The sequence below is a fragment of the Meles meles genome, chromosome 17 (genome assembly GCF_922984935.1).
Source record: "Meles meles chromosome 17, mMelMel3.1 paternal haplotype, whole genome shotgun sequence".
NCBI classification, from domain to species: Eukaryota; Metazoa; Chordata; class Mammalia; order Carnivora; family Mustelidae; genus Meles; species Meles meles.
Window position 1 is genome coordinate 25,803,745 of NC_060082.1, and position 70,845 is coordinate 25,874,589.

Consider the following 70,845-nt stretch of genomic DNA (forward strand, 5'->3'; position numbering starts at 1 on the left):
GTTTACCTTCTTTAGATGCCTCTCAGAGCCTCAAGATGAGGCAGGGTTGCAACTCTCTCTCAGCTGAGTCAGCTTGGTCCACGTGTGTCCCATGGCCTTAGACGAGCACCTCTGTCAGCTGAGTCAACTTGGTCCACGTGCGTCTTATACCCAGGCCCCTTGGATCAGCATCTCAGTAGACCCACTTTTCCACCCCTGTTGGGGCAGTGGGTGAGATCCAGCCTCAGCTTCCTTCCGCCCCACAACTCAGCTCAGAACGAAGAACCAGCTCAGAATCACGTTAAATGGTGCGTTCAGGGTCGGCACATCCCCACCCCGGATTAATTTCAGGGCCAAAGAGCTGGTACTGATCATCACTGAAGTCTCTGGTGTTGCTTAGAACCCCAGTTCCCAAATAGTGGTCTGGGGGATCCCTAGCGGTATTCCCCAAATCCTTCCAGAAGATACAAGGATACATGAGGTTAAAACGGTTTTATTAACAACATGACTATATCATTGACCTTTTCCCTCTGATTCTCTAGTAAGTGTACTGTGGAATTTTCCAGGGGCTTCCTGATGTGTGTTGTTACAACAGATGATTGCTGAAAGAGATGTAAGCATCCAATTCTGTTCGAGAATGTGATTGTATTTAACACAGTGTACACTTAAAAATGATTAAGATGTGGGGTGCCTGGGTGGCTCAGTGGGTTAAGCCTCTGCCTTCGGCTCGGGTCATGTCTCGGGGTCCTGGGATCAAGCCCTTCTTCAGGCTCCTTGCTCAATGAGAAGCCTGCTTCCTTTCCCCCTGCCACTCTGCCTACTTGTGATCTCTCTCTCTCTGTCAAATAAATAAATAAATAAAATCTTTTAAAAAATGATTAAGATGGTGAATTTCTTGCTATGTATTTTCTACCACAATTTAACTTTTTTTAATTTTCAAGAAAAGAATCTAGCTTTCTTTCATGAAGCCAGACATTTAAAACATTTGCAAAAATGTACAACAATGTTTCTCTCACTGTTTTTGCTTCTTCATTTTGGAAGATAGAGTTTATTTTTGTAGAAGTGTTTTGTTCATGTAAACATGTAATGAGTTATTACTACTACTTTTTAACTGATATTTGAAAATAAATGAAAAAATATTTAATTTTTTTTCTTTAGATTTTATTTATTATTTGACAGAGAGAGACACAGGAGAGAGGGAACACAAACAAGGGGAGTGGGAGAGGGAGAAGCAGGCTTCCCGCTGAACAGAGAGCCCAATGCGGGGCTTGATCCTAGGACCCCGGGATCACATATCTGAACTAAAGACAGATGCTTAATCAGTTGAGCCATGCAGACGCCCTATAATATTGTCTGGAATATGCTGAACTTAAAAAATTATTTCTTGTCTATCTGAATCTCAAAGTTATTTTTATTATTATTATTATTATTTTTTAATATTTTATTTATTTATTTGACAGAGAGAGAGGTCACAAGTAGGCAGAGAGGCAGGCAGAGAGAAAGGGAGAAACAGGCTCCCCACTGAGCAGAGAGCCCGATGCGGGGCTCGATCCCAGGACCCTGAGATCATGACCTGAGCCGAAGGCAGAGGCTTAAACCACTGAGCCACCCAGGCGCCCCTTATTATTATTTTTTTTAAATGTAGGCTCCACACACAGCATGGAGCCCAGCACGTGGCTTGAACTCACGGCCCTGAGATCAAGACCTGAGCTGAGATCAACAGTCTGAAGCTCAACCAACTGAGCCACCCAGGCACTCCTAAAATTCAAATTTAAATGCTCATTCTGTGTTTTTATTTACGAAATCTGGCAAGCCTGATGGCAGCAAAGATTTAGGTTAGACTGAGAAGAATTTGAGTCAGACATCAGGATTCTGATCCAGGAAGGGGTGGATGATTCCCTATCTTGGACAGCTTTTCAGAAAGCGAATGTGCTGCTGGCTTCTCCGTGCGTGGGTGTGTGGGACTAAGGGTCCCAGCCTGGGGGGGACAAAGGATCTTCCGTGGGTGGGGCCCCACGACTCACCCACCCTCCCAGAAACCTAGGTGCTCGTGGCTGAAGAGCCAAAGCTGTAGTAAGCGAAACACCTCTTAGGTTGCTATTATTTACAGAGGGAAGTGGCAGTGGGGGGGTGATGAGTGGGTGGGGGCAGGGGAGGATGTCAAAAACATGAGGCAATGAGGTCATTCACCTCTCCTCTGCTGGTGAGCTCTGCTAAAAATAGTCGTGGCTGAGGTTGAGTCAAGGGTTGTCGCAGGGAGGCACAGGGGGACTCTGGGTGGGGCTGTGTGGAGGTACAGCTGGGGGGTTGGGGTTTTGGGGCAGGCGGCCAGAAAACCCAAGAAGTTTGGATCTAGAAATAAACAGAGACCGAGAACTGGCTTCAGGAGCAACCCAGAGAAGAGCCCTCCCTTCCAGCTAAGAGAATGGAGGGAAGAAGAGACCAGTGATGCCTCTCTCTTCCCACCAGCCTCAGGGAGCTCTAAGAAGCCCTTTCCATGAAGAGACAGTTGTGCCTCAGAAAGACTACTGGCAGAGAGGCAACGATGCTTTTAAATTTTCTCTACTGCGTCCTCGACACTGTCCCCAGCCCTGTGAGAATCCCGGATGGACGGAAATGCGGTTCCTGCTTTCTGGAGAGCCTGTGAGTCCGGTGCAGGAGACAGAAACATAAAACCCAGAGGATCCCATGAATTCACCGCGACAAGAGTTCATAATGGAAGGGCCAAGCGAAGCTGAGCCCCTCCCTCAGCAGCCCCCCAGTGCTGGCCCAGGCTGCAAACCTGCAGAGAAACAGGGCGAGCTCCAGACGCCCCCCTCAGCTCCGCTTTGCCACCTGCAGCACAGAGAAAAGAACCTGGTTTGGGAAAGAATGGTCAAAGGACAGTTTTTCTCTCTGGAACCTTCTCCTTCACCTATCACAGCCCGGGAAAAGCAGTTAGATGCTTTTCCAGAGGGTTTGTAAACACCATTATTGGCTTTCCAATGAGAGAGGGCAGCAGGGTGGGGGGTGGGCTGGCCTACTTTGACCTTGGAGGTCTGGAACCCAGCTTAAAGTCACAGAACAGTTCCTCCTTCCTGGAATCTAGAGCTTCTGGAACTGACATGGACTGAGCCACTCCTGCCAGGGGACCAAGGGGAGATATGGGGTCTGGAAGTCCAGCCTGCTGGGGTCACAGCCCTTAGAGGGTCAGAGAGTGACCAGGCAGTACCTGAGTGGGTTCTGAACACAGGGCTGTGTGGAGGGAGCAAGGGCCTCTGCCAAGGGGCGCAAGGGAGCTTACTGAGGGGAGTGAGCAGGGCCCTGCCAGCTGAGGAGTTTTCTGGGCCAAGTAAGGGAGTTCGGGGAACAAGAATGTCTTGGCAATTCAATCTGACCTCAAATAGTCAAGTGTGGTGTCTGTGTGTAAACCTCATCCACTCCGCTCTACTCTATCCTGAACCCTGCCTCCTCCCTGACCACATTTCATTCTCACCAGTGTGGCCGGAAGGGTGGGGGGCGCTCCTGCCAAGGGAAGGGTCAACACGCACCTGGAGGGAGGGGAGGGGCCCAGGGCCTCTCTCTCTGTCCCTTGGGTTCCTGGGGTTCAGGTTCCAGGCCTGGTTTCTGCCCTGTCCCTCCCCTCCTACAAGTCACAGCCTGGCTGCTTGGCCCTTCTCTGCCTTTGCCAGGAAGGAGACCTCTAAAACCTACAGCTCACCTGCTCACTGGGCGTGTGCAGGACCCATCTCCCCACAGCCAGCAGCAGCTGTTTCTCCTCTGTGTGCCCCCCACTGGGAGGCAGGAGGCCCCATGTTGGTAGAAGAGTCTAGGAGGACTCTGTCCAGACGGGTTCCGTGACCTTGAGCAAGTCGCTGGTCCTCTATGGCCCTTGACCTCCTGTGCGTTCAGTCATAAGGCCTTATTCCGGGATTTGTCGAAGGCGATGCACGGGAGCATCCTTGGTGAGCTGTCAAACACAGCTCCTGGAATGTGCCCGGACCCCACAGTGTGGACGGGGAGACTGTCTCAGGGTTCAGTGTTCAGACATCAGCTTCCGGATGGAGATTGCTGATCTGGAGTCCAGTGATGGCACATAGGAAGTGCCGGTACCAGTTTGCAGAATTTTTGAGGAAGTTTGTTTTTCTGGGAGGAAATACAGAGTTTCCCATCAGGCCCTCAAGGAAGTCCATGAGTAAAAACCTATGAAGAGGGGCGCCCAGGTGGCTCAGTCGTTAAGCGGCTGCCTTTGGCTCAGGTCATGATCCCAGGATCCTGGGATCGAGCCCCATATCCGGCCCCCTGCTCCGTGGGAAGCCTGCTTCTCCCCTTCCCACTCCCCCTGCTTGTGTTCCCCCTCTCTTGTTGTGTAGCTCTCTGTCAAATAAATAAATAAACTATTTTAAATAAATAAATTAATTAAAAACCTATAAAGAGCCATGGCCCGAGGCTTGGGGTCCCGCCAGGGGCCCCCTCTGCCAGGAGAGCCCCTCACAACCAGGCAGACAGAGAGTCCTGCAAGCCCGTGGAGACAGCAGTCACATGCACCAGGGTGACCGACGCGTAGCCATCCAACCTGAATGTGGCTAAGCAGCCACGTGGTTCCAAAAACGCCGAGGAGGGCTCCCAAGTTTAGCGCAGCCGGCCAGATGACAGGGCTCCCGACAGTCTCCTTGTGCCAGCTGGGGGGTGATGTTCCACTCCTGCTCTGTGTGACCGGGCTCTGGCCGCAGTGCCGCGCCTCCTGCTAGACACCATGTTCCAAGAAGAACTCAGATCAATGGAAATGTTTCCAGGGGACAAGGACCAAACTGTCAAAAGGTTTTAAAACGGATCTGAGGAGGGCGCCTGGGTGGCTCAGTGGGTTAAGCCGCTGCCTTCGGCTCAGGTCATGATCTCAGGGTCCTGGGATCGAGTCCCGCATCGGGCTCTCTGCTCAGCAGCGAGCCTGCTTCCCTCTCTCTCTCTCTGCCTGCCTCTCTGTCTACTTGTGATCTCTCTCTGTCAAATAAATAAATAAAATCTTAAAAAAAAAAAAACAAAACGGATCTGAGGAGGAAGAACTGAGAACTGAGGGCACTCGTTTCCATACAAGGAATCTGAGAATAAACGGGGATTGGGAATGGACATCACATTCCTGAAGTGCTGTCTAGTGGATTCTACAGGGAGGATGATCATAATTCAGCAAAAGGAAATACTTTCTAATAGTGAGCTCTGGTCTGCATGAGGTGGATTAACTGGGACTTCTCACTGCTTCAACTGTTTGGCCTCCTGGAAGGAAATAAATTGCAGGCAGATTCTAAGCTCTGTCCGGGGAGAAGATGGAGAAAGAACAAGGACCATGCAGGGACTTGGGGGACAGTGGGTAAGGCCCTGGAGAGGAGGGTGGGACAGGGGAGCCGGACCAGAGAGAGCAGGCCCCTATGGCCTCTGCAGGCTTTCCCAGAGGAGTCTGTTCCGACCACCTGGGGCTGCTGGGCTCAAAGCCCTCCCTCCAGGGACCCTGAAGCAGGGTGCTGTGCAGAGCAGGCAGCAGGCTGGGCCAGGAGAGAGGATGCTGGCAACCAAGGAAGGCTGGTCTCCAGCCCCCATGGAGGACAGCTTGGGCTGTCACAGGATGGACCCGGGGGGGGGGGGGGGTTGGGAAGATGGCTCATGGGTGAGTCACGGGTGGCCATTGTCTGCTCCTGCTCCCTCTGGGGGAGGGTGGCTGGGGAGACAGAGCCGCTGGCCAGCTGGGCCTGTGAGGACAGGTTCCCCACTCCTGTCCTTCCGGCTCTGGGGGCCATCGGAGCTTGGATCCCTGGCCCTCCTCACCCACCACCCAGGAAGGCAGGGCTGGTGAGCTGGCATCGGGCGGACGTGGATGGAGGAAGGTGTCCAGCTCTGCTCACCCCTTGCTGAGGGCTTGTGGGGGTCATGCAGCGGGCCTGTGGGAGAGGCCACCCTGCCCTGTCTGGAAGGTGTGCCCCCCTCTCGTGATCACACCGGAGCCTGAGCCTGCCAGCCACACCCTTCCTAAACTCCTTCCAAACCTGCTCTCACCCAGCAGGCCTGTCGAGCAACCCACCCTCCCTCGGGGCCCAGGGAAGCCTGGGGAGAGCAAAGGTAATGTGGGGTTGGTGTCCACGGCGGCCACCCCTGCCCCTCTCCAGTGCCTGGTCTGGTCTGAGGGGCAGAGCTGGCCTCCTACCCCCATCAAGCCCAAGTCTGGGTCCCTGATGTCTCCTGGAGTCGGAGGTCACAGAAGTGCAGGTGACAGACGAGATTGTTATCTGTAGGGGAAACTGAGGTCTGCAGAGGTGGAGACACATAGCTGTGGGAAGTTGCCGGAAGGAGGACCATTATATAGGTGAGTCCTCCCAGGGGACTGCGACCCTCCGAGGCCCGGGCAGGCCTCCAGCTCAGGGAAAGTCAGAGGTTTAGGCCCACCTTGTAGTCCTGCTTTTGCCTCCCTTGCCTCGTGGCTTGTCTGTGGACCCGGATGCATGTGCTCTGGAGCTTAGGGGCAGGGTGAGACCGGGATGCCCTGCAGAGACAGCGGCAGGGGCTTTGGAGCCAGACGGACAGGGGTCAAGAACCAGGTTCCTGCCCCCTCCTGCCACCAGGAGCTTGAGAGGGGCCTAGACCACACTGAGCCTCCGTTCCATCTGCTGTAAGATGATGCCACTGTCCAGCTCACGACGCAGCGTTCTACATCTCTCCTCTCACTCAGCTCTCAGAGCAACGCTGAGGGAGGCACGGTCATGGGTCATGTCCCCGCCGCAGGTGAGAGCAATGAGAACACAGACGGAGGGAGCCTAGCCATGCCGGGCAGGGTCCTGGGATCCTGGCAGGCTGCAGACCCTTAACTGATCCCAGGGCCATGCCCTTGACCCCTCTGCTATACCCTGCTGTCTCCAGTCATGGCTGGGAGAAATGATGCGGGACCGAGAGCTAGAAGGACAGAACCCAAGGAGCAGGGAGCCGAGGAGGGGGGAAGGGGAAGAAGGGGCCTCTCCGGCAGAAGGTGCCAAGAGGGTCCAAAGCAGAGGCAGGTGAGGGGGCTGCTCTGAGGGCAGGGACCCCCACCCACGAGATTCCTCAGCTATGCCTGCAGCTTTGGGTTCACGGAAGGGGAAGGACTGGGAGTCTTGAAGCTGATGACGGCAAGAGACAGCGAGCTGGGGTGGTGTGGTGGAAGCGGCCCCTTGGAGTCCATGAGATGGTGGGGCGGAGAGGACAGTGTGCCAAACTGCTGATGGTGCTTTCCTCTGGAGCGGAGTTCCTCTTCTTTTTTTTTTTTTTAAGATCTAAAGGCAAATCCTGGGTTTACCTTTTTTTTTTTTTTTAAGATTTTTATTTTTTTGACAGACAGAGATCACAAGTAGGCAGAGAGGCAGGCAGAGAGAGAAGAGAAAGCAGGCTCCCAGCTGAGCAGAGACCCCTATGCAGGGCTTGATCCCATGACCCTGAGATCATGACCTGAGCTAAAGGCAGAGGCTTTTAACCCACTGAACCACCCAGGCGCCCCTGGAGTGGGGTTCTTGAGGGACAATTTTACTCTCTATACCCCTGTACTGTTTGCAATTTTTCTTTTTTTCCTTTTTTTTTTAAAGATTTTATTTATTTATTTGACAGAGATCACAAGTAGGCAGAGAGGCAGGCAGAGAGAGAGGAGGAAGCAGGCTCCCCGCTGAGCAGAGAGCCCTATGCGGGGCTTGATCCCAGGACCCTGGGATCATGACCTGAGCCAAAGGCAGAAACTTTAACCCACTGAGCCATCCAGGCGCCCCTGTTTGCAATTTTTCAATGTGCGTGATTTGAATTTTCATTTAAAGGAAGAATAAGACGGGGAGGCCATAGGTCAAATGCTAATGGGGGGACCACTTGTGGTTTGAGTTTCTTTGTTAAATTTTCATTTTTTTAAAGATTTTATTTATTTATTTGAGAGAGAGAGAGAAAGAGAGAGAGAGAGCATGTGCACAAGTGGGAGGAGGGCCAGAGGAAGAGGGAGAGAGACAAGCAGACTCCCCACTGAGCAGGGAGCCCAAAGCGGGACTCAATCCCAGGACACCGAGATCATGACCCGAGCTGAAGTCAGGCTGAGCCACCCAGGCGCCCCTCCTTGTTAAATTTTCTACAACAAACATGTATTAATGAAACTCAGAAGAATATTTTTAAATGAGATTACATCTGTAACATGTCTAGAGTTGAACTGTCTCAGTACAAACTTCTGCCGTGATGGCAATGGTCTCTGCCTGTGCTGTCCAACACAGCAGGAGCTGGTCACACCTGGCTACTGAGCACTTGAAATGTGGCTGGTATAGCCAAGGAAATGAATTTCTAATTTTGTTTACTATTGACTCATTTAAATTTAAGTTTTCTGTTTATTTTTTTAAAGATTGTATTTATTTATTTGATACAGAGACACATTGAGAGAGGGAACACAAGCAAGGTGAAGGGCAGAGAGAGACGCAGACTCCCCACCGAACAGGGAGCCTGATGCAGGGATCGATCCCAGCACCTGGGGATCATGACCTGAGTTAAAGGCAGACCACCCAGGTGCCTCTCATTTTAATTTAATTTTAAATAATCCTGGCTTGTGAGGGTCCAATAAGACTGAAGGATGATGCTGAGTCTTAGAAGTCAGCTTCCTGCCCGGCCACCATCTGAGCCCTGCTGACAAGAGCTTACTCCCCTCCCCTGTCCCTCCTCCCTGGCTTCAGAGCGTCCTGCGTTCAGGATGGGGCCAGGGCCCCCTCTGCTTCCCCCACACCACCTGACCTTCCATCTTGGACCATGCACAGAGCATGGGGGTGCCTCCCCCTCAAGCCCCACCGCTCCCCCGTGTGTGTGTCATGGTGGGGACATCTCCTGCAGGCAGGAGCCTGGGCTCAACACCCCCTGACTGTGGTGACCCTGGGCAGTCAACACCCATTTCCGGGCCTCAGTTCCCTCATCTGTATAATGGGAGTATCGGCCAGAGGTTCCATCAAGGCCCTATGCACGGCCCTGCAGCTAGCTGCTGAGGTCACAGGGTGATCACAGGCACGGCCAGCCGTACTGGGCGCTGTTGGCAAGAGGGACTTAAGTAAGGCCACGAAGCGGACTTGCCGGCTGGAAGGTTTATGAGGCTCTGGGTCGGGTGAAAAACATCTGACAAAGGATGTGTCATCGAGCGAAGAGAACTTGGCCAGCCCAGCTCCCCTCTGGCAGCTACCCGCTCTTCCTTACACCATGACCCCATATTAGCAGTTACCAAGCTGTAAGGTCGTCTGTTTTCATCTTTCTTTAGGGCTAGATTTCAAGATGCTCAAAGAAGAAAAGTCTGGGGGCAGCTCACCCCAGCATCCTCCTTCTGTTACACCAAACAAATACTCTTACGGGTTTGGTGAACACAGACACGAATGGCTCCTTGGGACCATCTCCCCCCGACCCCCCACCCTGGGCCTTTCTCTTCTGGGACCTAGCATTACACTCTGGGGCTTCAAGGACCCAACTCAGAAAAACAGGAAGTCAATGGAGTTTGTTTAAGTTTTCTCTTCCATTCCCAACTCTTTGAAAGTTTTTTGTGTTTTGTTTTTTTTTTCTCAGCTCCCCCCCGCCACCGCACCCCAATCTTATCTTTCTCTGACAGAGTTAAGAAAGTATTTAATGGGATAAACTCATTTATACTAAGAGGTGACTGCATGTTGGTTTTACCCCTTCTCAGGTCACCTGCCACAACACTTAGCCCACCCACGGGTATCAGACTTCAGTTTGGAGCAATGGTGCCGTCCGCAAGCCCAGCTCTGTCCCCGGTCTGCCATTCACCAGCTGTGCCCATTAGGAAGTTCCCTCATCTCGCTGAGACTCAGTTGGCTCATCTGAAGGGTTTGCCACCCTCCAGGGTTGAGGTGAAGATCAAATGAATGAGCACACAACATTTTTTAGCTGAAAAGTTCCCAGACAGAAAAAGGGATCGAGTTGGCCATGACTTTGGGCCGGGCTGGGGCTTTCCCCCACGGTCAAATCATACGTGAAGAGACCATGGTTGTGTGTGGAAGCCACTACCTTCTTTCCAATCTTAGAGCTGCCAAGCAGAGAGGACAACGCTGGTATCTCTTTCATCTGTAGCCCCAGCCGTGGGGGAGGGAGGGAGGGAGGCCAGGATGTCCCCAAGGAGCCCACCCGGCTCCTCTCACTCCCCTGAGATACCTGGGCTCCCCCCTCACCGCACTCCCCAGCCTGAGCATCCAGCCGTGAGGACCCCTATGGTGGTTAGAACATGGGCCTCAAGGGTGCCTGGCTGGCTGAGTGGGTATAGCATGCTTCTCCTGATCTCATGGTCGTGAGTTCAAGCCCCACATTGGTTGTGGAGCCAACTTTTAAAAAAAGAAAAAGGAAAAAAAAGAACTGGGTCCTGGGCCTCCCCTTGTTCCCTCTGACTCCCCTGTCAGTGCGGGTGCTGCTCACAGACCTCAGTCAAGCCAAGCCTCCCCTCCACTCTACAGGGGGCTTGTCCTTGAGTTAGGTTTGTGCAGGGACCCCTTTTGGGATCTTCCCAGAGACTCATTAGCGACATCAACCTCTCCTTCCTAAGTCCTTCTTCCGTGTAGCCTTGGGGACCCTGACACCCCAAAGAGGTTCCATGACCTGCTTGGTATCACACAGCATGGCTGGGTGTTAGCCCCCAAGCCCCAGAAGTTCTGGGTGGGTGTTTCCTTTCGTCTCTGACAGCTGTCCTCATTCCTGCTCCTTCCTGGTACAACAGACTCAGAAAGCCCTTTCCCAGCCTCCCACCCTCTGGGGTGTTGTCTGGGCAGTGCTGAGGCCTGAGCCACATATCCCTTCCTGCCACTGAATGATGCCTGCTACTCAGCCTGCAGACCCGGCACCTGCCCCAAAACATCAGCTGTGGGACACTCAGCCTTCTCGCCTCTTTCCCACCCTGAGAAACCTCTAAAACTCTCCTGACGCCCTCTCTCCCGGGACTTCCCACCCCAGTCCCGGCTCCAGCATTTATCTCTCTGCCGTGTTTCAGAGAGGTGTGTGTGCGTGTGTCCGCACGCGTGTGTCTGTGTGTGCACGTGTGTGTGCATACGTGTGTGTGTGTCCACTAGGCTATGAGCTCCTCGAGGCCAGGGACCGTGTCTTTCTTTACTTACTGCTCTAAATCGTGTTTCTGAAATTTCACTGAACCTAAGGCAGGGTGGTAAGGAGGCCACACACCTGGACCCTCGGCCACCAAACTCTGATGAGAGTTCCGGGATGAGCAGAGGAGGAAGAGGAAGGAGAGGACAGAAGGGGACCCTCTTTCAGCCCCTTTCTTCTAAGCAACCATATAGCATCTCTCAGGTCTTACTAACCGAGGCCTGACCTGGCCCCGCCTGGCTGAGAAGATGAAGAAGGAGGTCCGGTCAGAGACACATAACTGGTCTGTGTTGGTGACTTGTCTGGTCGGAGACACGTAACTGGCTGTGTTAGTGACTCGTCTTTCGCAGGAGTTCATTTAGTGCCCAGTTTCGTGGGAAACCCTCTCCTCCCCTCCACCCCAACTCCAGGTGCTTGGGGCTGACCTCAACTAGAACATGGGCAAGAGGCCCCAACTCCAGTAAAGTGAGTGTTTTCTTACTCAGAGTTGGGCACCCAAGAGGGTGGGAATGAGCCAACCCAGCCTTCCTGCAGGAGACCAGAGACCAGAGCCCCCAGACCAGCCAGAGACACCCAGATCTTTCTGGAGCATTTACTTCAGGCTCATCGCCCATGAGCTGGAATTGCTGCAGGAACAGTCAAGGACACAGATAGCCTTTAGCGGGGAGATGCGCGGGCAGCAGAGCCCAGGCACTAGGAGTGTGGGTACTGTCTTCTGGGTGCATTTGGAAGCAGAGCCAACTTGGTGGGTGGCTGCCTGGAGGCTGGGGCACAGTGGAGGGGGCTGGGGCAGCCCCGCAGGGGCCAGGATATCTCATCTGGACAGCTGGCCTTGGGAGAGGGGAGTCGAAGGCCAGGGATGGGCTGCCGGGGAGGGAGAGCAGCTCCAGGGAGGAGCTGAGTGTGGGAGGCAGTGTTGCCCTCACCAACCTAGACGGCCCTTCTGGCTGACTCAGGTCCTGTCTGCAGGTCTGGATGCGCTGGGGCAAGTCCTGGCCTCCCCTCCCTCCCCAAAGGCCGTGCCAGCACACTGGGTGGGGGCCTGAGCTTCTTCCTTTCATTTGCACTGGGAGGTTGGCTACAACGCGTCAGGCAGAAGGGTCACTTGCCAGCCACTTTTTCAAGCCCTGCCGGGCGCTGCCCACAAGGAGGTCAGAGCCCTCTCTGGGGGCCCCAGATGGCCCAGTAGCAGCCTTACAAGTAGCTCCCCTAGGACAGATCTGGGGGTGGCCTGGAGCAGGCACCTACACGGAATGTCTCCTCTGAGCCTCAGGAAAGTCCTACCACTTGGGTAACACAAATATCATCACATTTCTGATGAGGAAACTGAGGCCCATGACCTCACAGACGGAGTGGCTGAGTCTCCAATCAAACCTGGGGCTCTGGATGCTGATTCTGGAGGCCACACCGGGCCCCCGGGCTGGAGGAGGGAGGACCCCGCATACTCATATGCTCATAGGACCAGGATGGCCTGGGCAGAGCAGGCCTCATCGGGTCCCCTCCCTCAATCTGGGGCCTGACCCCTGGGGACTGGGCCGGCTTTGTCCATAAGACTTAGGTGGGAGGCGCCTGGGTGGCTCAGTGGGTTAAGCCTCTGCCTTTGGCTCGGATCGTGATCCCGGGGTCCTGGGATCGAGCCCCGCATTGGGCTCTCTGTTCAGCAGGGACCTGCTTCCCCCCCCCCCCCCTCTGCCCGCCTTTCTGCCTGCTTGTGATCTGTGTCTGTCAAATAAATAAATAAAATCTTGAAAAAAGAAAAGACTTCGGTGGGAGGCCTCTGCTGTAAGAAAGTTCTCAGCTCCTGGGAAAGGGGAGCTGTGAGGGATCAGAGGCCAATGCCCCACGTCACCCTCAGCCTTGATGTTTTCTGCAGGGTCTGTCTTATACTTCCGGGCAATTCTTTCCCACTTGAACATCCCCTGGGGTCAGGAATGAAGAGTCATTACAACCACCTTGAGTTAGTTTCTGGCCATATTCTAGGTGCTGTGCTGAAGCCTCGCGCAGGTTTTCTCTCTTGTACCCCAGACCCACGAGCCCGCCCTCCTATCCATGGCCGAGGAGGTGCCCCTGAAAGCAGCTGGAGCTTTGTCTAGGGTGAGCGGCCGGCTGTGCTGGGACTTGAGCCCAGGCTGGCGGGCTCCAAAACCCAGGCTAGAATATTGGGATCTGAACCTCACTTCATGGCCTCCGCTCCGATAGGGAAATGATGCGGGCCATCAGGATCCTTCCATACGCCCCAGCCCCAACTCTCTCTTCCCCACCCTGTAGCCCCCGGTCTCTCCTTCCGCCCCCTCCCTCCCCACCCTAGAATCACCCCAAGGAAACTGGAGGAACCTGGAGGAGCAAGGTTGAGTCACCAGCCTCTGCTGTGCTGTCAGAGGGTTTGGTGCCCGCGAGGGCCGCCGCTGCCCCTGGCTCTTCCCTCCCCAGCCGCCAGGAAGGCCAGCTCTGCGCTGGCACAGTCCCCAGTGCTGCTCCTGGCCGGCCGCTCACCAGCCCAGCGCTGCTGGAGGAGGAGCGCACCAACACCAGGCAAAAATGTGTCCTCGACTATCCCCACCAGGGGCTGCACGTGGTCTGGCCAAGCCGCCTGGATCCCCATGTCTGGGGCTAGGCCTCACAGGACAGATCCTCCAGGAAGGGGCCTGGCCCTGTTGGTCCTGCAGTCTGAAGGAGGATGGTCCCCTGCAGAACAGGCTGTCCCGGGAAACTGCGTGGTGGGAAAAGGAGGCGGATGTGGAGTGGGGACAAGGCACCCCCTTTTTACAGAGGGAAGGAGAGGCTCAGACACAAACAAGGAAGTGTCAGTGACCATCGGAGGAACAGAACCCAGCTCCCCAGTCAGGGCACAGCACGGCTTTTCTAGATGCCTCCCTGTCAAAATGGGGCCTGGGTGGTTCCCTTCTTCCTGTGGATGACTCTGTGGCTGGGGCTGATCTGTCCCCTTTTCTTGGACTCGTCACTTTGCAGCTTCAGTTGTCAGCCGAGTATGACCCTCGTCCTCCCTCCATCCCTCCTCCCTCTCAGGGCCACTGGGGCTGGCAGGGACATTTCAGAGCCAATGCGGGGAAGGCACCTGACCTTGGGGAGGAATGTGGGAAATGTCTGCAGCCTGGAGCAGCCACCCCCCACCCAGGGCCCAGGAATCCGGCCCCCAAGGGAGGTGTGTGCGTGGGGGGGGGGTGGAAGAGAAGGGGGGTGCAGGGTCCAGGAGCGCTGAAGTGTTGGGTGGCCCCATGAGGTCACCTGCTGAGACTCTACATGGTTACAGATGGTAACGATGAACCAATTCTGCCCTTGTGGGGCCGCCAGCATGCCACTCCCTCTCGGACCCAGGTAGAGAGCTGGGTCTCCTACGACCCTAGGACTCCTAGGGCCCCCTCAAGCCCAAGGCCACAGATAGAGCTGCAACTTGTGACATCTCAGGCCCACAGAACCCAGAACATCAGAGCCCTTTGAAATCAGCACTTAGCACAACCATTCCCTGGTGCAGATGTGGGAACTGAGGCCAGAGAGGGGAGGGGAAATTGGCCACAGGTGTGCTAATTATGGCCAGGACTCTGGGGTGGGTGGCTTCCCCATACCCCTCCTGCACCCGGCTTCCTCCTCGCCCCCTGCCCACCCCCACCCCCCCAAGGTCCTACAGGGTTCCTTCTGGGAATCCGTGCCTTGTGAGCGCCCTGAACTACTAGGGTCAGGAGCTGCAGCCGCAGGGCGGAGACTGGGGGCCCAGCCTCCCTGCCCAAAGCCTCCCCGTGGCTCCTAGGATAAGGTCGTGGTAACTCTGGCAGATGCCCCTTTGGGACTGAATCCCGAGAAAAGCGTGAGTGAGGACTCTGCTGCCCTCTCATGGCCACGCACAGGGCTGGCCTACGGCTGTCAGGGCCTGGGGCTGCTGGTCTTCCTCAAGCCGCTGGCATCTTTCTCCCAACCCCCTCCCCCTGGAAAGGGCTCTGGGCAGCTGGATGGGCTGGCATCACCTCACTCCCTTATCTCTGAGGCCACCGCCTTGGCCCCCCAAAACAGGAAAGGTGCGTGATGGTTTGTTTGGTGGTGGATCCTGGAAGAAGGCGGCCTCGGGCCAACAGGGGAGGCCCGGTCTGTTACCCAGAATGCCTGGGTGTGGGAAGACACCGGGTGGTTTCCACGGAGATGGCCCCATCAACCAACACTAGACAGGATGCTTTGAAAATTTAGAGGATATTTATTTTTCAGGAAGGTCCACCACAGCTGACGGGCACTACTGTCCACCGCTCCAGGGGATTTCTCCTTCGCTTTGCGAGAAAGCGCAAAGCGCTTCTCTTCTTGGAAGTGCCCGTGGGAAGGCTGGGAGGTGAAGAGAAACCATACACGACACTCCAGAGCCTTAAAAAAATAAAGCAACAACCAACCTCCTGCACACGAATACACACATACAAAATAAATAGATGTATAAAAGGCCACTCTCCTCCCGTCCTGGCCGAGGGGCTACTTTGGGAGAGTGGGGCTGGGTGGCTCGGCCCCCCTTCCCCCAGCCAGGATCATCCAGAGGCGAAATGGTATGGAAGTGCTGGACAGCCGAGAACAAGGCCTGGCTTCCGGGGGAGGACAGGGCAGGCCCTCTCCCCGGAGCTCCGTGAGGGTAAGGTAACGAAGGAACAAATAAATAAATGAATAAATAGAACCCAACGTGCTCCCAGAGGCCTAAGGGCTTACTTAGGCTGAGGCTCGGGGCCTCTGGGGCCTATTTCCCTGAAAAGAGCAGATCCAGTGACAGGCAGAAAGAATCACAGGCAAAGCACAAGTCCAAAGCCACGGCCAAAGCCACGGCCTGCCTGACCTCCAGAGCTTGCAATCTTCATACCTCGGGAAAGGCATGGCCCAGAAGTGAGCCTCAGACCAGCTCTGGGAGGGGCAGACTGTGCCTACTTTCTGGCCCAGCAGGTGCTCAGAGGCTGGAGGGCCCTACCCTCTCTCCTTGGCATTCTGAGACCAGCAGAGCCCCCCCACCCCTTTGCCCTCTGACCTTTCCCCTGACCACCCCCGCAGGAGGGAACTGTCTGTTGAACCTCCAGGTTGGGGCCTGGCCCTCTCCTGCTCCTACTCTTCTTGGCCCTCCTGACCTGCCACATCCTGAGTCAGCTGGGAGAAGTCCTCGTGTGACTACATCATCCCAACAGCCCATCCTGGTGACCCCTCTGCTCCATTTGGCCACAGATGTCCCCACTGCCTCCATCGGGGCTGTGCTCGAAGCTCCCTCCAGGCCAACAGGGAGAAGGCATCAGACAGAAGCGAGAACAGAGAAGGGGGCAGGAGCTGCTGGAATGGACAGTTTGGGCAAGAGGCCGAACCAGACACGTGAAGTTCAAGGGGCTCAGGCATCCCAGGGTCCCTCCTGGAGAAGCAGAGCCGTCTCGGGGCCAGGGAGAGAGCACGGGGCGGGGGTGGGCTGGCCGCTCAGCTGGGCAGCAGCACGTGCTCCAGGAGGTAGGTGACGGAGTCCCAGTGCTTCCAGAGGAGGAAGAGGACGAGGACCAGGAGGGCGGTGCTGGTGATGCGCAGGCGTGTCTTCATGAGGGGCGTGATGAAGTTGGCGATGGTGGACACGAACACCAGGAGCACGGCCATGAGCGCCAGGATCACGTTGATGAACTTGCCCAGCAGAGCCCGCGCGTTGGCGTTCTCCACGCCCTCCAGCTGTACCACCTGCTGCTGCTGCTGCTGCAGCTCCAGCTTGGTGACCCGGGTCAGGCAGGACTCCACGGCCTCCTGCAGGGGTGCGCACACGGGGGCTCAGGGCAGGCAGGCCCCCCGGGCTGCTCCCGACCTGCCCCTCCGAGAAGGCGACCGTCGCAGCGCTCTCATCTCTGCCCCGCCCCATGCCGCCCTCTCCCTCCACGCGCCCAGGCGCCCATCATGCCCCGCTGGGTGGGGCCCTCCGCCCCAGGGTCCGTCTCGGGTCGCACCTGGATGTCCCGAGCCCTCTCGTAGGACTGGTAGGCCACCTTCTCCTCCATGCTGGCCAGCTCCTGCTTCAGGTTGGTCATCTCATTCTGGTGAAGCTCAGTCAGGTCATTGAGCTGCTCCTCCAGACGCTCGTACCTAGCCGAGGGACAAGGTGTGTGTCAGCAGCCCTGGTCCCCTCACCCCCCTTCTCTCCCCAGGATCAATTTCATTCTCTGCCACCACCCACCCAGCGTGCTCAGCCCTGTTTAAATTCTAACAGCAAGGACAGTGGCAGTTACTATAGACGCTGGGCCAGGACTTCACCCACATTATGTCATAGGCTCCTTGTCACCCTCAACCCCACGAGACAAGTACCAGTGTCACCCCATTTTACAGATAAGACTGAGACACAGAGAGGTGAAGGAATCTGCCTCAGATCACACAGCTCACGAATGGAGGAGTCAGGGACTAACTGACTTCAGTGTGAGCTGCTGAGCCCTGGCCTAAGACGCTCTCCTGGGGACCAGGGACTCGGTGGGACAGACACACGATCCCTGCTCTGCAGGCACACGACGTCCAAAGGTGACCCTTACGTGGGCTCGTTAGTTTTGAGGTAGGGTTCCCCCTCGATTTCCCAAACTTTCTGCATACACATAAAGGAGAAAAGCGAAACTGCTAATTGAGGAAAAGATGGCCAAGAATCCCAGGGAGCGAGTGCCAAGTGCCCCGTGAGCACAGGGGTGGAGCGGGCAGAGGGGAACGAAGGACCAGAGACTCCGGCGTCCGCCAAAGGTTTAAGCTAACTGTGCCGGATGTTCACATACTTTGGCTTTACAGGCGTGGACTCATTTAACCTTCGTGAACACTCGGAGTAGGGACTCATGTTATTCCCGCTGCACAGATGGGAGACCAGGTGTGGAGAGCATTAAGTACTTTGCTTAAGGTCAATGGCAGAGTAGAGCTGTGGAGCAGAGGCGGAGGCGCCCGGGTGGCTCAGTCGGTTAAGTGTCTGCCTTCCGCTCAGGTCATGATCTCCGGGTCCTGGGATCGAGTCCTGCATCAGGCTCCCTACTCAGCGGGAAGCCTGCTTCTCCCTTTCCCTCTGCCTGCCGTCCTCCCTGCTTGTACTCTCTCTCCCTCTCTCACATGAATAAAATTTAAAAAAAAAGGATAGAGCTGGGTTTTGAACTCAGATAACCTGGCTTCAGAGTTAATGCTCAGACTTTCCAGATGAGAGGCCACATAGCTGGTCCTTGCCTCGGTTTCCCCTCCTAGACACAGACCCCGTAACCACCGAGGAGGGGCGTTCAGGGCCCCTGACGCAGGCAGCACCGTCTCCCCATACACGGGTCCCATAACCGTATCTTCCAGCCGCTCTGGCCAGTCTGGAGGAAGCCTTCCCAGGGCCTCTTCTGGCTCCTTCCAGCAGCCTGGGACTCCTTCTGCCTGCACCCCCCGGAGCCCGCGAGTCGGCGCCCTTCCCCTCAGGCCGGGGCCCCGTGGGCACCTACCTGTAGCGCTCCTCCTGCAGACATTGGGTCATGTAGGTGTAGTCGCGCTGCAGCTGAGCCTTCAGGCCCTCCATCGAGTCCTCCAGGTGGGACTGTCCCTCCTTGATCTCCCGCAGCTCCTCCAGCAGCGCGTCCAGGTTTCCGGGGGCCCCGTACAGCGCGCTCAACTTGGGGCTCCCCAGCGCCCCGGCCGGCCCGGCCCCCGAGTTGCTGCCCGCCCCAGCAGAGCTGGCGCTGGCGCTGGAGCACTCGTCATCGCTGCCGTACTTGGGGCTGGACACGAGGGTGGCGCTGCCGCTCAGCGCCCGGGCCGCCTCCTCGGGGGCTCCGTCGTCCAGAGGGTCCTTCAAGTGGGCGATGTTGTCGGCGCTGCCGAACTTGTTGCGGATCAGGCTGGCGAACTCCCGGGGCTTGGACACCACGGCGGTGTGGGTGGCCTGCGAGAGGCCCGAGAGGCTGCCCTTGACGCCCTCCACCACGCCGCCCCCGAAGCCGCTGATGCCCGCGCGCACGTTGGCGCCCACGTCCTTCAGCCCCTGCTGCATGTCCCGCAGCACGTCCTTGGGCTGCCGCGAGGGCCCGTTCTGCTCGATCTCCTTCAGGCGCCGCCGGTAGTGCTCCAGCTTCTTGTGCAGCTGGGCGATGGTCTGGGCCGACTTCTGGTTCTTCTTCTCAAACACCTGCTTGATGCGTGACACCTGCTGCTTGTCCGCGTTGTTGGCCAGCTTCAGGTACTCCGCCACGTTGTCGTCCCGCGCCTCCTGCTCGATCTTGATCTGCTCGGTGATCTTCAGGATCTTCTGGTGCAGGTGGTCGATGGCAGCCTTGGTCCGCTGGGGGTCCGGGGCCCCGTCCGCCACATCCAGGCTGATGGGGCCATCGGCGTCACCATGGCCTGGGGCGCCAGGGAGGCTCAGGGCCACGAGGTCTCCCTTGTCAACCTGAGGAAGAAGGCAAGCAGGGCAAGCATGGGTGAATCATGAAACCACAGCAGGGGACACGGCAGGAATCTCTCACGTGTCCATGGACACCTGTGGACTTGGCCTCTCTGCCTGGAGGGCAGATGCAGGATGAATAGAAAGGCTCAGGGCAGGAGTCCAAAATAACAACACAGTATTCCTTTTCCAATTACCATTTAAAAAAAAAAAAGAATTTATCTCTTAAGTAATCTCTACACCCAACGTGAGGCTTGAACCCACAGCTCTGAGATCAAGAGCTGTGCACTCTACCAACAGAGCCAGCCAGGCTCATATTTGGAAACATCTGTGATCTACCTGATTCTCACAACATCCCTAAAAGGCAGTCCAGGCAGATCTACCTCTCCTCTGGCCCAGAGTTCAAGCGAGTTGCCCAGGGACACACAGATATGAGAGGATGGCACCTCGGACCCAGGACGCTTGTTGCCCCCTCCCATGGACCAAGCCAGGCTGAGGCTTCAGTGGAGAGTCATGGGACTGACTGGTCGGCCATGAGATAAGTTGCCCCTCTGGACTCAACCTCCCCAAAAGGCTCCTGCCTGCAGCAGGCCTCTCCCCGAGTGCCGACCGAAGCCTATACCTTGGCCCCACGCAGGCGCAGGAAGCCTCCCTGCCCTCCCCACCCCGGCTTCCCTGATGGAGTTCAGTAGGTCACCCGCCTCTGTGGACATCTCTCCCAGCCCCTCCGTCACCTTCCAGCTCTCTCCAGTCGTCGGCAACCTCCTCCGCTTCATGCTGCTGGGAGAACCTGGCCCTGCCCGGTCTCCCAGCTGCGGGAGGAGAGCACAGCCCCACCCACCCTGAGGGCCGGGGCCTGGAGATTCAAGTCCCCGAAGCAACCCCGAGGGCCAAGGGCAGCAGGGACGGGTCCGGGGGCCTGGGGGCAGCAGGGCCCAGCTCGGGGGTGGGTGAATGTACAGGAAGGAGAGGACAGCCCCTTTCCACACCAGCAGGCAGGCTTCCCAAGTGCATCAGGACGGCAGAGAGGAGGAGAGAGGCTGAGAAGGGATGGGGGCGGTGGGGAGAAAGGAAAGAGAGGGCGCAGGAGATAGGAAAGATGGGAAACCCGGGGTCAGACGAACACGGGCGAGTCTGGAGTCCTGCTCTCGCAGGGCCGGCTCCCCCTCGGCTGCTGGAGGATCTCTCTGTCCGCAGCTGGGTCCCCAGTGTCTTATCGCCATGCAAGAACGGAAGCGGCAGGAAATGGCTCAACCCCATGTATTTTTACACACAGCAACCCCTAGGACGGCCGGGTCGGATCATTCGCTCTTCGTGTGTGTGGGGCGGGATGAGGTATGTGTGGGGGAAGGGGTTAAACACAAAGAGAGTGGCCCGGTCACACACACCGGAACCGGAAGCAGCCTGTGCCAATTACAGGCAGAAGTCACTGCACTCGGCTTCTGCCGAGGTGCAAAGTTATTGGAAAACACTATTGAAAATAAAAGCCCTGCTAAAATCAGGGGAGGGTGGCTCCTCTGCGGGCTTCCTCTGAGGCCTTTTCAGGTCACAGCGCCCCTGGAGATGCTGGGGACAATGTCGATCCCTTTTCCAGTTCCTCCCCTTACATTTGCTTTGGGTCTCCCTTGGTGTCTCCTGGCCCTCCCTCCAGGTGCTCAGACCTCCAGAACGCTGGCTCCCCTTCTGACCTTGTACACCAGAGGGGCCAATTCCACAGTCTCCTTTAAATGATCTGCCCCAAGGTCTAACAGCCACGCGAGTCCAACTTAAAACCCCATCCCGCAGTTCAACCCCTTCCTCCTGTGCTATTCCTGCAGTGAAGACAAACAGTCCGCCTCTCCATTGTCCTGACCCTCAGTAGTCTCACCTGAGAAATGGGATAATCCTGCCTAGGCTTAGGTCTTTGTGAGGATTACACCAGACGATGTCTAGCAAGCACTTAGTCCAGTGCGGGGCATACAGAAGGCACTCATATATGCTGTCCAGATCTAGACAGCACAATTTGGGGTGGGGTGGGGTGCGGCGGGGTGGGGGATGAAGTTTAATTGAGAGATTATACCAATCAATGCACTCAATATTGATATGACAGTACAGATATTACAATACAAAAAATTCGATTCTCTAGGAACACAGGACTTTTTTTAAGAGAGGAGGACCCATGTGGAGGAGGCAAGGGAAGGGGCAGAGAGAGACTGAAGCAGGCTCCATGCTCAGCAGAGCCCAGCACAGAGCTGAAACCCGCAACCCTGTGATCATGACCCAAGCCGAAATCAAGAGTCAGACGCTCAACTGAACACACGACTTTTAAGATGAAATAATCAGGCCCTATGCGAAGGCCACTGTGCTTCCAAAGACGCTCAATTCTCTTTCCCCTTCTTGGTGGGAGGAAAAAAAAAAAGATCCAAAAAGTGAGTTTGGGGTCTGGTTAAAGCCTGGCTTGGTGCTCAGCGCTGGGCGGTTTGCTGTCTCTACAAGGAGCCAAGCATCTGTTGCAGGGACCGGGAGGGGTGTGGGAGGAGCTAATGAGACAGGGATGCCGTGAAAAGAAGTGCTTCAGGACTCCGAGGGTGTATAAAATAGCAACTCTCCCCCTACCTTGGCTTTACTCCGGCAGCTTGGTGCATCTCCTCCCGTGACTTAGAGTCTGTCTAGCTTACAAATGGAAAAGCAGAGTGGAAGCCAGCTACGAAATCCCCATGAATGAGAGGAGAACAGACCTTCCTGGCTGAATGAGCAGGGACCTGATGGCGGGCTGCAGTGGCCTGGGGCTGGGGTCCTGGCCCCCTTGACTGCCTCTCTCCCCTGCCCTGGGACCCAGACTCGAGCCTGGTGGTCCCAAAGCAGGACGCCAGCTCCTTCCCACCCCTCCACTGTCATCGACCACACTTGGATCCCGATGGGTGCCTCCAGTCACAGAACAGCCCCCCTCTGCCCTTCTCCCCACGGAGGAAGACGTGTGTTGGGGTTGGAGGAAGGTGGGGAGTTCTCCTTCCCCCACCAAGACCCCCCCCATGGCAGCAGGACCCCTTCAGGACTAAACTGGGACAGAGTGATTAAGGGACAGAAAGCCAAGGAGGTGGTGGACAGCAGGCAGAGGTACGAAGAGGGAGAATATTTTAACAAAGGAAGGAAAATGCTGGCAAAAGATGACAAAACGACGAAGGACAGAAAAAGCAGAAGAGGAGAAAGAGGTCTGAAAAAAAAAAAAAAAGGACACACAGAACAAAAAGCATAAAGAAAGGCAGTGAGACTGCAGCATTACTGACAACAGCCAGGAAGGGAAGCAGCCCAAGGGCTCACGGACGGACGGACGGATGAAGAGCGGGTCCGTGTGCACCACGGAATCCCACTGGGCCAGAAGAAGAGTGAAATCTTGCCGTTTCCAAGGGCACAGATGGAGCTCGAGAGTGTAATGCTGAGCGAATAAATCAGTCAAAGACAAATGCCGTATGATTTCACTCACACGTGTAACCTAAAAGACAAAATAACTAAACAAAACCAAAAAAAGATTCCTAAATACACAGAGAAAACCGGCGCTCGCCAGAGGGGAGGCGGGTGGGGGATGGGTGAAACAGGGCAAGGGGACGTGGATTTAGCTCGAGAGTCCTGGCTCTGTCCCGCATGGGCTGCGTGCCCTTGCAAACGTCACGAACGCTTCTGGGTCTCCATTTTCTCGTCTGGAAAAGGGCGGTGATGCCCCCTCCCTCAAAGGGGTTGTCAGGAGGGTGACAACAGACACTGAGTGAAAGCAAGGACCACAGTACCATCTCGGGGCATCCAACAGGTGCTCAAAACCAAAACCAAATTGGTCCTTCACACTCACTCGTGTGGCTGTGACGTTCCGAAGGAAAATAACACGTGCTGGTGAGGATGGAGGAAAACCAGAGCCCTCGCGCCCCGCTGGCAGGAGCGTAGAGACGTGCAGCCGCCGCGGGAAGCAGTTTGGGGGTCCCCTCAGTAAGTTCAACACGGGTCTGCCATATGACGCCCCCAATTCCACTCCTGGGTCTACATCCAAAGGAATTTAAGAAATGGATGTTCAGGGGTGCCTGGGTGGCTCAGTCGTTAAGTGTCTGCCTTCGCCGGCTCAGGTCATAATCCTGCGGTCCTGGAATGGAGCCCCGAATCGGACTCCCTGCTCGGTGGGAAGCCTACTTCTCTCTCTGCCGCTCCCCCTGCTTGTGTTCCCTCTCTTGCTCTCTCTGACAGATAAATAAATAAATAAAATCTTAAAAAAAAAAACAAAAAGTCCGATTCTTGATTTCAGCTCAGGTTGTGATCTCAGGGTCATGAGATCGAGCTCCACATCAGGCTGAACATCACGGCGGAGTCTGCTTGAGATCCTCTCCCTCTGCCTGTGTCCTACCCCCTGCACACTCACTCTCTCTCAAATAAATAAATCTTTAAAAAAATATAAACATACAAATATTTTAAAGGTATTATTTATTTATTTATGATGTAAATTTATTAAATTTATTTATTTATTATTAAAGGTATTATTTATTTATTTATCCCCTGTACAAGCAGGGGAGAGGCAGGCAGAGGGAGAGGCAGGCTCCCCGCGGAGCAGGGGACCTGGTGTGGGGCTGCATCCCAGGACCCTGGGATCATGACCCGAGCTGAAGGCAGTTGCTTAACCCACTGAGCCACTCAGGCGCCCAATTAAAATATTTTTAAAATAAAAATGGGTGTTCAAACAAGCGCTTATACACAGATGCTCCCAGCAGCACTTCTCACAAGAGCCAGAGTGTGGACACAACTCAGATGTCCATCAGCCAGCGAACGGGCCCACCTGATCAGTACGTCCGTACAGTGGAATCTTATTTGGCCATAAAAGGAACGAAGTAGCACCGATACATATTACGACGCGGGTGACCTTCGAGAAGATCACACTAAAGCAGAAGAGGCCAGACACAAACGGTCACACCGCGAAGGATTCCATGCATGTGAAATGCCAGGCTGGTTCAATCCACAGAGACCGAAGCCAGACTGGCAGTGGTAGTGCTGGCGGCAGGGAAGGAGCAGGCCATGGCTGCTTCCCGGGTCTGGGTTTCCTACGGGGGCTGCTGACCATCTTCTGAAACTAGACAGTAGTGGTGATTACAAAACCTGGGTCTGGAAGGCGAGGGGTCCTCACCTCAGCTCCAAGTAACGTCCCATCAGGGTGGGCCTGTGGGAGGCTACCTGGGTCCTTCGTCTTACGGTCTCATTTTCAACAGGGCAGAAGCTCTTTCTAACGCACTCCCAACCTCCTATCCTGGGGCCGAGCCCAGATCGCTCAAGCCCTGGTCACTGGCGGGTGAAACTCCCTGGGGCCCCCAGCTAGAGCACGGCAGTGAATGTGCTACCCAGATATCACCGCGCCTCTCTCGAGACTGTCACAGGCCACCCAGGGTTTTGTCCACGCCCCGCATCCAGCACCATACCTGGAGCTGTGACCCCAGCACCATGGTCTCCCCCCACCACTCTGAGGCACCTGACTCCAAGATGAAGCCCTATGCACGGGCCAGGCAAGTTCTCACAACGGGAGAATGGTGGAGGGAGGGCCATGTTTCCTTCCTGGGGATGGAACAGCCATCCCCAGGGTGCCACGTCATGCCCCCCACTCCCTGTACCTACTGGCCGGAGCTGAGGTCATAGCCCTTGCTCTGAACCGTGACTGAGGTCCAAGAAGTCCTGGTGAATGTTCTGGAAAAGCCGGAGATGCGATGTTGCCTAAGCATCCAGGGTGCAACTTTCTCTCTTCCTCTCCCTGCTTCCTGCCCCTGGAAGCACCCACTCCATGTGGCTTCCTGGAACCATGGACTCTCCTCCCTGCCCCCTTCCGGCAACTCTGAATGAAGCCGGATTAGGCACACTGCCAGATGGGCTCGGGCTCCTTTGGGCCTCCCACCTCCTCCCAGGCCTGAGCTCATGCCCTCTGTGAAGCTGGGTCCAGACCTGGGGTAACGGCCCACCCTCCTGCACATCAACCAACCAGCCAGGCCACCCGGATCCCTGCGGCCAGGAGCACATGGTACATGCTCCAGGGCCAGAAAGCATCCCGGCTTTCAGAAAGCTCTGCGCGGGGAGAGGAAGGGACCAGCTATTGTCAGAGGAGGATAGTGGTTCGAGTTCTCTGGCAACGGACAAAATACACGAAGAGATCTTCAAGGGGAACCATGCCGACAAGCACCACTTGCAAGGTCGGAGTGCTCCACCCCTGTGCTCCCAGGTCCCCACGAGACCGCAGAGGGCTCTCAGCCCGACGCCCTGCCCCAGGGGACAAGAGCCCCTTCCCGGATTTACGAATTACTACTGTTAGCGTCCCCAGGGCAGGCTGACCCAGAAAATGAGGACTTCCTGTTGTAGCTCTCTGCTCGGGGACCAGAAAGCCAACACTAAGGTCACTCTTGGAGAAGGGAGAGGAGTAGACCCCTAGAGTATCCATGTCCCTTTAGGAGAACAGGCAGCCCCTGCTGTCCTGGGACAGGTGGCCTTCAGGCTCCCTCCCGGAGTGGGAACAAGAGGGTCTGCGGGTCTGGCCAAGCAGGCTGAGGTCCAGGCAGGCTGCTGCTCCTGAGAAGGTCTGGGCTTCCAGAGGCTAAGAGCCCTGAAGACCAGTGTGATGGCGGCTGTGGGGCCCACATGACTCAGCGGAGATGTTGCCCTCTGCTGACTTCTCGCCCGGGGCCTCCGATCTGAGCACCCCTCTCGGGAGGGAGAACACTCAGATTCATTCTTCTACCAGCCGAGTCCATCTACCTCCAAGAGGGGAAGGGAAGCCAGCCAGGGCCAGGACAGTCGTGGCCAGCTACCACCCTTCTGCCTGAAGAGGCAGTTCGACCTGACGGGAAAGCGCAGAGGAAAGGGACCTGACTTCTCCCACACCAACCTGACATTCCAACCAGCCAGAGCTGGACACATGATCCCAACCCCTGGTCCTGGAAGCAGGACCAGGAGCTGCCCCCACCCTCCGAAATCGGCAGGCCCAGCCCGTGGGGCCACAGGCTCTTTCTCTGCCCTGTGGGGATGGGAGGGCAGTGGCCCAGCCGCCGCGCTGGACACCCCATCCCAGCTGACCCAGGCACCCCCACGTGGGAAAGGCGCAGGGGGTGGGGCATGGGGATGGTACCAGCCCGCCCAGCGGTTCCACCGGTGCCTGGGATCCTAAGCGGCTTTTCTCCAGAGGGCAGGGAGGCAAATGCTGAGAGCACTTCATGGGGCACACGTGGGGCCTTATGTACCCTGGGTCTGTCTGCCGGGCTACAGTGGGGTGAAGAAGTCCTGCAGCGAGGCCCCAGCCACCACCAGGGAGATTCGAGGGACAGAAGCCTGATGGCCCTGGTGCCCTCCCCACGGTGCCCCTTCCCTCCTGGCATGGCACGGCCTCGGCAGCTTTACAAGGAACTGCGTGCTGCAACGAGAGATTTGAGGGCACAGAGCACAGACGAGGAAACGCGCTCCCTCATCCCTTTGGACCGCACGTGCAAGCTCAAGGCAGTAGGCGCTGGGGTGAAGACCACCCTTAGCTGATGCCTCCAGCCGACAGGCACTGACTCCCATGGGGCCCTCAGGGCCACCCTCTTCTCTCTCTCCCCTAGCCCTCGGCTTCCCGTCCCTTCTGACAGGCCCACCCACCGGCTCTGGTCAAATCTATGCCCTCCCCTCAGCCATCGCATCCCCGGACCCGCTGACAAGGCGCCTGACTCCGCCGCCTCCTCACACCCACTGCTTTCTGGGTCGGCCCGCGGCTACCCTCCCGCCCTGGGGCCTCCTCCTGTCTCCATCCCGCAAGTTCTCCAAAAGCTCTGGGCACCCAGCACTTTGCTCCTTCCGGACTCCCCACCGTCCGTCTGGGGTCAGGGCTCTGGGACCCTCCCACCCCTCTCGCCCTGGCAGTGTTTCTCTGTAGACAGAAGCGATCACAACCAGGCACACGCCTCCCACTTAACCTCCCATCAGCTCCTCTGGCTCTAAGACGAGTGATGCATGGCCACCAGCTTCTAGAGGCATCTGTGCCAGGGTCCAGCCATGCTCCTGCAAAAGACCCCCTGACCCAACCCCAGGGGCCCTCCCGACACTCCTCAGGCTAGGCGTGTGGAGGCCTGGAGGCCTGGTGTTCAACCTCTCCTCCCCGCTCCCATCCACAAAGAGCTCTCTGTAATGGGGAGGGGCCACACCTGGAGAGACCAGAGAGTGAGCAGGAGCTGCTGGCTTTCTCCCAACCCTGCCCCGTGAACTTGCCTCCTCCCACCCTCTAGGGGCCTCACCTGTGTAGGTCCCGCATCCCGAAGCCGTGCAGGTGAGGGGGTGCCAGGACCTCTGAGGCTCCAGCTTTCCCCGGACTGGGCCAGTCCCCCAGGGTCACAGTCCCTGGGCAGCACGGGGCTTGCCAAGTGAAGCCGGGGTCTGCGAGCGGGTGTGCCCAAGCTCCCAGCCTCTGCAGCCGCCATCTCTAGCCTGAAGGGGATTAGGGGCGGATTGCTCTGGGAGATTTCCCCTCCCCTGGGGCTCACAGGCTGCTCCTTCCCATCTGGGAGGAGACAGGCAGGATCACTGAGCGGGTAGACCCAGATGTGATGAGGTGCCCCCACCCCCTCCCCCGCCGCTTTGCCCATCCTCAAATCCAGCTGTTGTCCAGTGAGTTCAGGGAGCACGAGGAGCCCCAGGTTTGACAGGCAACAACTCCACCCCTGGTGGGGGAGGCGGGGATGCAGCATGCAAGGACACGTGTAACGGCATCACTCACCCACCTAGATGGGCACTCTGCTCATCCCCTCCCATCGTGCGTGCCTCCCGCCATCAGAAGCCCTTCTCTCAGAGTCACAGTCCCATGAACTCCCTTTCTTCACCTCCTAGAGGAACTAGGGCTCCTAGCCAGGCTTGCAAGATGAAGAGGTCTCGAAAGCCAGAAAGGCTGGAGCCTGGAGGGGATTCCCTGTCAGGTCCTAACACAGCCAGCTCAGCCTGGAGCCCCCTACCCCTGCTGCCCTGCCCACTGGCTTACAGCACCGTCACTCCTGAGGCACCCTCCCTACCCAAGAGCTCCCTGCCGGAGTCAGGACCCAGCCAGCCTCACCGGCAGGACTCCTCTGCTCTCCGATTTTCTTCCACAAATCCACTCTGCTCGGACACCACCGCAACGACTTCCCCACTGGCTTCTGCTCCCCTTTCCCTGCTCTCCTCCCCGCCCCACCCCAAACCCCCCAGCATGGCTCAGGCAAAAACACCTAAGATGGAACACAGAGGGCAAACTCACAGCAGTCCCTCCCTCCTTGGACTTCATCTTGACACTCCCAGCAGGAAATCCTGTGAGTGGCCAGCAGAGGGGGCCAGAGGGCCACAGTTGAGGCGAGCACGCGGCGAGCTGGCGGACAGGGTGGCCTGCAGCGTTCAGGGCCGGGCTGGGCGTCTCAGGGAGGCTTCCGAAGCAGAATCACCAAAGGCACGGATCTTGCACCTACTTGAGCCAGCCGAGGGACTCAGGGCTTTAATACTGAGGGTCCCCACGTGGTAGGGTGGTCCCAAGAAGGTCCAAAGAGATAAGGAGGGCCCAGGGCCTATCTCTGGGGCCCAATGCCAGGGCACGCAGCCAAAAACACCAAGACCAGGAATCCCCACACCCTGGGCTCATGAAACCTACAAACATTAATGGTGGCGGATGACTTGGGAGTTTGTGACGACAGGAAACTAGCAAAAGCCCATCACACAGGTCCCAGTTTCTGGAGGCCGGCTCAGCTTGGTGCAGTCGGGAAACACCTCCAGCAGCTTCCGACATCTGCAAACGACCCCCCACCATATTCGATCTTTACTTTATGCTCTGGCATTGTGCATCGTTCCCCTTGCATAATGGTTATGTCTAAATCGGATTAGGTCTTACTTCCCTAGGAAGGTACGAATCACATCTTCAATCTATCCGAGCCCCTCGTGTGCCCAGCATAGCGCTGTCCCTCCCTCCACAGGCAGAATGACCGAATGACTTAGTTCATCAAGCTACAACAGACACAGCCCATCTTCTGTGGCTCTGTCGGACGCGGCCACACACAGAGCCTAGTCTTCTCATACAAAGACATCCCTCTCCTTCCAACACTCATGACAATCCTATAAAATAATATCTACAGCGAAGTGTTTGGGGACCAAAATTTTCAAAAGCTGTTTTTGCACTTACTCTTTTTTTTTTTTAAGAGTTTATTTATTTGTTTGACAGAGATCACAGTAGGCAGAGAGGCAGACAGAGAGAGAGGAAGAAGCAGGCTCCCTGGTGAGCAGAGAGCTGGATGCGGGGCTCGATCCCAGGACCCTGGGATCATGACCTGAGTTGAAGGCAGAGGCTTTAACCCACTGAGCCACCCAGGCGCCCCTGCACTTACTCTTAATGCGTTCTAGACAAGAACCTTTTGGCTACTTCAAAGTTGTCATCAAAAGACTTTACTTTTCTAAATCCAGACCAGCTCTTACTTTTTCCCCCAGTATTTCTCACTACAAAAGTGTGTGGTTTTTTTAAGATTCTGTTTTTAAATCATCTCTACACCCAACGTGGGTCTCAGACTCACAGCCCTGAGATCGAGTCGCACGCTCCACCGACTGAGCCAGCCAGATTCCCCTGCAAAAGTGTTTTCTAACTACTGAAGAAATTTTGGTTGGAAAACATCCACAACCGATCAAAAAAGCCCTAATTTTAAAGGTCTTATTTTTGTATATTATGTGCAAGTCAAATTCAGCATAATGCCTAGAAGTGCTTCAAAAAATGTTTGTTGAATAAATGGAACAATTAAAAAAAAAAAACAAACCACCACCCACCTTTCTCCTGCCTCCCTCCTTTCTAGGCTCCGCCAAGCTAAGATCTGTAGCCTTTCCCTACAAGCAAAGCAGAAAAAAGCCATGCCCGCAGGAGTCCAGAGCCGGGGAAGGGGCTGGGGAAGCTAAGCTCTGGGACTCTCTCATGAGCTCTCACTCGGGGGACTGCCCTTTGAAGCACCAGAAAGAGGTTCCTGCAACACACTGCGCCACCAAGGCGACACAAGGAAAGTCACCATCCACGGGCCTCCGGCGTCTCCCTCCTGGGAGGGTTCAGCTCCTTGGCTCCGAGGACAGCCCACCCATCCACACCATCACTGAACAGCAGGGCAAAGGCGGGTGGAGCGCAGGGGTGAACCAACAGTCTGCTAAGAGAAAAGGAACAAACAGGAATCAGGGGGAGGGCTGCCAGGCAAGCCAGAGGAAGAGTGATCCCTTTTCCTCTAGAGTCTGTTCTTGTCTTTAGACGTAGGAAATGTTCCCAGACCTGCCAAGGACACAGAACTTCTGGCCCCGGGGGCGGGGAGCCGGGAGCCCGAGGCGTCGCGGTGAGCTGGTAGGAGAGGGGATGTGAGCCCGGGACTTGGGTCTGAGTTCCACACTCCTCTGGGACCTCGGTCAAGTCCCCATAGGCTCTGAAGCTCAGTGTCCCCGAGGCCAGTGGGAGGGTGTGTGAAGAGCAGGGAGGCTGAAGGGAAATGCATCCCAGGAAGACTCGCCAAGGCTGGGTTCCGTGAGGGCTGCCTGAGCCTTCCGGAGGCACAGCGGAGGGCCTGGAGCCTGAGGGCTGCCCTAAATCCTCGGCCCGCGGCTCACTAGCGGGGCCTCCACCTGCTCCTTCACCAGCCCAAGAGAAAGCAATGGGACCCCCAAAGCAGCAGCCCGGAGGCCTTCAGGAATGAGACCGGGGAGGGGGCATCTGGAGGCGGGAGGAGAGGGTGAGTGAGCCCCACCCCGGAGGCTCTCCATCCCCAAGCCTCAGTTTTCCTGGCTGCAAAATGGTACATATGATCAACTCGCCAGGCTGCAGCGACGCTCAAAGGGAACACGCCTGGCACACCGTAGGTTTTACTGCACAAGATGACGAACGCTGAGGCTCCCTCCCCCACGTGCATGTCCTTGCACACGCACACACACCGCATCGTCGCTCCACGCGGTACCTGGGAAACGGGGCCTGGGATGGGAAGAGCCAGAAAAGCAGCTGCCACCGAAGCCAAGTGGAGAGGGGTAGGCAGGTGTGGGCGGGCCGCAGTGGGCACTCAAGCACTGGGCTTGGAAAGGACACAAGGCCCAGAGCAACCTCCTTCTGCAAAGAGAAGGCGTTCCTGGGTGATGTCACCACGTGCACTTGCTGGTAGGTCCTGGCCGGCCCGGGAGCCCTCTGGCTGGCTGGGACGCAGGCCCCAGGTCGGCCAAGACAGGGCAGTCCCTGTGGCTCCCGCACACGGGCCCAGGCAGCTGGGCCAGGGCAGGTGTCTCCAGCGGCACGCTTTCTGAGTCTGGGGTGACAGATGGGCCGGTGGCATCCCGGGAGGGGACACTGGACCCCGGGACACTGGATGGGAGCCCAGCTCCTGCGTGGACCAGCAGGGCCCCAGGCTCTCCACTGCTGAGCTCCCCTCCGTTCAGACTCCCCTCAGAATTCTCAAGCCAGGCCCCTTCTTTCTCTAACACTCTGTACCACACTTTTCTGCTCTCTTCCTAGGCCGTTCTTATGATTCTTCAGCCCCCTCCCCTTTTATCTTCCTACTTACGCTTCTTTCTCTTGGAGAGAAAAAAAAAAAAAAAAGCACAAACCTTGTATTCTGAAGGATGGGAAACCTGAGAAGTCATCGGCTTTAGGAGCTAAAGACAGCTACATTGAGTGGCTCAGAATAGAAGGTGAGACCTTCAAAATAATCAGGTTCCAGGTGCGCTGTGAAAATCTCAGTTAGGGTCCCTCCCCTCGCTGCTTCTCTACCGATCACCTCTTAGAAATGGGACTTGGGGAAGGGGTCAACATTCCGAGGCCATCCCCTGACGCTCACTTGTCAACCCACCAAGAAGGCACATTTTCCTAGAAACTCACACAATGACAAAGAGCCCTGCATTTCCACCCACCGCCCACCCCCGGGAAGGCAGGAGGGGAGGAAGTTTCACAGTCTTCAGGATGAACTATCTAACCAAGGTGGGCATGTTTCCAAGGAGCGGGGGTTGGGGGGAGAGGCTGGGCCCCATGAGCAAGAAAAGCAGGCAGGAGGCCACACCCCTTGGTCACTTTTAGGAAAATCAAAATTGGTGTCAGGTGGGTAGAAGACGATGACCGTTTCATAGCCACTCCCTCTCCTGGGCAGTGGGGACACTGGAGACAGGTCTGGGAGAAAGTGACCCAGAGAAGATGCAGCATCTTCTTTTTGGACAGTTTTTAGGAAAGCAGATCACTCGCCCTCACACCCCCACTCCATCTGCCAAGAATTCGGAAGGATTCCTTTCTGAAAGCATAGGACTGAAATGCAGAACTCCTGGGGCGTCCTGCCGACTCCAGGGCTCCTCACGTCCCACGAGCTGCCCTGATTAAATGAGAAAGGGAAGCGACAGTGTTCTGGAAGCCGTGACATGCTGCTCCACCACGCACCGAAGCCAGCTGGGCTCAGAGGGACGTGGGTGGCGAGTCCTAGGGGCGCCCCCGTGCCCCTGCGCCCCAGAGGAGCCAGGACTCAGACATGGGGCCCAGATCACATGTGGGTCTGCAGCTGCCTGCTCCGGCCGTGAAGAAACCTTATATAATGAAGTTAAGATTACAGAGCGCTTGTCTTTCCAGCCACCGCAGGAGGTCACGGTATCGCTTTGGATCGGCCTGAGCTTCTGCCCAGCACGCTCAATTATTCACCAGCCCTGGATCCTGGCCCGGCTCCGGGGTCCCAGGAGGGGGTTCTCTGGAGAGGCGGAAAGGATCCTGTGAGAATTCCCCAAAACCAGACTGCGGTGAAGGTCCAAGAGGACAAAAGAAGCAGAAGCACAAGAGTCGGCCTCTGGAAGAGGGAAATGGGGACTTGGGGGGGCGGGGAGGAGGCGAAAACAGACATCCCAGCACCTGGCACAGAGAGAGAGAGAGAGGAAGGTCGGACAAAGCTACTGTTTCCAGAAACGTCACTCACTGCCTGTAGCGCCCACACTGCAGGGCAGGGGAGCCCTTGGTCCCCAGAGCCCAGCAGGAATGCAGCAGGGGATGTGTATTCACCCCTGCTTCTGTTTCAGAGCCCTCTGCCCTGCGGGATATAAACAGAGAAAGTCCAGACTGCCCATGAGAAGAAAGAAGAGGCAAGAAAGGGGATCAGGTTAACGCTACTGTATTTCCATTGCCTCATCTGGCGCCCGAGGGGACCAGGGTCATGTTTCGCCTCTCAGGGATGTGGTCGATCCAGGGAGGAATGCGCACGGGGACTGCGGAGACCTGCGCCAGCTCCCAGGACCCACGCCTGCATTGCCAGCGCTGGCTCCTTGTGTCTGGAACAGGACGAGAGAGAGCTCCTGCTGCTGCTGTTACCAGCTCGGCGTGGGGCTCACGCCCAAACCTTGGGCGCGCCTTCCACTGGGGGGCACCTGAGGGGGGCTGAGGGTCCCGAGGGAAGAGGCTGGGCTAAGACATAAGAGCGTTGAAGATGCAAGACCCTGGGTCTTATTAGGTAACATGGACATGATCTAATTTCACCATCCACCCCCGGAATTCCGTACTTCCAGAAGCCAGGGCTAATCTGGAGAAGAGTGGGACCTTCCGACTTGAAGGAAAGTCATGGATGTCAGTGGGGAACAGATGAATAAAGGTGAATTCTAGCAGCCAGGTGCCTCCTAGGACAACGAACTGAGCCCACGATCCTATTCAAAAAGAGAAGGCTGTGGTTCATGATCTCTGAGTCAGAGCTTTAGGTAAGGGGCAGGGTCCTCACCTTCTAGCCCCTCTCCTGCTGGGACAGGACCCCTACCAGGCAAAGGGTTTCACCTGAACATGAGGAACTCGAACTAAGAGAACCCCGTGACTTGTCAGGTACCACAAGACAGACTGCTGTGTGGGGCCCGAAGGACCCTGGCAAACAGGGTCTTTGAATCACTGAGACAGGGAACAAAGGTTCACGGCACATCACAGCGCTGACCCGCCTTAGCCTGGCGAGTGGCTCCCTTCGGAGGCCGCTGGGCTGGCTGCCGCTGCTCTCCCTCCACCCGAGGAGCCTTTCCATGCAGAGAAGAGAAGGGAAGAGGGGTCGGGACGGGTGGCGATCCTCTCCAGCAGTTGGGAATGAGCTCGGGCTGGCACAGACCCGAGCGTGTGCAGGAACGCCTGAGCGGGCGACTGCCACATGGCTCTGAAAGTGGATGTGTTTGTGCGGACTGGCCAAGGGACCCAGCTGACCCTAGAGCAGGGCCCCTTCGGCCTCCCACGTTATCCGGCCTACGAGCTCAGACATACGAGGAGGCCCCACAGACGAATGGTCCGGCCTCCCCCAGCTGCTGCGGGGCCACAGTTTGAAAACCCACTTTTGGCAGAGCAGCCCCACCCCCTCTGCCCCGGCAGGCTCTCAGACAGAAACAAACGAGGGCCCCTCAGCACCTGCCAACATCCGTCTTCTTGGCAAATGCCTCGGGCTAAGGGTGGCCCCTCACATGCCATCCCTTGGTGTAAACAGGAGTGCTCCCAGGGCGGAGAAGAAATCTTGTTGTTGAGCAAGTCTGGTGGAGTCTACTGAGGAATGGGATGTCCAGAATCCGCTCTGGTTCCGGTGATGAGCTGAACAGCACGGGTTGCCCAGCCTGGAGCCTGGAGATAAGACCTCCCCGAGGTCACAGGAAGTATCCAGTCATGACATGATCCCTCCGCCCTCTGCACCTCACCGTGTGGACCTGGCCTCCCCCACCCCGCCCCTCCTGGCTCAGCAGGGGCAGCAGGCCTGTCACCAAAAGGCTTGGCACGGAGCACCTCCACACTGGTCTCCTAAGGCTATCCAGACTCCCTGTGTGGGCTCCAGGCTCCCGCCGCATACCTCTCCTTGTCCTCAGAGCGCAGCAACCACACCACCCGGAAGGGGACGGGCAGCCAGAGCAGGGCCAGGGGCCCACCTGGCAGCGCTGGCCATAAACCCAGGTTCCCACACTCTTCCTCTCCCGAGACCCTCAGGCCCCGTGCACCTTACAGAAGCCCAGAAGGGGTGTGGGACGCATGGCAACAGCTAGGGGAACATTTTGATTAAGGCCAAGAGGGAAGCAGAGACCAAACCAGATGTGGAAGAAACGAGGAAAAGAAAATAGAAGCCTCTGACCCCTGCAGGGGCTAATCCACTCCCTGAAAGGCTGGGAGCAGGAAATGAAGGCGGGACAGGAAGAGTTACTAGGTTTCTCTGAGAGTACACATTTTCTGCGAACTGCTGCTCAGCAAAAAGAGACAGAGAGAGAGGGAGGGAGGGTAGGAGAGAGAGCGAACTCGTCTGCCAGGGATCTAGGCGGCCCAACTCCATGGCACCTGTACCCAGTGGTTCCTGCCGAGGCCCGGGGGCCCAGGAATCCCAGAGGTTAAGGTGGCGCTGTACACAGACAAAACCCAGATGTCACCTGCATTCTCTCTGCACCTGCCAGTGCTCCAACAAAGGGTGACAATTTTTTTCCGCTTTCTAGCCAACGGGCAGAGAGAAGCTACCCTGCTCGTGGCTCCCAAAAGGGTAGGAAACAGGGTCTGGGGCAGGGATGGGCATTTGTTTTCGCTTTTAAGGGGAAATCATTTAAGGCACGATGTCAAAAACAGCTCACTGGATCTGGAGGGAACAACGACAGCCCGATGAGGTCACCAAGGCTGAGTGGTTTCACAGGACTCTGAGCCCCTGTCTTGTCCCCCTGCTGCACCCCTGCTGTCCTCGGGGGCCCCCTGCTCTCTTTGGGTGGGGGCTGGGCGAGCCTCCCCATGACAGCTGAGGAGCCAGAGCTGCCCCTGGGCTGTTCCAGTAACTCAACCCCCGCCAGGGCCGTGCTGGTCCGAAAGCCAGCTGGTGAGTTCCAAACAATGGCAAGGGGTGTGGGTAGTGGGGGAGGCTTATGAATTAAAAATAGATGCTAGTAATCACCAGCGAGCTTGCAGAGAGCATGTGGGGAGCTGTGTTTACTAGAGAGAAGAATGCCTTCTATTCATGCAGAGACCAGGGCGGAACCAGCAGCACATCTCACCTCGACCAATGGCCTCTGGGTCTGGGGGAGTCAGCTGATGGAGGCTTTCCTGATGGCTAGAGGACCCTTTTCCTCCTCAGGAGCCCCCCAGGGCCTCGTGTATCCCTGGTTGGGACAGTTACAGGGCAGGAAAGCTGGTCACAGAAGGGGGAATGGCAACCAAGCCATATTCGCCCGCTTGAGCAGAGGCGAACCCACATCCTGTGGATGCCGCATAAAACGGCCCTTAGCGCTTGTAGCAACTTCATGTCTGTCTGACCTGGCAAACGTTCTAGAATGTGGGATCCGGTCTCCTCTATGCTGGGAAGTGGCCGCGTGTCCTCAGGCGAGCAGTGTCCTGATTCCTCTAGGCCCAACTCTTCAGCTGGAGAACAGAGACAGTGCCCGCCCTGACAGCTTCACGGGGATGTCATCAACCAGGCAATAACACGCAGAGTTTGGGAAAGCTGTAAGTTCTAAATACGGATAGAAGACAATCCCAGGAACCATCCTCTCCCCCGTGACCACGCTGAACCCAGGGAACCGTCCAGCCCCAGTCTTCCGCCGGCAGCAAGAAGAGAAGCCCGGCCGTCTCGGGGGCAGTATGAAGCCCAAGCAGCAGCCACAGGCAAGAGCCTGGGGAGAAGCTCCCCAGAGGATGCACCTGCCTCCAAGCCCTCTGAACCCCCAGTCAGCAAATATCAACAAGCCTTTACCACCAGCTTCTAACGGGGCCGCCACCCACCTGCTCCGTCTGCTCAGGCAGCGGGAGAATAACCCAGTTCACGTTCTCCTTCCTCAGAAGGCAGCTGTGGTCCCAGAGACCCTCGCTTGCCGGGATTGCTCTGATCTGCTCGGTGAAGTGCTTTCACTGACTCAGCACGGAGAGGCGGGCGGGGCTGCTCACCGCAAGCTCCTAACTCCGTTCGCTCTGCCCGGCCCCTCCGGGTCCCCACTCCACAAAGCCCTTCAGCCGACACGCAGAGCTCACTCTTGGAACACACTCTCCACAGCTGGGACGATGCGTGCAAATGGTCCAGTGCCGTCGTTTTAAATCCTGTCTGTACACGGACGATTCCCAAATGCATGCCTCCAGCCTCCGTCTCTCCCCAAGACTCCACACTCACACACCGGATGGCCTCTTTGGCATTTCCACATGGATGTCAGAGGCCATCTCCAACACAACCCGTCCAAAACCTCGCTCCGATTTCTGCCCCCACGGCCCCTGCCAGATATACGTTCCATTTGCCTGTTTTCCCAACTTGATTGATGGCAATTTCTTCTTTCCAGCTGCCAGGCCAAAAACCCGTGTGCCATCTTTGCCTGTTTCCTTTCTGTCAAGCTCTGCGTCCATCAGAGACGGATGGAGCTGGAGCTCAGAAGCAAATCCAGGATCCAGCCCCTTCTCCCCACCTCTATCACACCCACCCAGCTGCAAGCCACCACCAGCTCATGCCCGGGGTCTGTGGGGGAGGGGGGTGGGCGGGTTCACTAGCTTCACTAAGCAGGGGGAGCAGCAGAGGGAGAAGAGGCAAGTTCCCCACTGAGCAGGGAGCCCGACGCAGGGTTTGATCCCAGGATCATGACCTGAGCCGAAGGGAGCCGCCTAACCGACTGAGCCACCCAAGGCACCCCTACAGCAATCTTCTTAAAAGGTGTCACCTTATCTGTGCAAAAACCTTTTAATGACTTCCCATCTCACTTGGGGAAAAAAGTCACAAGTCCTTTTACCTTGCTGGCAAGGCCCTCTGTGACCCACAACTCTCCCCACCCATCTTTAAAAAAAACCAACAAAACCCAAAGTGCCTCAACCCTGTGTCTACCATCCTTTTTCCCAGATGAGCGACACGTGCTCCCCACTGCCACCATCTCCTCAATCCACTGAAACAGGTTTCTTGCTGCTTACCAATGACCCCCACTGCTTGCGACTGTACATTTCTGAACCCCGATGTGACCTGTCCCTCCTGCTACATTTTGCCCTGTTGAGTACTTCCCTCCTCCTGCAAACTCCTTCCTCCTTTTGCAGGATGATGCCTACATGTCTGGCTGCTCTGTCCTTTGTATGTCGGATCTGTCCTTGGCCTCCCGCTCATTCAACACATGCCATGAGGTCAAGGTCAGTATGACTCCCAGAGTGCCAGCCCAAGCCCAGACCTCTCCCCCATGAACCTGACTGCCAGCTGGTGCTCTTGAGTTGGACGGCTCCCAAAGGCACCTGCGACTCACATGCCCAAAAGTGAACTCATGACTTGCCTTCAAAACCTATTCCTACTCCCATGTTTCCTCAACTGGAGGATGCTCCCTCCCTCAAGCTGGTAAGCCAGAAACCCTGGAATCATCCTCTTCTCTTTCCCTTCCTTCGTCTTCCTCTCCATTTTCTCACTCTATTGATCCCAACTTCCAAATGCCTTCTGAATTTGCCTCCTTTTCATCCTGACTTCAGCCTAGACTCCTCTAGTAGCTCCAAAAATAGTTTCCTTGACACCACGCCTGTCCCCTTCCCAGTCCAACACTGAGGTCCAGAGAGACGGCCTCTCCCCGGCTTCCTGCCTAACACCCATGGATGGTTTCACACTACCCTTGTGATCCGGGCTCTGCCTACCTGTCAGCCCCCGACAGAGCTGGATGTTTTGACCACAGTGGAGCCTAGAGCCCCCTTCACCCCTTCTGTGCATGCTACACCCCCCCTTCTCCTCCCCCTCGTTCTTTCCTGGCTAAATTATACTCCTTCAAGATTCAACTCAATGGCTTCCTCCAGAAGGTCTTTGCCAATGGCTCTCCCCTCCCCCTGAACCCCCCAAAGCCTCCATAGCCTCTACCACAACCTTATCACCCGATGATTCTGTCCATCCACCCATCTCCCTCCCCTCTGCTCAGAAAGTTACGTGTACTCAGCACCTTCATCTCGTTCACCGTTATGGCATTTAACAAGTGTTCAGTAAGTACTTGTCGTGTGAATAAAGGAAAGAACAGAAATTCGGGAAGTGTCAAACTAGATGCTCTCCTGACCAAACAACCCTTCGTGGATTCCTCTCCTATCTTCTTTGGTTGGTAATAATAATAAAAATGATACTGTGCCGGGCTTCATGCCAAGTACTTATACAAACATGAACCCATTCAATCCAACAGCAACTCTACTGGTATCAGCCTCATGTTCGACTGGGGAAACTGAGGTACACAGAGGTTAAGCACATGGTGCAGCTAGCAAGTGGCCGAGCCGGGGCTGGTGCTGGTCTGTGCTCTTAACCAACTGTACCTACCGCTTCCCCATAGCATGTTTAAGGTAAATATGCCAGAATTAATAGCAGCAGCAGCAAATTATAATTTTTGAAGAATGTGGAAGCAGACAGAAATGGGCCATTTGGGGATCATCCCTGGCTTTGGGCTCAGCCCTACCTCTGACTCCTGCATCAGAGCAGAGAGGTCTGTGGGCAGCAGGGTTTGGGTACCGGCCAGGCGGGGCCCCCCAGCTCAGCACCCTCCCCCCGACCCACCTCACCTTGTCGCCGCCGCCCTCGGCCTCCTCGGCCAGGAGGTACACGTTGCTCCCGTCAGCCAGCAGCAGGGCCGTGTCGGTGGTGGAGGAGGAGCGGGGGCGGCCCTGGTGCTGGTGCAGGATGGCGGCCAGGCTGCTGTCCTGGGGGGCCTTGCGCAGCAGGTGGGGGCTGCCGCGCTGGGGCTCCAGGGAGCTGCTCTTGGTGCGCCGGCTGCCGCCCCCGCCGCCGCCCCCCGCCGCTGCTGTGAAGGCTGGCGCCCCGCTTGATCGAGGGCCGGGAGCGGATCTGCTGCAGCACGCGGTTGAAGGCGGTGGGCCGCGCGGGCAGGTCGTGCAGGGACATGGCGTAGGAGACGCGGTGCATCTCCGGGGAGCGCTCCTTCTCGTCCGGGGACTCATGGTCCGACGTGCCCTGCTGCTGCTGCTGCTGGGAATCCTGAGACGTCTGGTGCTCCCTCTCCCGGGACCGGCGCCGGCTGTGGAACAGGTGTTTCAGGCCGTGGCCAAACATGGAGCCCTCCGAGAGCTGCTGGATTTTCTTAAGGGGGAGAGATAAAGAACCGTGATGAGTAGAAAGCTCTGGAATGCCCAGTGAGTGAGGGCAGAGCTAGGGTGGGGGGTGGGGTCTGTTCTTGGGAGACCGGTGGACCTACAACACTTGTCTGAATCTGGAAGATCCCTGCAAAGGGTCTAAAAGGGCACCTTGCAGGAAGGTGGTAAGCCCTGACCTGCTCCTCTTTTAGTCCCAAACAAACGCACCCTCACAACCCCCCACAGGATATTCCCAACCAATACATGGTTCAGGGTGACTAGGCATGATATCCTGTGGCTAGTCCACGGCTGGGTGACACACACCAGTAGCACCTGGCTTCAGGGTTGTATCTCTCTGGATTGATCCCCCACCCCCACCCTCCCTCCGGTCCCTCCCTCCTTCTAAGTTAGGTTCTCCTTCAAGCCTCGCTGTCTCCATCAGACCACCAGGACACCATTTCTAGAGATGCCTCGTCCCAGCAGTCTCTGGAAAAATCAGGACCATACTGTTGTGGTGGACTCTGCTAAATGCCTGGCACATATCTGTTCCCTTTCTTACCAACCAAACTGCCTGGCCTTCGCGCACTTTGCTGAAAATTCTTCCTCCATCACACGCCCTTGCAGCTAGGAGTAGCCACATGACAGCTTTAGCCAATGGAAAACCAGGTGAGAGTTTCAAGCAACACTCGCCTTCCTGATAAAGATCCTAACCCTTCCTACTTCTTCCCACCTGGAATGTAAACGTAATGTCTGGACCTGCAGCAGCCATTTTGCAAACACGAGATGACCAGCATGATGATGCAGGGCTGCACGTACACAGGAGAGCCATGAGCGACGGGCTTGGGAATGTGATGGCCCCATGGTAACACCAGAGCAGTTGTGAATGCCTACCCTGCGATTCTGGCTACATAAAAGCAATAAACCTATCTTTGTCTACGGAACTCTAGCATGATTTTCTGTTATTTGTAGCCAATCTAATTCCTCTTTTATTTTTTTTAAAAGATTTTATTTATTTATTTGACAGACAGAAATCACAAGTAAGCAGAGAGGCAGGCTGGGGGAGGGGCGAGGAGAGCAGGCTCCCTGCTGAGCAGAGAGCCCTATGTGGGGCTTGATCCCAGGACCCTGGGATCATGACCTGAGCTGAAGGCAGAGGCTTTAACCCACTGAGCCACCCAAGCACCCCTAATTTTTCTTTTTAAAAACCTGTATTAATTTAAGTAATCTCTATACCCAATGTGCGGCTTGAACTCACAACCCAGAGATCAAGAGCCACATGATCCACGGATGGAGTCTCATTTCTGATATAGTTGGCAATAAAATAACCATTACTGGAGCTTCCAGGCTGGTGAACACATTCACTTGGAGGGAGGGTGGTACACCCTAGTTCCATCAGGACAGAAGCTCCTGCCCACAGGACTCTTCCATACTCCATCCCTGGTACCTCTCCATCTGGCTAGTCGTCTGTATCCTTTATAATACCTTTTATAATAAACTGGTAAACATAAAACATAATAATAAACTTCACTTCTATGGGCATGTCTTGTAACACAGTCAAGAATGTGGCCACTTCTTTAGAATGTGGTTTCTAAATGAGTGTCTTTTCCCTCAGATTGGCACAAACCACTTCGGTCGCGGATCCCAGACTGCTCCGGTCCCGGCCCTCCCTCTCTGCTCTGCTGCTCCCCCAGGCTGCACAGCTCAGGTCAGGGCGAGATAGCATGTGGTCTAATTCCAGACAGCGTCCGTCAGGGGGCTGGCTGATTTGGCCAGGCGGAGCCCCAGGCAGAGAGCTTCAGAGACAAAGGGGGGATTGGGATGTGCAAGACCAGAGGAGAACCCACACTCTGTAGCTCCTAACAGGGAAACTCAGAACCTGGTCATCTGGGGCTTAGGGAGCCACAGCAGGTCTTCGTCTGTGAGGAACAACCCATAACCTCATGAAACAAACTCATTTTTAAAAGACAGTTCAAAGAGATGAGGCGCCTGGATGGCTCAGTCGGTGAAGTGTCTGCCTTCAGCTCAGGTCATGATTCCAAGGTCCTGGGATCAAGTACCGGGTTCCCTGCTCAGTGGAGAGCCTGCTTCTCCCTCTCCCTCTGCAACACCCCCCGCCAACTTGTGCTCTCTTTCAAATAAATAAATAAAATCTTAAAAAAAAAAAAAAACAGCTCAAAGAGTTACATGACTGAATTTTCTTTTTTTCTAGAAACAAACAGAGCAGAAAACCTTAGACCACGCAGAAACCAGGGGGGGAAACCCACGTGTAGATCTGAACAAGCTCACCGAGCTCCTATTGTTTCTTTACACCTCTGGATTGTTTGCGGAGTTTAGGATTTCCATTTTTGGCCTCTTCGGAGTCTCCCAACCATCCCCAAAGTAGGCAGGGCCCTTCCATCACCCATTCCACAGACCAGATGGGTCACCTCAGCGCCACGCACCATGGACTCACAGTTTACAGTTTTCCATGACTTTCTTTTCTTCCTGCTCCATTATCTTATTTGATTTTTCCCAGACACTAATAAATGCAACAGTGGCAACATTTCCACTTTTCGATGAGGAAATGAAGGCTACCGCCATTCCTCCTCAAGAACTGAATGCTGGCGACCAGGCTCCCCCGTGGGAGGAACCATCCCTGCATGGCTGGCCTGAGGCAGGGCCAGGAGGCACCTGCTCTGGGCAGAGCCAACATGTGCAGGGCAGACGGACTGGGGAGCACACTCTGCCATCGACTTGGAAATGGACAGATCCTGTGGCCTCTGGAGCAGGGACAGCCAGGACCCTCCTCTGTCCCCAGGTCCAAGCTGACACCAGACCGCCCTCCAGGCCTCACGGATGGGGCCAGCTGGCTCTGGCACTGGCCCAGCCGCTCCTGCCAAACAGTCCCATTGCATATTCCACGTTGTCCTTCCAGCATCCCATTCCGGGTCTCTTTATCCTCTCCCGACCACTTCTGACCCAGCTTCTCCAACTCTGTGGCCCATCTTCTAGATCTGCTCAGTTCCCCTCAAAAGACTTCACCAGCGGTTCCAGAGCTCAGAGCCATCTCCTCCCCCTCTAGGCCCCGGGACATGGGCAGAGGTGCTGTGGCCAGCAGCCACCACTGTCTGCCCTGTTGCCTCGAACCCTAACATCCTTGGTCGGTTTATTTTAAAATCACACGGCATGTTGCAAAGCGCTAATTTACACAGTCATTCTAACCTGAGGCTAGCCTCACCTCGGGAGAGAGAACGGAACTAGCGTCAGCGTCTCCGTTTTGCAGATAAAAAAACTGAGGTTCAGCACGTGCAGTGGCTCGTTCCAAATTACACAGACAAGCCTCTGACCTCCGGTCTAATTTACCTTCGCTGGCTCACACACCGATGCCAAGACTAAAGCAGATGGCGGTATTTACAGGCATCCCAGAACAGTCTCTCCCGGGCAGGTTTAAAACAAACCCAAAATGCCTGGACCAGGGTCGATGGGGTGCCCAACTGTGGTGGTCGATCTGCCCCTGTCACATTGTGGGATGCGGGTAAGGGCTTTAACAAGCATGGGCCTTCAGTTCACACCTTCCCCATCTGTTCTGCAGGTGAAGGAAAGCCAGAGATAGCAGTCAGATGACCGCAGGACTTTTGCCCCAGCGGCACCGAGGAGCCTGCTAAAAAGTCTACAGTAGGCATGAGGGGAAAGACCAAAAAAGGAGTCCAAGAATAACAGGACAGGGGTGTTGCTCCAAATGAAGGGGTTTCCCTTAAAAAGTGCTAAGCCAGACAGCTGGGCAACATGGGAGCTGGGAGGGGGGCTGCTCTGCAGGTAGGTGTCAGAGAGGAGACGGTTGAGGGGTTTTGACATAACATGTTAAGTGTTCAAAAAAACAAAAAAACCCAAAAAACAAAAAAAAAAAAAAACAAACCCAACTCAGCACATACACATAACCAGCCACAAGTTTTGGAAATGAGGAAAACCATGGTGACTAGCTTCAGGGAACTTGGCCACCAGCGCAGCAGAAAGCACCACCTGCTCTGACTAACAGGTCCCAGCTACTAAATATCACTTGCTTTTCCACGCTGACTTTTGCTTTTCCCCAGCTGCCAGAAACCATCTTGGTGGCCAAACGAAGCCATGCATTAGAAGAGAGTTGAGATGTTTCAGAGTTAGGGGTGACACATAAACAGAGCTCTCCCGATGTATCAGAAGGCGGCGGAACTTTCCCAGAGCTGCCCCGAAGCGGGGAGTTAGCCAGAAAGGATGGCTTCCCAGGGCATGTGCCAAAGCCAGGGGAGGAGAAGGCCGGGGCATTTGCTGTCCCCTCCCCTGGGACTATTTTTTAGGGCAGCGAGGACCCCCTGCCCTTGGGATGCCATGCCTCTCCCAGGAAGAAGGGGTGAACTGGCTGATTTCTGCAAGACCCTTCCCGAGAAGGCTGTGGTCTCTAAACAGCCAGGCTTCATCCGTTCTCCTCCCTGGGTGTGGGTCCACCAAAGGGGAAGTGTGCTCCAAAATTTGCCAACCCAGCTGCATGAGGCCAAAAGTAAAATGCTTCGGGGTATAGCGTCTTTGGTACCATGTGGTTAAAAATAGCCCAAAGCGGCTTCTGATTCCTACAGGTCCCTGTGTTCTTAACTCCCAGAAAAGCTGCGAGGCTCTTAACAAGCCACGCTAACCTATAGCTAATTACCCTAACCTGACAGCTCACCGCACATCCCTTCCTCCCACCTGGGTTCAGAACTCCCTCTGCCCCACCACAGCGTCGGCTGTGAGGGTTCAGTGGGGTGACTGGGTCACCGTGAGCCTCAGCAAGCCTAGGTCGCCAACGTTCCTCTATTTATAGGGTCTCTATGGAAACAGGGCCAGCATTAAAGAGCTAATCGCTGTCAAAACCCACAGAGTCCTACTCTGGGGATACAAAGTGGATTGCGGAAGTCTCCAATTGCCCTGAAGCTGCTCTGGGTGGAGAGCCGGGGGCTGGGGCGGGAGAGGAACCCTGACCCCAGGCCCGGCACCCATGAGGATGACGACGGAGAAGAGCGAGGAGCTGCCAGTGTTCAGGCCCGTCTGGGGTTTGTTAAAAACACAGTAATGGAAGGTTTTTTGAATCATTGATTTCTTCCCCAGCATCATAGCTGACACTTAAAAAAACAGACCTCCATCCAGGGGCACAGGACTTCCCCATTCTCCATTTTTAAGTCTTCCTTCCTTGATGGTTTCAAGAATTCTGCCTGGTGCCAGGGCAAGTCTGGGAAGGTGGCCGCATCCCTGGGTTTCTAGGCAGAACTGACTCAACGTATACCACAAGGAAGATTTAAAAAGTTACCTGAGTGCCTCTTGTGGTCCTCCCCCTGCCTCCCTGCCTGCCACCCTCCATGAAGCCATCCCCGACCGGTCTCACCGCCTTGCTCGGAGCTCCAGAGAGCTCATCATCCGCACCGCTCGGCTTGCAATTAATCACGTGCCCATGACCTGGCTCCCGGCGCTCCCTCAAACCTGTTAGCCGGCTTTCCACCTGCTTATGGCCAGACTCCTCCATATGAGCGAATGGAGGACACGAGCTCTGCCATCTGTATCTTCGTGTCCCTAATGTTACCTGGCGATTGCGGCATCTAATGTATTTTCTGACCAGAAACCATCCAAGCCTACAAAACCCTCTTACAAAGGACTTAATCCTTCGACAACAACCTTTTGCAAAGTTATAAAATGCTCAGACAGGCAGCTTTCCCTCGTGTCTAACCCAGATCCCTCCTGCTACTGTTCAAAGCCTTTTTTTTTTTTTTTAGATTTTATTTATTTGAGAGAGAGAAAGAATGAGAGAGAGGAAAAGTCAAATTTTGCTCTCCTCCCACAACCACAAAACACACCTGCCATCCCTCAACCGCTTTGTTCTAACTTCTTAACACGGAGAGAAGCTTCAGTGCTGGGTTGATCAAGGTGGGCCTTGTCCAGTCCTGGCCTCCTTCTAAGAACGCACCCTCCTGGTCTGTGAGGATTTCAAAGAGAGAGGCCATTTCTCAGAGGACAGAGGAAGACAGAGAGGAATTGTGAGCTGGCCTCCAGAACCACCTAGAGATTTTCTTCCCCAGCTCCTGAAACTCACACTTTTTTTTTTTAACTTACACCCAAAATTCAGGTCTTATCTGATGTTTCAATTCCTTTTTGAGGGAGAGGGAGGCGGGGCTGATGGGATTGGCTGCTAAGAACCGTTAGATACACAAAAAGCAGCACGATCTGTAAATACTGAGCCTGCAGGACAGTTCCCACGAGAACCACGAGGGCAGCGGCGAATTCTTCTAGAACCCGAGATGTGGCAGGGGAACAGGGAGCTGCCTTTGCCACATGCTTTGCCATCGGTCACTGATTCTCCCGGAGCCCACACACAGGGTGCTCCGAATATTACTGAAGGCAGAGGGCATGGGAGTGGAGCAGCCTCGGACCTCAGGACCCCCTGCCCTCGGCACATGCGCTGCAGGTGCGGTAAACACCAGGCGGCCTCAGCATCCCTGCCACCCCTCCACCATCCCTGACTATTTACAGGGCTGGGACAACAAAGGACCCTGGACCCACAAAGCCCCTGGCATGTGCTGACCCACTGTCTCCATTTAGGAAACCTCCCTCTTATTTGGTCATTAACATTCCACTCTCTCTTTAATATCTGGCTCTAGGGACACCTGGGTGGCTCAGTCAGTCAAGTCTCCGACTCTTAATTTCAGCTCAGGTCATGATCTCAGGTCGTGGGATCAAGCCCCGGGTCAGGCCCCCTGCTCAGCACAGAGTCTGCCTGTCCCTCTCCCTCTGCTTCTCCTCCCACACATGCGCTCGGGCGTGCTCTCTCTCTCAAACAAATAAAATCTTTTTTTTTTTTTTAATTTTATTTATTTATTTGACAGAGAGAGATCACAAGTAGGCAGAGAAGCAGGCAGAGAGAGGAGAAGCAGGCTCCTCGCCGAGCAGAGAGCCCGATGAGGGGCTCTATCCCAGGACCCTGGGATCATGACCTGAGCCAAAGGCAGAGGCCTTAACCCACTGAGCCACCCAGGTGCCCCACAAAAAAAATCCTTTCTAAAAATATCCTGCTCTCATCCCATCTCTTCTGATCAACCCCATGTGTTTCTGATTCCATCGAATGATGCTCAAAGCACCCCTAAGTGTACGTGTCCTCTGATGGATGATTTTCCGGCAAGTATTTCGTCCTGTAGACTGGGAGCTTACCTGGAAGGCCAAGTACTTACTGCCTGTTGCCAAAGGACGAATTTCCCCTTCCCCTGATCCGAGGTCTACAGCAATCCTACTTCCCTGAGGAAATCATCCCAGCCTCTCATCCAGCCTGAACATATTGCCTTTAAGCAGAACTAGGAGGCCACATAGAGTCCCCTCTAACCCCAGAACCCTCCACTAGACCCCCAGAGTGCACACACACCTTCATCCCACCCACGTTTCCATGAAGCAGCTTGTCTTCTCCTCCACTGAACAAGTGGAGACACGGAAACCCATCACTTGGATCGAGAGACATTGCCTTAGAGAAAAAAAGCAAAAACAAAAACAAAACCAAAACACAAAAACAAATAAGGGGCACCCGGCTAGCTCAATCAGGAAAACATGTAATTCTTAAACCTAGGGTCGTGAATTCAAGCCCCACGTTGGGTGTAGAGCTTACTTAAAAAAAAAAGAAAAGAAAAGAAAAAAAAAAGAAATTAAAGAAATACAACAATAGAAAAACGAGCAGGGCTGTTGGGAATATCGGTGTTCTCTCCTGGCGTGGGTGGTAGGTAGATGGGGTGTCTGTTTAGCTGTGAACTGCACACGCATGTTCTCAGACACTTTCCAGGACATGCCCTACTTCACAGTTTAGAACAGCCCCTTTCCCAGGGAAGTTACTCAGCATCTGCTGACTCCTGACCCCTTCCCATGGACGGTCTACAGGAGTGCTGAAGGAACACGGGCCATTCCCAAGCGGCTCATGCGCCTGTGCTCGCCAGGAAAGGCGGTGAGCCAGCGAGGAGAACCACACGGCCTCTGGCTGGGACGTGTCCCCCAGCTAGTCGGCTTCTCCTTGCTTTTTCTTATCTTCACTGCGAACAGGCAGGAAGGTCAGGGCATTGTGATAATGAGAACATGAGCTGGAACCCACAGGAGTCTTGAGTCAAAAGCACTTCGAACCAGGACTGTAGTAACGGACCTCAGCGCACCCCCTTTTTTCCCTCTGGGAAAAAGATGAATAGTGCCCAGAAATCCCTGGGGAAATTGTTCAAAGGGGCTTTGGTGAGGGGAAAGGAACATGAGGGGAAGGACTTCGGCCAGCACACCCAAAGTCTTCCTTGTGGGAAGGGCTTGATTCCTCTGGCTGCAGAAGGGGTGGGAGAGGTGCCGAGGCCGGTGATTTCCTCCTTGCCTTGAGGATTCTAGAACTCAGGGACAGAACCAGCTGACTCTTACGCTCAGCCACTCATCCCAGGCCTCAGCAAAAGCCATCACATGCTGTATTGTTAACAGGAATGTGCACTCCGTGTCCCTTTCTGCAGTTTCCCCTCAGCTCCTCCCCACTCCCATTCCTGCCGGAGCTGGGTTATCCCGCTGGAGAATTCCAGGGTCCTTTGGGTCCGCCAGGTCTCTCCGTTACCAGCTATGCGGTCCTCCTAACTAGCAGGGAATTTGCAGCAGCCCATGATGAGGACAAATGAATCAAGACATGAACCGGAGTGGTTAAACAGGACTCCCAGGCCACAAGGGGCTGGGCAGTGGGACTCTGGATTGTGGCTTCATGTTGCAGGGCGTGTCACCTCAAGTGTGTGGAGCAGCGAAGAAGGTCCCCGAGTGTCCCCATGAGCCTCCTGTGAGGCAATGTCCCTTTTCAGGTGATTTTCCAGTAACAATTATATAATTGCTCCTTTAAGATTGTCGTGTAACTATTTTTCCTTCTTTTCACTGGCCTTCCCACCCCATAATCACAACCCCTGACCCCTGTAGCAGAAATTTCCAGTGCAGAGTAATACACTCCACAACACCGAAGGGCCGTGGAGAGAGGCCAAAGGGGCCCCTGGAACCTGTGGCTGCTGCTAGCTTGGGCATTCAGATCTCTTTGGCAAAGACTAAAACCGCCCCCCGCGCCCCAATTGCCATTGGAGGTAGTTCAGACAAAGCCTCTGATTTTTTTCGCCCCTTCCTCAAGATCGTTTCCTCCAGTGCACATCGATCACAATGCCTGGAATTGTCATAAGAAAACAGAAGCGGGACCAAAGGACCCAAAGTTCCTACCTCCCAAGTTTAAAATGAGAACCAAACCAGAGCTACTGATCTTCCTAGGCCAAATCCAGGTACGGGGCAAAGGGATGTTACCAAAAAAATGAAACTTGCCCCTTTCCGGTACCACCAGCAAATCCAAAACAAGCCTGCTTCTACCCAATGCTAGAGCCAGTCACGGAATTTTTCCCTCATCGGAAAACTGTGCCACCAAAACAACTTTTCCAGCACTGGAAACCAAGTTTGGACACACTTCAATATCCTTATTCCTTTTTCCCAGAAAAGGGCTCAGGAAAGTTGAGTGACTTGCCTGAGATCACAGAGCAAATCCAACTCCGATGGCCCCCCAAGTTCCTATCTGGTTCCTAAGTCCCTACCTTGTAAACATGTTTTGATAAAGCAGACAGAGATAAACAGGAAAAGGCCCTGCTTGTCACCCCATGCTCCCACCAAGCCTGCAGCAGCTCTGTTTTTCTGCTCCTTGTGCCTGGGTCCACATGGCTGTGATCTACCTCAGTGAGATGTTTCGGGTAGGGGAGTGAGGCTCCTGTTCTCACATCGAATCTCAATTCTGCTTCAGGGGAAGTTCAGCAGTTAATATCAGGTGTGGAGTTGCTGCTGTGTCTGCCCTAGCCACAGTGAGGGTGTCACAAAAAAAAAAAAAAAAAAAGGATGAAGAAAAGAGAAAGATGATATAGGAAGGTGGAGATGAACGAGCTTCTTAAGGCAGCATTATCCAGAGACAAAGACACCGCAGCCCCCACACCACCAGCAGCCCACCTTCGCTCATGCAGGCAACCGAGGGAAGTGAATGGAGCTGGCAGTTTGCACTGCCGGCCTGAGCTGGAGTCTGGGGGAGTTTCCAAGGCTGCTTCTCATCAACTCGGGGCAAGGGTCCCATCTGGCCATAGAATCGAGGTTTACTCGCCAGACTCATCTTGGATGGGCCCAGAATGAGGCTGGAGGCCGAAGGCTGCAGGAGAAGGCTCCCCTCCTTTCCACATCCACATTAAGGGGACCCATTTCTGTTCATCATCTCACTGAAAATAGGAACCACACAGGGTGGGCTCACAGGTGACAGCTGGGACAGGCACCAGGGACTCCTTGGGCCTGACTCACAGCACAAGCCTCTGCCTGCTCGTGGACATAAGACTTGCCCCCAACCTCTGAAAAGAGCAGCCGCAGCCCCAGAGGTCACACTCCCACAACTACCAGTTTTTTGGAAGTACACGCAAGGGGCTAGCTGTCTCCCTTCCTAGCCCTCCCCGAGGCACACAGACAGGTAACACACACAGGTAAGAGCCCACTCACCTGCGCTCGGACTTCCTGACTCTGAGCTGCTCAGGCCAAACGAGGAATGTCATTGGCTTATTCTGGTAAGCTCTTTAGTGGCTGCTGCCATAGGATACAGGCTTTATTTAACATAATGGAGTCCTCTGGCTCCCCTAGCCCAGACCTTGTACCCCCTCTGGAGAATATCTCCCCGGAGGCATCAATCTCCAAGGCATCTAAGTTCCTTCCTTGGGCTGACATCTCGCTCAGCCCCGTGGTGAGCCGGCTCGCAAATCCTGAGCCTGCAATCCCTGTAGCAGCTCCCGCAAAGGTGCATTATTTATCCCCGCTGCCGTTTTAATTAATAGAGAGACATATTCAACATAGCGCGATCATTGTCTCGGCAACCGCAGGCCAGGAAAATAAAGGGCTCCCAGCTGCATGTGATCGGCTCTTCCGGATTCTGGTTCTAACTGCCGGCTCAGCATGTGTGCCCCAAACCAGCCCAAGTACCGCTTGGCCACCTGTCAGTTCTCCACCCTGGGGGTTGGTTCAGCCGGCAGGCAGGGATCTCCAAGCACTAGCTTAACCTCTGGCTCCACCTAACGGCAAGAAATCCACACTCCCCTTTCACAGATGGACAAACTGAGCTTCATCCAGGAAGGTCCCAAAAGGAGGAAACTAATGCAGCAAAGGAAAGGGATGGTCCTCTGCTCGGCCTCCCACGTTGCAATTTTCTTCCCCTGCCATCTTACAGGAGGGAAAGTGATGTCAACTTTTTAGTTAGCATCTTGGATTTCTCCAGCCCTTTGTCTGCGAACAGCACTTCACACACATTATTCAAACCATCTCGGGTGGGTGAGTCACTAGAACGTCTGCTGAATAATGAGGAACAAACACAGAGGCCTGAAATGGAGCTGAAAGACCGAGGCACCAATGGTACCTAACGTCCAGCCCAGGGTTCTGGCCGAACATCCTCTCTGACCTTTGCCTGGCTTCCCCATCACTTTCATCCTGGGCAAGCACTTCTGCGTGGGGCGGGGAAAGCTAAGTCGCCGGCTGGGCTTGCCGGGGGATGGTCTGCGCTCACCTTTAAATCAGGAGGCTTGCTTCGGGGCCCCGGGTTGGGCGTCGCGGCCGCGCCCGCGTCTGAAGTTGGCCCGCCTGCGGAGTTAGCACCCGCGGCCTCCCCAGGCCGGAGGTCCGCGCCCGGCAGGGGGCCCGCGGCATCTTCCAGCCCAGCTCCATCCTCCTCGCCCGGCTGTTGCTGCGGCTCGTCCGATTTGCACCTCTTCATGGTGGCCGTGGGTCGACGGTCGCTCTCCTTCCAGCGCGCCGTCTTGGGGGAGACCGCACCCCCTCTTACACTCAGAAGACGAGGCCCGGGGGTCTCAATTAGCAACGAGGAGGGGGAGTCGGCGGGTCACAATTTCTTGAATTAAAAAATAAATCTTTTTAAAGGAGGGTGAGGGAGGGGCGAGGACACTGAGCCTTGGTTACAGCCTGGAATAGTTCATTCCGACCTGGGGAGCGGAGGCAGGTCACAGTCGAGGCAGGGCGGCAGGAGTCCTTGGGCAGTCATTGGAGCGGGAGGAGGAAGACAGCCCCCGGCCCCCCAAACTTTCTGCTCCAGGGCGCGGGCAGGGCGGAGGGGAGCTGGGAGGCACGGCGCATCCCTCCCGGCGGGCCGGGCTGCTGGGCGAGGCAGGGCACCGCGCAGCCGGCCGGGCAGGTCTTCGGCGGCCGCCCTCGGCGCGGGCTGCTGCGCCCCCCCGGCCCCGCCGCCGGCCCCCGCCCCGCATGGGCCGGCCGCGCAGCCCGCAGCGCGCCCGGCCCCCTCCCCGGCCGCGCGCCCCGCTCCCCGCCCGCCGCGCCGCTTGCTGCAAAGCCGCGACCGCGGCCCGAGCCAGCGGCGAGCGCGCAACCTACCCCGCCCGCTGCCTCCGCCCGCGAGGGGGAAGGCGAGGCAAGGAGCGAGTGACAACGGCAACGGGCCAATGGGAAGCCCGGAGGGCTGAGGGGGCGTCGCGCGGCCACGTTTTTAGGGTTGGTTGCACCGCGCGGTCCCCCAGGAGGGATCTGGAGGGCTCTGCTGCTGCGTTTTGGCATTGCAGAGAGCGGGCTGCGGAGCAGAGGCGGGGCGGCGCGCCACCCCAGACGCGGTCTTGGCAGGAGCCGGAGGGACCCTCCCAGAAAAGGCTCTCTTGGGAGTTCCCCCACCCACTCGTTCTATTTGGCAGGGAGGGGGCGAGATAAGAATGTTTATCATCAGTGCGTTTTGCTCTAACTTTGCACATTACGTTTGTAGAGCCCTTCAGCGAGGGAGATACTGATCCCCTCTAGGATGCGTGGTCTGCAGCACACACCCATGCCCACGTTCAGAGCTGCAAATGCAGAGGGAGGGGCTGCTCTTCTGTCCATTCACCCCTCCTTCCACTTTAAGTAGCTATCTCATAAGAGTTTTAGCTTTATGCTCAGAAATTAGAAAGTACTGAATTAGTTAACATAATAATGCAAACTATGAAAAGGCTTTTAAATCAGAAGGGGTGTTAATAGCAGGAGGTTGATACATATGGAAAGGAAGAAAAAGAATGCAACCTCATTTTCCCCTGAATCTCAGCCAAACTGTGCTAGTAACCTGGAGGCAGAAGAGAGTAAATATTGGGGCTACCAAGATATGGAGCAGAGTAATAACTCCATCTGAGTGTCTACTGTGTGCTTACTATGGATACGATGCTTCTTGCCCATGCAGCAGCATAGACCACTTGTTCTCAAAGGTCCTGGAACCAGCAGCATCAGCATCACCCAGAAACTTAACAGAAATGCAAATTCTTAGACACCCGCAAAAACTACAGAATCAGAAATAGAGTCCAGAAATCTGGGTGTTGATTTTTTTTTTTTTTGTAAAGATTTATTTATTTGAGAGAGACAGAGAGACAGAGAGCGGGAGGAGAGGCAGAAGGAGAGAGAGAGAAAATCCTAAGCAGACTCCCCCGCTGAGAACAGATTGCCTACACAGGGCTCATCCCAGTTCCCTGAGAGGAGGACCTGAGCTGAAATTAAGAGTCGAACATTTGGGGTGCCTGGGTGGCTCAGTGGGTTAAGCCTCTGCCTTTGGCTCAGGTCATGATCTCAGGCTCCTAGGATGGAGCCCCAAACCGGGCTCTCTGCTCGGAGGGGAGCCTGCTTCCCACCCACCCACCGCCTGCCTGCTTCTCTGCCTACTTGTGATCTCTGTCTGTCAAATAAATAAAATCTTTAAAAAGAAAAAAAGAGTCGAACACGTAACCCATTGAGCCACCCTGGAACCCCCAGGAGTCTGTTTTAATAACCCTCTAGGAAATTCTGATGCAAGCTAGCAACGGAGACACTAGACTGCAGTGGAGGGACCCCTCGGTCTGCGAGTACAGCGATGATCCCTACTACGTGCTTTACAGTTTACCAATTGCGTTTATACCTGTCATGCCATGCTAGTCTTGCCTCAGTCCTAGGAGTTTCCTGACTCTTTCCTTTTTCCCATTCCAGACACTCATTTTCACGTGTATCCTAGAAGAGCCTGAGTTGTTAAGAATTTACTTCCGTCAGGCAGCTACTTTCTAAACTTAGGCAGCTCCGTTTTTAGAAGATAGGAATTTAGGATGGGCTGGGAACTCCGAACCACCCCCTATACCCACTACAGGGTATCAGGCACAACACAGAAACACAAAGTTTCCCTGGCACTCTGCTGTTAGCGTTTTCAATGATGAGGGAAGGACAGAATGCCAGTGCAGCCTGTGGCAGGACTAAGCAGAACCAGCGGGAGCAGAGTCCCATGTGTTCAATGGCAGGCAGAGTTGTCTGCTGTCCCTACCCGACTCCTCACTTGCTCTAGAGACGCTGAGGGACCCCTCCAGATCCTGAGCAAGTCTTAGGCTGGGAGGTAAGTGGTAGCCTTGGACAAATGGTGAGCACACGTTCATGACCTGACTGGGAGGCTGGGAAAAAAGTAGAGGGGGTTACTGTGAGGTTTTAAGAAAGCAGAGACCATTATCATTTGAATTATGCCCCATTTCTATACGAGGTCGAAGTTGGCCTTAACTTGGACTATTATGTTATCAAACACACATAGCGTGATGGCCAAATTTCCTGTTTGTAGGCATATTTAGCAAGGTATCGTGCAGGTCAACAGAGAAGTCTGCAGTGCGGTTCGTGAAATCGGCTGGTGCTGTGTATTCGGTTTTGGAGAGGCAGTGTTGCCTAGCGGTTAAGAGCTCTAGACTCTGTGGCCAGTCTGCTTGGGGACAAATCCTGGCTCTGTTCTCCACTCACCATGTGACTGAGGCTAAGTTATCCAGCCTCTTTATGCCCCAGTTTCCTAATCTGGAAGGGAGGATCAAGACAGTACCTATCTTAGAGGGTTTTGGGTCGTAAATGTAAAGCCTTTAGGCGTTGCCTGGCACAGACTGAGGGCCATAGCTATTAACAGAGACATCGTCCAGGTCCAGAAGTGTTACACATCCCCCTTTAAGGGCTCTAACTTTGCTTCTCACCCATTCCAACTTTCTCTGAGGTCGTATTATAGAATGACTACACTACTGCCCAAGAAGTTTGGGTGAGGTCTGCAGAGAGACCCCTGTGACTTGCTGCTGCCAGTTTGAAGGTGACGGCAAATTTCCATTAGCCATAGTAAATTCTTGAGTACCTAAGATAAATAGAACTAGAAAGGACTTTGATTGAAATTCTGTTTAAAAGATTGATCATTCTATTTTTCTAGGCTTCTTTGGAAAAACACAGGCATGTATTTTTATTTAGCATGTTTTAGTATGTGCTTAGTATGTTTTGATGCTCAAGATAAGATAAAAATTTGCAGATTCGCAATGCAAGAGATTGCATTTGGTATGTAAGAGTAGCATTTTTTTTTAAAGATTTTTATTTATTTATTTGACAGACAGAGATCACAAGTAGGCAGCATGGCAGGCGGGGAGCGGGGGGGGAGGCAGGCTCCCTGTTGAGTAAAGAGCCCGATGTAGGGCTCGATCCCAAGACCCTGGGATCATGACCTGAGCTGAAGGCAGAGTCTTTAACCCACTGACCCACCCAGGTGCCCCAAGAGTAGCATTTTCTCTTCTGCTTTGACACCATCAGTTAATTACAAATAAATAACACGGTGTTGTGCGAAGGACTCAGGTCTTGGGGTCAGACCATCCTTATAAGACTTCCGGTTCTGTTACTCCCTGTATGTTCTTAGGGAACCACTTAACTTCTCTTGCCCTTGGCTTTCTTATCTCTAAACAGGAGCTAATAGCATTTATCCTTACACGGTTATCCTAAGGACAAAACTAGACAATGCACATGAAAACATTTGACACATAGATGTGCTCAGTAAACCTGAATGAAACAAAAATAATTAACAAACTTATCTAAACCCCCAGTCTGCCGCATGAAAAAAGCGGAATTATTCCATGAAGCTTAATGCTTTTCGTGGAAGGAAATCCCAGTTAGGCTAATAAAAGGGGGCACTGCTGGTATGATCAAATTTGCCAAACCAGTAAGTATATAAACAAGAAGGATAAAGATCAGGGTTATGGAATCCTGTTCCCTTGTCAACAGCCAGTTCAATTAGCTTGATGAATGGAAGAGGCTTTAATTATAGAGGATGAAGTGCCAAGATCAACAGGTAAATATAGAGCAGGGTTTTTTTGTTTTTTTGTTTTTTCTATTTTCAAAAGGCTTCTCTTTGTGCCATTAGAAAGAGGTTTGAGGATTATCTAAGAAATTCTGTTTCCTACTCTGAAGGAATTCTTTTAAAAATATTTTAAACATCAAATGGGTGATAGTGGTCAGCTATTTTAAGATTGAACATACTAAGAAGAGTGCTTTGCTTAGAAGGTAAAAGTACTCTACTGAGACCAGCTATAATAATTTCCATTGCTGAATTTTGATACCAACATCGTTATAAATATTCCTTTGTTAATGTAATTTTCCTCCCTTTCTCTTAGAGATTTCCACTTCCACTCAATGCTCCTCTTAAAAAAAATTGGGTTTCGTTGGATTAGGAGAAGTAAACTATGCAAATAATCATCAGGGAGATTGGCCAAATTGTCGATGACATCACCATCCCACCACCTAAATACAGGCTTTTTATTGGCTGTTCTCAGAAGCAGACAAGACCGGGAAGGCTCTGTCTGCATCACTTGTGAGTTGGAGAAAGCTCTGAGTCTATACTAAATTTTATTTATTTATTTTTTTTACTTAAAATGTACTCAGAATCATTATCCATATATTATTACATCTTCTATGTTATTCCACATGGAAATATGTCTAAGTAAATATTTTAAGCGACTCCTTACCCATTCTACCAAGTGACTGTATCATGGATTGTTTACTAACCCTTCTTCTTAGATACTTAGGTGTTTCCATTTTTTGCCTTCAGAAACAAAACTGTAATTACTATTTTATTCAAAATTGTACATGTTATTTCCTCCACAGCATGGAATCTCTGATACCTAACTGGTCATTTTTTTTTTTAAGATTTTTTGTTTATTTATTTGACAGACAGATCACAAATAGGCAGAGAGGCAGGCAGAGAGAGAAGGGGAAGCAGGCTCCCTGCTGAGCAGAGAGCCCCATGTGGGGCTGGATCCCAGAACCCCAGAACCCGGGGATCATGACCTGAGCCGAAGGCAGAGGCTTTAACACACTGAGCCACCCAGGCGCCCTAACTGATCATGTTTTAAAAGAGTAACACTGAACAGATTGCCATTCCTGTGTCCCTTCCTCTCACAACATCCCTGAGACCTGCGTGGGAGATCCCAGGGTCCGGCTCATTCCTGGGACGGGTACATCTCCTGTCTGTAGTAGAAAAAGCTGGAAGTTCCTGCAATTCATTTCAGGTGGGTGCATAGTCTTCATTCTCAGTGCTCGTTGCTCCTTAGTATGGGAGAAAGGTCACAGCAATCATGGCTATGAACAGAGGAGGTTTGTGAAGTGTAAACATAAGCCCTGATTGTACTGCTCTGTGTGGAATCCTGACTTGGGGTTCCTTGGTGGTTCCAAGGACGTTAAGCGTCTGCCTTCAGCTCAGGTCATGATCCCAGGGTCCTGGAATCGAGCCCCGCATCGGGCTTCCTGCTCGGTGGGAAGCCTGCTTCTCATGTCCCACTCTTCCTGCTTTATTCCCTCTCTGGCTGTTTCTCTCTGTCAAATAAATAAATGAAATCTTAAAAAAAAGAAGTCTGAGATTGGTAAAATGACTGCTTTGTGTCCTTTCCCATCTCTATAGGGAATCCATAGAAAACCTCTGGACAATCTGTTACTTAAAACTGAAAAGGCTGGACCTTAAAAAAATAAAATCAAATGAAAAAAGAGGGGGGAAAAAGAAAGAAAATAGCAGCTTTGCTCAGAGAGAATCAGTGGTTTATTATTTTACATCTGAAGAGAGATATCTATGACAATTACATCTGTTCGTCTATGTGGTACTTTCAGATATGATAAGAATAAACAGTCATACCATTGAAAGAGAACTCAGGTGCTGTGCATTTTGCTAGGAACCTTGTGAACACTCTCTGACTTAATCCCCACAACAGTTCTGCAAGGTAAATGTTATTCCCACTGTACAAATGAGAAAACAGGCTCAGAGGGATTCTAGCACTTTCTTTCATGGACCTGAGATCGGCAACCTGCTCTGTCTTGCTCTAAAGGTGAAAAAACCTAAAAGCTCACCCTTCACAGCTATAATTCTAAGCCACTCCTGTGGTAAAGAGTTTATCAATGAGGACAAGTCTACAGTTAAATATATGTGCATTCATTCAGACATATTTATAAAACACATAGCACGTACAAAGGCTTTACGAGATGCCTATGGAAGATAGAGAAACAGAAAAGACAAGGGTCTTTGGATTCAAGTCCCGGTGGGGAAATAAAAGGCATAAATAAAATGTAAAACAACAAAAGATTGAAATAGTGATGTGTGTCAACATTCCAGGCAGGGAGTCATTCAGTCCCCCCCGGTGCAGAGGGGAGAGAGGTCTCCTAAGGGACTCATATGACCCTGAGAAAGACGTGTTTACACACGTTCATCCATATCATGAGTGTTAAAAGGATAATATCTTGTTTTAGAATCATTCAGAAGTCTTTAAGTAGGTAAGAACTATATAAGTTATCGTTTAAAAAATATATTTTATGTATTTATTTGAGAGAAAGAGAGCACACATTGTGGGGGGCAGAGAAAGAGGGAGAAGCAGACTCCCCTCTGAGCAGGGAGCCTGCCTGGGGGGCTTGATCCCAGAATCCTGAGATCAGGACCTGAGCTGAAGGTAGAAGCTTAACCTACTGAGTCACCCAGGTGCTACAAGTCATCTTGAAAATAGAATCATTCAATATTCTGTTCTTTTTATTCTTATATCTGCATATTATAGAGTTTTTATGGAGTATGGGAAAAACATTTTTTTTTCTTTTTATTCTCTGAGACCATAGGACAGTGTTTCTCAGAAAGTCTGGTTCGTGGATTACAGGCAACATAAATCAATTTTATGAAATTTAGTTATATATTCAGATCCCCAGATCCTATACCAAAGGGATAGAAACGGAATTTCCAGGGAGGGGGGACCTGCAAACTTACACTTGAAACAAGGACCCATTCTTTTTTTTTTTTTAAAGATTCTTTTTTTTTTAAAGATAGGTTTTGTGTGTGTGTTTTTTTTTAAAGATTTTATTTATTTATTTGATAGACAGAAATCACAAGTAGGCAGAGAGTCAGGCAGAGAGAGAAAGGAAGGGAAGCAGCCTCCCTGCTGAGCAGAGGGCCTGATGCAGGGCTCGATCCCAGGACCCCAGGATCGTGATCCCAGGACCCCAGGATCATGACCTGAGCCGAAGGCAGAGGCTTTAACCCACTGAGCCGTCACACGCCCCAAGGACCCAAGGTGATTCTTATGCACATTGAAGTTTATGAACCGCTGATGTAGGGGAAGACTTTGTTGATCACATTTATTATTTTTTTAATTCAACAAACATGTAGATTTATTTTAAATCAGAAAAATATGATACACTTCATGAATTTGCGTGTCATATTTGTGCAGGGGCTGTGCTGATCTTCTCTTTATTATTCCAATTTTGGTATATGGGCTGCTGAAGAAAGCACGGTTGGTCACATATATCCCATTTATCACATTTATCGATAGATTTGTGAAATAATAATATCTCCAGGGGCGCCTGGGTGTCTCGGGTCTTGATCTCAGAGTCGTGAGTTCAAGCCCTGCATTGGGCTCCATGCTGGGTGTGGAACATACTATAAAAAAAAAAAGAGGAAGAGTTGGGGCGCTTCCTCCTCTCTCTCTGCCTGCCTCTCTGCCTACTTGTGATCTCTGTCTGTCAAATAAATAAATAAAGTCTTTTTTTTAAAAAAAAAAGAACAGTGTTTAAAAGTAATAATATCTCCTATTTATTGAGCACCTACTATTTGCCTGTCACAAGCTCCCGTCTGGACTATAAAACAAACTTCGTAGGTAAGTTCGTAACCTCCTTTTCACAGATGGGAAACTGAGGCTCCAAGAGGATTAAAACTTGACACCTGACTTGGGAGAGCCAGCCCAACCAGTTCTGCGTGCCTTCAGTGGCTTCTCCCACAATGGCCACTGCTCTATTGCTTAGACTATGCTAATGGCTACATGCTTATTAATATTAAAAACAGCTATCATTTAAGTGCCTTTTAGGAGCCATATAATTACGGCCTAAACCTTTCAATAAGTTCAAATGGTACTTTGCCATGTAAGGCAATTAAGAAGCAGAGATATTAGTATATCTCTCAAAATGACCTTCCACTCATTGAAACAGCGTTTTCTTATTCCGGTGGGACTTTCCCTCATTTTTACTTCCCCTCGACTGTTTCTGAAACCTTCTTCAGCTCTGTCGGGTCTCCCTTTCCTTGGTGTGATATGCCCCGGCCCTTTTGCACCTCGTTTGGAATGGCAAACCAAGAGTGGAAGTGAAGGCTTTCTCACAGCCATTGCCCCTTTTCCCAACACGGGAACGAGAGCTATAGTCTGAATCAAGAGGGAAGTGTCAGTTGCTGGGAAAAACCTGCTGATCTTGTGACTGCAAAAAGAAAAAGACAATTTAATTAAGAGAGCCTTTCCTGGGAAGGAGGGGATCACACTATCCCATGTGAGATCTTATTCTCGATTATGTCATAAATCGTTTTCAGGGAGTCTCATATGGCCCTGGGGCATCCCCAAGCAGCTAGAGGGACAAAGGGCTGTTTTCATTGGTGAGTCCACCCAGGCTTGCCTTATGCCTCTCACAGGGTACTGGGGAAAGAAGATAATATTCTCTTTCAAGATGCAATGACTTAGTATAATTCAGTCACATAAATCGCTTAAAATATATAAATGTCTATACCCTAATACCCTCCTGGAAAGTAATTCAAAAGAAGAAAACAAAGCAACAACACAACAACATATAAAGCAGCATTGTTTAGAGCAGTGGAAAACCTGAACCGACCTACATGCCCAAGAATAGCAAGTGGGTGAGTAACAATGGTCTGAGAATGCAGTGGAATGTTAGCTGCTGTTGAAGAGATCCAAATGATAAGTATATAGGAACACAAAAAGACTTCTTTACAGAACATAAAATGAAAGCATTAGAATGGGGAATTGTCCTGAGCTAGATAGATAAGGAGTCGGACAAACACGTGTTATTAGCAATATAGACAAATCACTTGACCTGAGTCTTGATTTCCACATTTATAAAACAAAGATAAAATATCCATCTTTCCAGGATCGTTTGTGAGAACTAAAGTTGATATAAAGTACAGATAAAGATGGGAAGGGAGTGGGGTGCCTGGGTGGCCCAGTCATTAAGGATCTACATTCGGCTCAAATCATGATCCCAGGGTCCTGGGATCTAGCCCCGCACTGGCCCTTCTGCTCAGCAGGAAGCCTGCTTCTGCTTCTGCCTCTCCCCTTGCTTGTGTTCCCTTTCCCACTGTGTCTCTCTGTCAAATAAATAAATAAAGTCTTAAAAAAAAATATATGGGAAGGGAGTACTAAGCAATAATTGTAAGTTTTATGCTGGGATATGGGACCACTGAAAAATTGATTTGGAAGGTACTTGTTTTTTATTTTATTTTATTTTTATTATTTTAAGATTTGATTGATTGATTTACTTACTTTTTAAAGATTTATTTATTTATTTGATGCCGAGAGCATGAGCAGGGGGAACAGCAGAGGGAGAGAGAGAAGCAGGCTCTCCGCTGAGCAGGAAGCCCATGAGGAACTCGATCCTAGGACCCCAGGATCATGACCTGAGGCGAATGCAGACACTTAACCAACTGAGCCAGCCAGGTGTCCCAGAAAGTACTTATTATTTATGATGTTTTAAATGTTATACTATTTTCCTCCTTTTTTCCTCCACGCCCTTAAAAAAATTGCGTACTCCCTATGTAGGAAGTGTGTGCACGTATCATCAAGAAACTTGCCTAAATGGATCTCTAAACCCTACTGGGAGAGCGGTCCTCAAACCGCACAACTGGAGTCAGCTCTAGGAAAAGGATAGGAACCCCAAACCCTGGTATCTAGAAAGGTGGCTCAGCTAGGTTCCAGGGCTTATTTTCCAAAGCATTTAGAAGATAGATAGAAGCACTTGTTAGACAGAGATCTCTCTTCTGACAGTTTGGAGGTGGGGAAGGTTCTCAAGATCAGGATGCCTGCCTTCCATCCACCTTTGCTTCAGAATTCTCCTCCCGCCTCCCTTAAACCACTTCCCTGCAGAGCTAGATTCATGAGCAAGGAAGTAGCAGGAGGACAATATGAAAGCAATAGCTTCTTTTGGCTAGTATATACTGAGCACCCTCTTTGTATCAGGCATCATGTTTGGCACATATAGATACAGACTAATATGTTTAGAACACAGGCTTCAAACAAAACAAAACAAAACAAAAACCTCAGGCTTCAGAATCTTCTAGAAAACCTCTACCTAGATAATGTTGGCCTAGGAGAGGGTATTATTGGTAGATTTTCATCAATCCGTCTTCATCCAAGATCAGCAGAGAGGAACAAGAATATAACTTGTTGCAGGGTTTTATTCTGGGCAAGTAAGGAAATTAGTCTAAAATGGGTTCCACTGAAGTTTCAGGCAATATAGTGCAGAAAGGATGAAAACCATTTAGACTTGAAAAAGCAGCAGCAATCTTCTCTTACTAATGAGAAATGAATGGTGGTAACAGGATGTCCGGGGCTTCTGCTGGAAAGCTTTGGGTCAGTTACTTCCATTACTCTAAAAAATTTCTGGAAACTTTGTTCTACTTGGCGGTAAAACAAAGATGATCTCTATTTAGGGTTCTACCAAATTCTTTTTAATTGATTGTTTTTCCTCCCCAGGCCCTTCCTTCCAACAGCCAGGGACACCACTGATGAAATATTCAGCATTGGGATGATATTTGATGTATAATTAAATAGAATACATTTAGAAGTTCAGTTTTATAGACCTTTAATCTTCGACCTAATAAATCTTCATGGAGAGAATCTCACAAACAAAACTGAAATATTTTTAGAAATACTATCCTCCTTGGAAAAATGAATAACCTTGAATGTACATAGGAAAGAAAACGTTTACCAACACTTTTATATACCAGGCAAGGTACTAAATGCTTTACACGTTATTTCATGTAATCTTCATGACCCTGTGAGGTTGGTATTACTTGCCCCACTATACGGATGAAGTCATGTCCTTAAGATCACAAAGTAACATATTAGCACATCTTGGGCTGGAACTCAGGTCAGATTCTGACTCTCATGCTTTTCCTTAAATTTTTACAGGAATTCATTTCCAAAACCCTTTCATTTACTATAGCTCATTCCATTCTCCCACCAACACGGTGATGTTGAACACAACCTTAGGATTCTTTTACCAAAAGTCACAGAGCCAGGGGCAAAACCAAGATTTATAGCAATCATAACTTCTGTGACCTTCTATCGAGTGCCTTTCATCTGGTAGGCTCTGTGCTAAGTATTTTTAATACTTTTTTCCCCATTTTAATCTTCACAATAACCTTTTGAGGTGGGCACTATTATAAGTCCATTTGATGGATGAGAAAACCAAGACTCAGAAGGGCCAAACTTGGGGCACCTGGGTGGGTCAGTGGGTTAAAGCCTCTGCCTTTGGCTCAGGTCATGATCCCAGGGTCCTGGGATCGAGCCCCACATCAGGCTCTCTGCTCGGTGGGAGCCTGCTTTCCCCTCCTTCTCTCTCTGCCTGCTTGTGATCTCTGTCTGTCAAATAAATAAATAAAAATCTTTAAAAAAAAAAAAAAGAAGGGCCAACCTCCTGCCCAAGTTTATATACTAGCATGTCAGGACTAGAATTCAGGTTTGTAATAATGATAATAAAATTGATTAAAAAAAAAAACAGTTGCCATATTTTGAGCTCCTATTATGTGTTAGATAATGCTTTAAATTTTTTTCACAACATATTTTGAGATTTGCAATCGGCATTGCATTATTTTAGTATATGTGCTGCCGAAGCGAGCACTGGCATCGCTTTTTTTTTTTCAAGGTTTTATTTTTAAGTAATCTCTACACCCAGCATGGGGCATGAATTTACCACCCTAGAAAGCAAAAGTTGCAGGTTCTACCGACTGAATCAGCCAGGCACCCCAGCACTGTTCTTCCGATGCTCACAATTTTTCAGATAAGAAACTAAGATTTATAGAAAATAAGTTAAGGTCTCCAAGACATACAAATGGGAAAGGGTAGAGTCAGGATTTGAATGCACATCTCTAGGGCCCCTGGCTGGTTCCATCAGTAGAGCATGCAATTCTTAATCTCAGAAATGTGAGGCTCAAGCCCTATGTTGCGTGTGGAGATTACTTAAAAATAAAATCTTAAAAAAATGAATGCAGGTCTCTTTGACTCCAAGACCTATGTCCTTAACCATGAGGTTTTGCTCACTCCACACCCTTACTACCCTAAGTGTGGTCCCCAGATCAGCAGCATTGACATTAACCAGACCTACTGAATCGGGTGTATTTTGACAGTATGCCCGCATGATTCCTGCATCTGTTAAACTTTGAGAAGCACTGCTCTAGTACCAGCAATACACAAAATAAAGAAGAGAAGCCAGATTGTCAAGAACCAAGCATATTCCCTTGGAAATTAGTTTTGAGCTAGAGGAAGATATGTCCTGCAGCTAAACTTGATAATGGTGACCTTTTTCCAATTCATGGATCAAATTAAGTCAATGAATTATATTTTCTTGTCTTTCGTTCCATCATTTTCTTTCTCTTCTTTGGAGTTGACTGTCATTTGCCTATCACTTCAGAAGATGACAATAATTGAACAGTAGTAAAGAAATACTTATGGAAAACTCAAAATGTCGATTGTTGTATTTTTTTTCCTCTTAATTTGTAGGCTTTTAAATTCTTGGATTTCTACTCAAAAAGATTTTATTTGGGGGGCACCTGGGTGGCTCAGTGGGTTAAGCCTCTGCCTTCAGCTCAGGTCATGGTCTCGGGGTCCTGGGATCAAGCACCCCACGTAGGGCTCTCTGCTCAGCAGGGAGCCTGCTTCCTCCCCTCTCTCTGCCTGCTGCTCTGCCTACTTGTGATCTCTTTCTCTCTGCCAAATAAATAAATAAAATCTTTTAAAGAAAAGATTTTATTTTTAAGTAATCTCTACACCCAATGGGACACTCAAACTCACAACTCCAAGATCAAGAGTCGCATGCTCTCCGGGGAAGCCAGCCAGGCACCCCCTAAATCCTCGGATTTGTGATTGTGATTTTGTGTTGCTGAATAGAGAACAGTTATTCTCTTGGTGAACTCGTTCCTAATTCACACTGCAGAAATGAATGTTACTGTCCTTTGGTGTTCCACAAAGAGCACCTGATTTCCACCTACGTGAACATGAGGATCAAGACTCCAGAGTCTTGGGACACCTGGCTGGCTCAGTTGGTAGGGCTGATCTCTTGATCTCAGGGTCATGATTTCAAGCATGGCATTGAGCATGGAGCTTACGTAAGAAAAATGAAAAATCAGGGCACCTATCGTTCCTATGGGTTAAGCGTCTGATCACGGTCATTATTCCAGGGTCCTGGGATCGAGCCCCACATGGGGCTACCTGCTCAGCAAGGAGTTTGCTTCTTCCTCTCCTTCTCCCCCTGCTTATTTATTCACTGTTTCTCTAGCAAATAAATAAAATCTTCAAAAAATATATTAAAAATATAAAAATTAACAAACAAAAAAAGACTTTGAAATCTCTCTAGAAATCAGATCATCTAACCAAGAGGAACTTGTCATAGTTCCAAGAGGAACTTGTTCTTACTGGATAGTAAAAATATGAGTAGTTTTTATGTTCTCCTTTGTGCTGTCCTGAATATTTAAAAATATCTACAGTGAACATTCATTGACAAATGTCCAAGGAACACCTACTAAGTCTCAGACACTGTTCTAGGTGCTAGAGAGAGAGCAGTGAACAAGCCAAAAAAAAAAAAAAAATCTGTGCTCTGGATTGGTGGTTGCAAGAGAAGATGGGGGGATGGGACAAGATAGGTGAACGGAGTCAAAAGAAGCAAAGGTCCAGATGTGAAACTAATATGTCACAGGGATGTCACCTACAGCATGGTGACTGGTGCTAATAATACTGTATCACATATTTGAAAGTCGCTAAGAGAGTAAGTCTCAAAAGTTCTCATCACAAGAAAAAATTCTTTAGGTATGGTAATGGATGTTAACTAGACTTATGTTGAATATGTACAAATATTGAATCATTATGTTGTATACCTGAAACTAATATAAACTTTAATGTCAATTGTATCTCAATTAAAAAAATCTGTTCTTGGGCGCCTGGGTGGCTTAGTGGGTTAAGCCTCTGCCTTCAGCTCAGGTCATGGTCTCAGGGTCCTGGGATGGGCTCTCTGCTCAGTGGGGAGTCGGCTTCCCCCTCTCTCTCTGCCTGCCTCTCTGCCGACTTGTGATCGCTCTCTGCCAAAATAAATAAATTAATTTAAAAAATCTGTTCTTTATTTTTTAAAATTTATTTTATTTATTTTTTCCTTTTTTAAAAAGTTTATTTTATTTATTTTTTACTTTTTTTTAAAAAGATTTTATTTATTTATTTGACAGAGACTGAGATCACAAGCAGGCAGAGAGGCAGGCAGAGAGAGAGAGGAAGAAGCAGGCTCCCCGCTGAGCAGAGAGCCTGATGTGGGACTCGAAATTTTTTACTTTTTTTTTGTTTAAAAGATTTTGTTATTTATTTGAGAAACAGAGTCAGAGATAGCAAGGGAGAGCAGGAGCTGGGATGAGAGGGATAAGCGGACTTCCCACCGAGCAGGGAGCCAGATGCGGAGCCAGGTTTGGGGCTGGATCCCAGGACCCCAGGATCACGACCAGAGCTGAAAGCAGACTTTATTTTATTTTATTTATTTATTTGATAGACAGAGATTACAAGTAGTCAGAGAGGCAGGCAGAGAGAGAGAGAGGAGGAAGCAGACTCCCCGCTGAGCAGAGAGCCCGATGCGGGGCTCGATCCCAGGACCCTGAGACCATGACCTGAGCCAAAGGCAGAGGCTTTAACCCACTGAGCCACCCAGGTGCCCCAAATTCTCTGTTCTGATGTCAGTATCTTTGGGCTTTTCCTCTTGGGTTGGTCAGAGTCCTTGAAGAAGACACGTCGCATTTCCTCTCTGGAAGGTAAACGTCTGGTAGCCAGAGACGAAGGAATTGAATGGAGGAAGAGGCCTGGGGATCTGAGCATCCAATATCCAGTTATCTCCCACTTATTACACAGAGACACCTCTTCGACCCTCTCTGGAGAATAAATTCTTCAGTCTTCTCTTAGAGGAAGGAGCGCAGCCACTGAAGAAGGGAGAGGTAACCTGGCCATCTTGAACAGCTCTCGACATTATTTTAATCCCTGCCCAGGGCACCACGTGCAGGTGACAGCCCTTGCCGTCCTGTACCTCTCTGGTGGGCAGCAGGGGTGTGGGGACAGCGCGTGTGGGGAGCCACCGCCACCGAATCTGGAGACTTGAGGGACTGGGCAGGTACAAATCAGGTTGGGCCTCGAGCTTTTTCTACTTTGGATTTAAGGTTCAGGTTTCTGCAGGTTAACTTAGTTAACGCATGTCTGTTTGCTTTCTACCTTCTCCTTTTTTTTGTTTTTGTTTTTCCTACTGGCTCCTCTCATTATTGTGGGTTCACGCTTAAGAAACCCACTACTGTCATTTTTGTGGCGGTGTAGGAGGGAACAAAAGTAGATCTGTGTGTTCGTTCTCATTAACTGCCCTAACTCTCCTCACTTTTGAGGAACGTTTTCCTATTCTAACTTAAGTTCTCTCTTGATACCACTCAAATCTTTATTCTCCTCCATTTGTCCTTAGATATTTGAATAAATTATGTGTTTTTACGTGTAGCTGATTGGGATTTAGGAAGAGCTCACTGACTTTTGTGTATTTAAGATTTTAAGTAGCAGGAAACAAAGGGTGGCTTTCCTCAGCAAAGCAAAAATAGAGATGAGACATACACATATTCAAATTTCTAAATTATGTATGTATAAGTTTCCTTATAGTAGCAGTAGACTGCAAAAAACCTACAGGCCCATCAGTAGGGGACTTTTTTTTTTTAACATTTTATTTATTTATTTGACAGAGAGTGAGAGCACAAGCAGGGGGAGGAGCACGGGAACAGGGGGAAGCAGCCTCCCTGCTGGGAGCCCAATGTGGGGATAGATCCCAGAGTCTTGGCGAAAGATGGATGCTTTTTTTTTTTTTTTAATTATTTATTTATTTGACAGAGAGAGAGAGAGAGAGGGTACACAAGCAGGGGGAGTGGGAGAAGGAGAAGCAGGCTTCCTGTGGAGCAGGGAGCCTGATGCGGGGCTCGACTTCAGGACTCTGGGATCATGACCTGAGCCGAAAGCAGATGCTTAACCCACTGAGCCACCCAGTCACTCGGGTCAGCAGAGGACTTGTTAAATACACCATACCAACCACATGGTAGCATATTATACAGCTAAAAAGAATGAGGCAGATCTTTATATTCTGGTATGAAAGAGTCTGTAAGGGCAGAATAGTATGCTCTCAATTGAGTTTAAAGGTACATTCCTATATCTGCAACGGGGTTACCTCCGGGGAGGAGAACTAGGTGAGTAGGAGACAGGAAGTAGAAGAAAGACTTAGTTTTCCCTTGTATAACCTCTGTAGCTTGTGCACGTTACACTACAGTCTTATATTACTTATTTTAAAAATAAAGTACTAGTGAATAGTTTTTTTTTTAATTTTTTTTTAAAGATTTTATTTATTTATTTGACAGAGAGAGATCACAAGTAGGCAGAGAGGCAGGCAGAGAGAGAGGAGGAAGCAGGCTCCCCACAGAGCAGAGAGCCCGATGCGGGGCTCAATCCCAGGACCCTGAGATCATGACCTGAGCCGAAGGCAGCGGCTTAATCCACTGAGCCACCCAGGCGCCCCTAGTGAATAGTTTTTTAAAAGAGCGAGCAGGGGCATGTGGGTGCCTCAGTCAGTTGACTGACTCTTGGTCTCGGCTCAGGTCTCCATCTCAGGGTTCTGAGTTCAGGCCCCACGTAAAAAAAATATACGTATAAATAAATAAAAGAATGAGCTCCATGGCCTCTACTTGACATCACGTTCTCCCTGATGACTTCCACCTTTATGAATTCCCAAATTCTTTTCTGGACAACTCCAGCCCAAGTACCCCCAACTGATCTCCTTTGTTCGAAACGGTTGTGGGCGGCAGTACCATCACACACTGATTTGCCATGCTGCCGCTTTTTAAATTAAATCAAAATTTTAAAAGATTTATTTATTTATTTGAGAGAGAGGGAGCGCGCGCGCGCATGACTAGGAGGGTCAGAGGAACAAGGAGAGAATCTCAAGCAGACTCCGTGGAGTGCGGAGCCCGATGTGGGGCTCGATCCCAGGTTCCTGAGATCATGACCTGAGCCAGAGTTGGGTGCTCAACTCTGAGCCAGGCACCCCTGCGGCTGCGTCTTTTAAACAGTATCAACCACCTTGTATTAAACTTTCCATTTTTGTATTGTCATTTGTGTTTTACTGAGCCTTTTAGGGTTTGCATGGAGGTCTTGAGAAATGAGGAGTGGCCAGTGGAGAATGGGTGAGCAAGTTTAAAAGGGAGGGAGGACATGAGAAAGAATTTGAGGCTCCCTCCTGACATGTAGTCTTTCACACCCACTTACCAAGCAGAGACTCATGTGAATCAGTGACCCCTTTTTATAAGATCCTAAAAGACCCTGGAAATATAATGCCTTTGCATTTTACATTGAATTAGCCCAATTATCTTGACATCGCTTTGCTAAATGCACTTGCACTCAAGGGATGAAAGGCTGGGAGACAGAAGCAAACATTTTGAAACAAGACTTACAAAATTTTAGAGCCAAAAGGGCTTGAAGATCAACTAGTCCAAGCCCTTGCTTCGTAGGTCCAAGACAAGACATCAGAGGAATTCAGGGTCAAACTCAAGTCTCTTCTTAAATTCAATTGAACTACACCATCCACGCCGTTGGAGCACAGGCGTGGCCTGGATGAAAGATGGGGTTTTTCTACAGCAAGAAAGGATGGCACTGTGCCTGAATTAGAGAGGAGAAAGCAGCAGGCAAAAAAGAGGTGGTTGCTCAGTTTTGTGTTTTTCGTAACTGTGTCCAGGGCTCCGTGGCAGTCTGTGTCAATAAAAGCCTATATTAGCAGAAGCCAAGTTAAGATAATCAGAACTGGTTTGAAAAGCAGCAAACCTCAACTTCCCCTTACCCAGCCCAGTCTCTTGACTTCCAGAAACCAAAGAACTTCAGCTTAAAGCTCTTCAAGGACCCTTTCACATCCCCCTTTTCCACACCTGGAGAAAGAAAGTCAGAAGAAGGGGACGCAATACAAACAGGAACGTTTCCCTGTTTCTAGGGTATTTTCAGCAGATTCCCCAGTATCTACTGTATCCGGG

The 70,845-nt window shown here is 52.4% G+C and overlaps 1 protein-coding gene and 1 non-coding gene across 2 annotated transcripts; both read right to left on the minus strand.

Annotated features, from left to right (window-relative positions):
- Positions 1–15,272: 15,272 nt before the first annotated feature.
- TMCC2 (transmembrane and coiled-coil domain family 2) lies at positions 15,273–52,741 on the minus strand. Its single transcript, XM_045983575.1, is given in 6 exon segments — positions 15,273–16,821; positions 17,019–17,154; positions 18,510–19,450; positions 39,888–40,118; positions 40,120–40,422; positions 51,991–52,741. Coding segments are annotated over 6 exon segments (2,130 nt in total). The 5' UTR covers positions 52,198–52,741; the 3' UTR covers positions 15,273–16,509.
- A 7,173-nt stretch (positions 52,742–59,914) lies between these two features.
- On the minus strand, positions 59,915–60,021 carry LOC123928522. The gene has a single exon (XR_006815735.1). It is a non-coding gene; the product is annotated as a U6 spliceosomal RNA (small nuclear RNA).
- Positions 60,022–70,845: the final 10,824 nt, after the last annotated feature.